Consider the following 72,089-nt stretch of genomic DNA (forward strand, 5'->3'; position numbering starts at 1 on the left):
TGAGGATGAGGTCCCATATTCGAAAAATTTTAGGCTTAATGTGAGAATTGTAATAGTGGGCTACCCGTTGTTGATACGATGACATTCATAGTTGAGCTTGCCTCCAAGTTTCTTTGAGCAAATATAAGTCGGTGCGTCATTTGTCTGAATTAGTTGACTCATCGTATTGTGCCACTCGTGTTGATGGTAGACTAATTTCCAATGGGATCATGGCTTCGATCCTGAATGCTTCCAGTTAGAATCTGAGCAGTTGTTCAATAGGACCATAGTACATGGTAGAGTTCGTCGGCCCATTGATTTTTGGCATGATGTAATCTTGTCTTCAGACTTATATTATTGTTCTATTAGTCACTTCGACTTCTCCATTAGATTGCGGATGTCTGACCAATGTAAGTTTGTCAACAATCTGATACTTTGTGTAAAATTCTTCAAACTTGGTATTATTAAATTATTGACTATTATCTATGATGATGACCCGAGGTAGACCAAATCGGCAAATAACTGACTTCTGCAGAAAATCCATCATCTTCCTCTTCATTATATGAGCTAAAGACTCCGCTTCGATCTATTTGGTAAAGTAGTTGATAGCAACTATAATAAATTTTTATTATCCACTTGTAGGAAGAAACGGATTGAGTATGTTAACTCTCCATTTGTCAAATGGCCAAGGTATCAAAATTGACATGAGATGACTTGATGGAAGCTCTGAATATTGATGAATCTTTGGCATTGGTTACATTTTTGCACTACATCGACAGCATCCTTCTACATAGTTGGCCAATAATATTCTTACCAAAATATTTTATGGAATAGTGATTTACCCCCTAAGTGACTGCCACAAATACTTTCATGAACATCTCTGAGGGCGTAATCAGCTTCAAAAGGATGGAGACATTTGAGTAAAGGCAAAGATACCGGTCTTCTGTAGAGTTGATCATTTATTAGCACATATTGGGTCGTCAATTGTCTTATCCATCGTGCTTCTACATGATCAATTGGCAAAATCTCACCGATTAAGTATTTGATGAATAGATCGATCCAACTCGATTCATGGCTGATTTGGGCTTGATGAACTTCTTCTATATCGATACTCAGATTGTTGAGATGCTCAATAAAAATTTTTCTTAGCTCGTTGTAACCAAATGTCATGAGTCAGGATAAAGAATTAGTATAGGCGTTCTCCAAGTGAGGAATGTGGAAGATCTCAACATAATCAAAATTCACTTACAGAGATCAGAGGTTTTGAACATACCTTGCTAGGACTAGATCTCGGGCTTCATATTGTCCTCAGGATTATCCAGCCACCACTTATGAGTTGGTAAAGACTTTTAGTCATCTCATGCCAAGATTCTTGGCTACTTTTAGCCCAACTATCATGGCTTCATATTTGGTCTGATTATTTAAAGCTTTGAAAGCAAATTGAAATGCATACTCAGTGACCATTCCATCAATGTTGATTAAAATGAGACCTGCTATACAGTGTTGCACATTTGAGGCTCCATCCTTGTGTAGAATCCACGTCGATTTCAAAGTTTTATCTTCGGATTATTTTTCAATTCAGTTATCGATAGTTGTTGTGCACTCAACAATAAAGTCGGTTAGTATCTGAGTCTTTATCGAGAATCGAAAATATAAGAAAGATTGAACTCATTGAGTTCGATTGTCCATTTTGTCATTCTTTTTGAAGTGTCTGGTCATTGTAGTAGTATCCTCAAGAGAAGGTTGGTGAAGATTTTCACTGAATGAGCTTAGAAATAAGGACGTAGTTATCGTACCATAGTGATAATCGCAAAGATGATCTTTTCGATCAAGAATATCTTATTTCTGCTTCATGTAAAATTCAATTTATGCAATAGATGGGTTTTTACACTTTGTCATCTTCTCGAATCAAAATCAAACTTATGACTTTTGAAGATGTAGCCAAGTACATAAGCAGCCCATCGCCAATACTTAGGTTCGTTAAAAGAGGAGGGGAGCTTAAATATAGCTTCAAGTCTTCAAAAGTTTTTTAACATTTTTTCGTCCAATTCTTTCATTTGCCTGAGAGTTTTGAAGAACGGAAGGCATCGCTTTGCCGACTTGATAATGAACCAGCTGAGAGACGCGATGCGCCTGGCTGTTTTTGAATCTCTTGCCTAGAAGTCGAAGGCTTCATATCGAGAATTATCTTAATCTTTTCAAGATTAGCTTCAATGCTCCACCTTGTCACCATGAATCCAAAATTTTTTCAGAAGTTATCCTGAATGCACACTTAGTCAGATTTAACTTCATTTGGTACTTCTTTAAGGTGTTGAAAGTTTTTGCTAAGTCATCAATATGAAAGGATGCTTCATCACTTTTTATAAGTATATCGTCGATATATACTTACATATTCGATCGATTTGATTTTTAAAGATTTTATTGATCAGTCGTTGATATGTCACTCCGACGTTTTTAAGACCAAAAGGTATGACTTGTAACAATATAAGCCTTTTTCAGTAATAAATGCTATCTTCCCTTCATCTTCAGATGCCATCTGGATTTGATTGTATCCAGAAAAAATATCCATAAAGCTTAATAATTGATGGTCCGAAGTAGCATCGACTAACTAGTCGATCTTCAATAATGAAAAACTATCTTTCGGACAAATTTTGTTCAAATCGATATAGTGGATTCATATTCTTTATTTGCTGTTAGCTTTTTTGACCATTATGACGTTCGTAAGCCCATCCACATAGGTTGCTTCTTGGATAAATCGACAGCTAATAACTTATCGACTTCTTCATCAATAGCCTTTTGGCATTCAGGAGTGAAGCTTCTTTTCTTCTGTCATACTGGCCTACACTTGGCATTAACATTCAATCGATGAACAATTATGTCAGAAGAAATATCTGGCAAGTTGGAAGTCGACCTGGCAAAAACTTTAGCATTGTCCCGTAAAAAAGTCACAAGTTTCTCTCGAAGATCATGGCTCAAAAGGATTCGACTTGAATAGTCTCAGTCGGGTCCTCTTCTTTCAGAGGTATTGAGACAAGCTGCTCGGTAGGTTCTCCTTGGTTTTCTTCTTTTCTTTGGTCCAACACATCGATGGGAAGGACTTCTGTGGGTTTCTTTCCTTTAATCACGGTTAAATAGCATTGTTAGGCTAGCTGTTGATCTCTTCGCATTTTGTCAGTTTTATTTCTTATCGGTAAGCATACGAGCAGATGGTATGTCAAAACCACCATCCAAAGTGCATTCATTCCAGATTGTTCCAATATAATATTGTAGATCGAAGGAACTCGAACTACGAGAAAATTAAGCTATACAATAGATTGTCGAGATTGCTATCCGACAGTAACAAGGAGTTCTATTTCTCCCTCCACTTTAATCAAATCATTCGTAAATCCGATTAAGGGCATGTTGATTGATTTTAGTCAGTTCGTAGAAAGTTACACTCAGAAAAAAGCATTGTAGAATAATATGTCAGCACAGCTTCCATTCTTAACTAAACATCATTTTATATCATAGTTGGTTATTGTCATGGAAACGACAACAGCATCATTATGAGGAGTTTGAACTCCTCGCAAGTCTTCTTCAAAGAAAATGATGGCATCATCTTCCCATTGATATTTTGATAAACTTTCTGAGTCTTCTGCCCTCCGAGGTGTTGATCTTTCAGAAATCATATTGATCACACGTGCGATCGATTGAACGTGAGTTTCTTCCTCAAGATGTGGCTTAGGTTGGAGATTAACAAGTAGTTGTACAGGACGGTCCCGTAGGTACTATTTGAGATATCTTTATCGAATCAGGACTTCTATCTTGTCCTTTAGCTGGATGCACTATTTGGTGTCATGATCGTGGTCTTAATAGAATCGATAGTATCTTTTCTTATTGCGAGATGTCGATGGCATCTTCATTGGCTGGGACCGTCGAAAATAGCTTTTTCTTTCTATCTCTATGAGAATCTATGCACGAGGAGCAGTAAGAGGGATGTAAGAGTCATACCTATAGCCGAAGTTCTTGGGCTTGAGACTCTATCGGCGAGGTGGGGCCTCTCCATCAATTCGGGCTTTGTTAGGCCCTACTGAGGTTCCATCTTTATTCATCTTTTTCTGACATTTACCTTCAGATTGGCACCGATCAATTGCACATTCCTCGACACAAATGTACTTCTATACATGCTTGAGGAGTTCAGCATATGTTCGGAGAAGCATCTTATCTAGAGAATAAGTGAACTTGGAGCTACGCAACCCCCTCTTCATGACTGAGATGGCTGTGGACTAATTGAGATTGTGAACCTCCAACATGGTGGTGTTAAAATGTGCCACGTAATCTCTTAATGATTCTCCATCTTACTGTTTGATGGAGAAAAGACTGTCAGATATTCGTAGCATCCTTCTACTAATGCTGAAGTGGGTCACAAAAAATTATTCAAACTGCTCGAAAAGAGTGCATGCTTCCGGACTGAAGCTCAAAATATTAGATCCGAGTAGTTTTTTGGAGAGTAACTGCACAAGAGGGCATCAGAAGCCCCTTGAAGTAGTATGAGAGCCTTAGCTCTTAAGGTGGTCAAGTGGGTCGGTGGAACTGTCATATGGCTCTATTTGCAGCATCTTGAACCGAGTAGGATTCGGCTCATCCAAAATTCATCGGAAGAATAGGAGACGAGTATTAATGCGAACGATGCCGATAGAATCTCGATTATTAAGTTGAAGTTGATTGAGTCGATAGTCAAGCTTCCATAGTTTACGGTCGTAGTCATCCAACCATCGTTGGAATTCATTGGGATGTCAGGAATACCATGGGATAGAACCCTCTCCAGAAGAGCTGGAAGGTGATCAAGTTCTCTTTCCCTTTTTTTAAAGTTCGTCGAGAGGAAGGAGACCGACGATCCTTCAAATCGGCATGTCGAACATGTCGGGAACCAGCACGATGTGAGTGCTAGTAGGTCGAGGACGAGTATGGTGAGAGTGTCAAGTTTGCTAATAGGGCAAAGAAAGGGCCCAACGACTGTGCCTGAATGGCGCAGCCTGCAGTGTCGGCCCCTTCGACCGTTGCTATTGCTGTCGCTGTTCCGCAGTCTGTTGCAAAATGTGCACAGCTTCTATAAGAGTTTTCATGTGTTGCACCAGAGCAGCGAATTGTTGTTGGTCCACCATGATTACTGGATGTGAAGCACTAGGTTCTGTATTGGTCAGCAGAAGTGCTTCACGCTAAGATGAACGTCTTGCAGGTTAAAGTATTTTGTGCTCATGTCTTGATCATGACTCTTGCAAGATAAATTTTTTGCCTTCCCCTACCTAGCATGCTAAATTATTGCCGCAAATCTCCAGCGAAATGGCTGGCTTTGAGTCGAGATGTTGCACCTAATTGTTGGATGGTGGAAAACCTGCAAAATTAAGTTTGCTTGCCAAAAGTTGCCCAATGAGAGATCCTTCGATGCTAAAGTTGGTTAGAGATAAGGAACAGTATAAAGGATAAACACGAGAGCAGAGTGTTCAGTAGTCAAAAAAATCTTACCCCAGTCTCCCTACTTACCACTTTATATAGGATAGAAAATATTTTTTTTTTTTGGTAAGAAGGTAGAAAATACTGTTACTGTGTAACTTCTGCCTCTTAGAATTCGGAACATGGGAGTTATTACCTTTAGTAGGTAGTTACTTCATTAACCATCGTTAAAATCAAGTAATGGGTCATTAATGGGCGATTATTGTATCCTATGACCCCACAACCATGGGTAGTTAATAACTGCACCGAGTAACTGTTGCTCGACCCCTATTTTTTCGAGATTAAGATAGTCGACAAAAAATCGAGAAAGTTGTTGACCAGATAACGAGTGCATGCCAAACTTAGTCGGCTGAAATTCGATAAAGGTCTTGTTTAGGATTGCTGTTAGTAGTAGAGCTTTTGAAGCTTTTGGAAGTAAAGTTTTTGAGAAGTAGAATTTTTGAAAGTAGAGTTTTTACAAAAAGCTATTTGCTGTTTGGTAGCCATATTGATAGAGTGCTTTGGAGAAAGTAAAACAGCTTCCCGATATTAGTCAGAAAGTATTTTTGGGGAAAGCTTCAAAATACACCTTTCTCCAAGTAGATTTTTTCAGCTTTCTGATATTTTTATCAAATATCACTGTATCACTCTAAAATACTTTTTGAGAGTCAGAAAGTGCTTTCTAGCACTCTAAAAACTTAACCAAATAGGACTTAAGTCCTATTCGACCATAGTTGATTGAACTCCGAATTGAATCGTCGGCCGATATCAAAATCGGTAGAGTCCTCTTAATCAGTTGCACGCTCATTCGATAGAGAGACAAGGATTATACTTAGTCAATTGAGAGGCAAGTATTTATCCCAACAATCTTTAAATATTAATATTTTGGAATTTGTTATCATCATTATAGTTCAATATTTTTGTGGTGAGACTTATAGTTCAATATTTGTGAGGTACCGCTCTTTGAACTTCATGTCCCATCAAACCATTAATATTTTGGTAAGATATTCAAAAATATCGAGAACCATCGGCAAGGATTCAAACTCAGGAATACCTCAGAAGGAGGTACAGTAATTAGTTGATTCATTGATAAACTGAACGGAGGCAATAGATGTCTAACTGAAAGAGAATATATATTTGGTATGATTTCCCCTTCTTAAACTCATATGTCTAAATATTTCTACCTTTGACACAATTTACTAATTTCAATTCTTGCTGTTCATTTATAAGGAAAACATGCAGATACAATCGAGCATGCTAAGCTATTTTGATTTGGCCATCCACAGACCCAAGAAAACGCCATGTTAGCACCTTTCTTGCCGTAACCTTTTATTCTTATTATTTAGTCTCATGACTCTTGGATATATGTTTCTAAAATGGACAATTCAATGCTACTGTATTTTTTTTTGAAAAAAATAGGATTGTAGACACCATGGATCCTCATCGCTTCACTTTTTAACTGTCCCATGTTATAGAACCAATTTTATCATACCTTTCTTTTTGCAAAGAAATTAGAAGATAATACTATGCAGGTCAAGGTAAATCTTATGTACTATGATGGTATTCAATGGTTAATTTCTTCAACTAAATATCCTTGACATAATTTATCTAGTTATTCCTAATAATAGTGCACATAAAATTGATGGGCATGAAAGAGTTGCTAGATCTACCATAAATTACTACTTCATTTTTGTTGCTAACAACAAGAGCATTTATTGGCAGCGTATTAGCATATATATCAAAAACCAAATTTGATAAAGCTGACAAGGAGGTTCTTGCAATTGATCTTGTTTGATAAGTCTTGCAATTGAAGTCTAGGATTGATAATTATCAAGAAGCTCTGCTTGGAGTACAAGAAGAGTAACTTCTAAATTTGTTCACTATTATCTTTTTAATTTTGATTCTTTGAATAGTTTACCAAAATTAATAATAATAATTCATCAATAATTTAGAATAATTTAGTTACAATGTATACTTATCTTTCCTAATTCACAATTTATCTTGGGAACCTAGAGATCCCAAGATTAAAACCAGTGCCTAATAACCAAAATCTCAGCAATTATCATGAGCATCTCATCTCATTGTATCTCCCGGGGTGAACTACCTTACCACACTAAGAGATTAAATGTTGGTATTCTTGTCCGAGAAATGCTAGCTCATATAATCATCCAACATGAAAATTTTTTTGTGCATCACGGGCGATGTAAAAAATCTGATATGGAGCGCACTGCTTTATATGATTGGTCGATATAGCCATCACTTTCCAACACGTATTTAATGTCCACAGTTTCATTTTTTCATTTAAAAATTTTACTTGATGAAAATATCCTTTTATTCTTTAAAAAAATTATGATATTCTGTAGCATATTATGATTTTCTATATGCAGGATGTTATAACATGATCCAAAAAATTATGACATCTTATGGCATATTATGATATCCTGCATCAAATTACGATTTCTTGCTTGCAGGATGTTATAATATGATTAGGATGTTACAATATGATCCAAAATGTCATAATATAGAAGGAGTATTTTTGTCCAATTACTTTTCAATACGTATTTAATGTTTGTAATTCTGCTTTTTTATTTGAAAATATTGAATGACGAAAATATTATTGCTCTTTGAAAAAAAATTATGATATTCTGTAGCATATTATAACATCCTGTGTCAAAATTATGACAGTCTGCATGCATGTTCATAATTTTTTTCAAAGAATAAAAATATTTTCGTCATTCAAAATTTTTAAATTAAAAAATAAAACTGTAGATATTAAATGAGTATTGAAAAATAATGACTACATAAATCAATAACATAAAGTGGTGCACTCCGTATCAAATTTTTTACGTCATGTGCAGTGCACAGAGAATTTCACCATCCAACATTGGATGATCTAATACAGTGTGCACCACTTGATCAACCGTATGATTTGGAGATGCATGTTACATCATACATCCACGCACCCTCATGCATCTCTTTTTGCGACTGGACAGCTGATGCTCTCGGACCTATTAAATGGTTCCACAAGCACGCGGAATCTATTCCTACCCTACGACGCAGCGAGAGAACCTTTTATATGTATACCGAAAGCATTTTTCCTTCTTACCAGAAAAAAAAAAAAAAGCCTTTTTCCTTGCCACGTGTCAGGAAAAGATTAGTGTAACTCGTAGATTCTGTGCGGTGGAGGTGATAAGGTGATTGAATACTAAATCATGCAATAAGTGGGTCCAAAGTGGCTCACGTACACGCGAGTCCGTGCGGATATGCGGATAGAATTAAGTTACCCCAGGTCACATCCCCGGACCCCGGGATAAATAGTTACCATTCGAATCGCACGGCCCAGGATTGCGGTACCCGATCAGTCTTTATCAAAAGCTCACGTTGTTTCCCTGACGATCCTGTGTTAAGTGGGTGGTGGGGTCCCGAAGAAACCATTCTCCCGCTAGTCGACCTCAATATCGACAGGTGTGTGGATCTTTCGCGTGGAAGAATGATTAACCTTTCGCAGGGAAGCATCGTTGGATCTTCAGGTGCTCGCTTTGAGATATGTGCCGATGGATGAATGACGGGGTTTGGATCGCTTTGAGAACTGTTCGGTAGGTGATCCAACGGTGGTTTCGCGCGAAGGATGGTTAATCATCCTTCCATGCAAATGATACAAGCCGGTCTCTATCCTACAATCCCTCGCCTTCTGTGGTGCCTCCCCCCCTCTCTTCTCCGAACATACCACTCGTTCCATTTCGGTCCGTTTAATGTTTGGAGTACAGCTAATAATCATTCATTGGCACTTTTATCTTATTCTCCACAATTTCATTCCTACTCTCACCCTCATTTTCTCGTCTCCCACCCCCCCCGCCTATTCCCACCTCCTATACCAGGTAACAATCCTATACTATAATCCATATTATACTGCTGTTATCCCAGACCCGAACAAAATCATTTTTAACCAATGTAATATTTACAAAGACCGTTAGTTCGTTCATCAGTATCACCCAATGATAACTTATTTTGTGAAAAAATAAATAAAAAGATAAAATTTTTAAAAATATTATTTACGTGAAAGAACAGTGCAAGAGGAAATAATGGCTGTTTTTTTAATTATTACATACAGTCTGATGGTTATTTATATTTATATATCATAATAATTATGAATTAAATTATGTTTCACATATTTTTTTATAAAATAATACCGGTTCGAAGAGACATTGGTAACCTGCTATTCTAGCCGAGGCAGAGGATGGATACTGGAGTGGAGTGCGAGTTGGGGATGGGAAGCGTGTTGGGAAGTGGGTGGATATATCGGCGCGTGGCGAGCTTCTGCATGCGTCGCTGAGTTATATAAAGGATTCGGGGTGGATGGATGTCCTCGGGTCTCGCTGTCGCCTCTCCGCTGGACGGATAGCGATCGGCGGTGCTATCCCTGCTTCCCCGCACGGTGAATCCCTTCTTTCGCCCTCTCTATCCTCTCGTTCTCATCATCTTCTTCCGTCTCTTTATCCCCCAAAACCCGCGTCCAAAGCCTCCCGGAATAGCCGGAATAAACCGAGCCCCCCCTCTGTCCCCACCACCGACTCAGCGCGGATCCAAATCCAGGTGATCTGCTTTCTTTCTTTCTTTCTTCCTTTCATTCCAAGGCGTTTTATTCAAGCCCTAATCTCGCTTTCTTGTTCTACTTTTCCCTTGCGGTTATTTTTCCCATGCCGGTGGGAGGCGTTACCACTTTCATTGTTTTTTTCTCTGCTTTCATGCCTTCATCATTTTTTTTTTTATGCACATTTTTATAATATCGTTGGTGGGGGATGATTTGGGTTCGCGGTTCGATCTGCGAATCACCGTTGATTTGTGTGACCTACAACAACAATAACAAAGAAAGAGAGGGACCACCGCCTCTCTCTCTCTCTACCTCTCTCCCCCCTGCCCCTGGTCTCTCCCTCTACCCTCTATATAGTCTTTCTTCCTCTCGTTTCTAGCCTTCTGAGAGCGACGCAAGAACGAGTTGCGTGCTCCTTCAGCAGAGTCCGAAAGAAATCTTGGTAATAACTGTAGCACCACTACGGCGAGGACCGAGTTAGAGTGATGAGAGCAAGAAAGTGCATCTTTCTTTGACTCAGACTTAGTTGGAGTGATGAGAGCAAGAAAGCCCACCTTTCTTTAACTCGGGCTCTACTGGAGATGATTACTTGTTATTCTTCGTATTCTTGGATTTTGTTTTTTTTTTTCTTGGTGATTTGTTTTTATTCTGTGTGGCGTGCCAGCCAGCTGATGGTTCGGAGCGCTCTTCGAATGCAGGGGAGTGGCCGCGCTGGTAGTTAAGCCTGTGTATAAAACTGGCCTTCAGGCCGCCGGCCAAGCACATGCCGGGGAACAAGTACAACAGCCGCAATCCAACCAGGGTCGAGCGACTGCTGCGGGAGCGGGAGCAGAGGAGGTCCAACCGGGCCTTCCTGCAGCACGATGCTGGCAACAGTCATGGTGGCAGCGGTGATGGTGATGATGGAGGGAGCTGCGGGATGGAGCGGGAGACCAAGGGTGCGAGGGAGGTGAATTGCGAATGCGGCACCATCCCCAATGGGGAGGCAGGCCTGACGGCCGGCAAGATGTCCGGGAACGGATGCAAGAGGTCTAATGGGAAGGTGATGAAGCAGAGGCTGCTGGTTGTGGCTAATAGGTTGCCGGTCTCGGCGGTCAGGCAGGGGGAGGACTCATGGGCGCTGGAGATCAGTGCTGGTGGGTTGGTCAGTGCTCTTCTTGGTAAGTGGCTTCCTCTGAAGATTAAGTTCATGCCTGTTGATGTCTTTTTATTGATCGTTGCGAGTCATAAAATATTTTATACTTGGACTGGAGTATGTAAGTTGTCTTCAATTTTTGAGATTATACTTAACTAAGATTCCATGACAGAGTAATAGTCCATGATATCTGTAGAATTCATGCATGACAAGAACAAGAATGTTTCAATAGTAACATGGTATTCTGTGCAGAAAGATGAAAGTTGGCATGGAAAAAAAATGCTTATGCTTGTTAATTTCTTTATTATTGCAGGTGTGAAGGATGTTGATGCTAAATGGATTGGATGGGCTGGTGTAAATGTGCCAGATGAAGTGGGACAGAGGGCACTTACGAAGGCTTTGGCTGAGAAGGTCTGCTAAATTGTATTTTATTTATTTATCTTTATCTCTGGAGGTGTCTCCATTTCATAGCTTGATAGTGTAGCCTGGTAGACTCCTTATGAATTTCTTTCTCAATGTGTGTTTTTGCTTTTCGAAATACCTTCTGGAATGCTGTTATTTTGTTTGAAACAGAGATGCATTCCAGTATTTCTTGATGAAGAGATAGTACATCAGTACTATAATGGCTACTGCAACAATGTCTTGTGGCCACTCTTTCACTACCTCGGGCTTCCACAAGAAGATCGGCTTGCAACAACTCGCAGCTTCCAGTCCCAGTTTGACGCATACAAGAGGGCAAACCAGATGTTTGCTGATGTCGTGAACCAGCACTATCAAGAGGGAGATGTTGTTTGGTGCCATGATTACCATTTAATGTTCCTTCCTAAATACCTCAAGGAGTACAACAGCAAGATGAAAGTTGGTTGGTTTCTTCACACACCATTCCCATCCTCAGAAATTCACAGGACCCTGCCATCTCGTTCGGAGCTGTTGAGATCTGTTCTTGCAGCTGATCTAGTTGGGTGAGCCTGTTTATTCTTTTGTTACTTTAGGTAGCATGTATTTTGCACACAGGCTTGGCACTCCATAAAAGTGCATTCCATTGTAACAATCAATTTTTCTGGCACATGACATACACTTCTCAGAAGAATCTGCATGTTTGTGAAATTGAATGTGGACAACAAAGATAGATGCACGCTTGCACTCTCTTTCCCTCTTATGCAAAAGTCGTATGGAAATTATACAGATGCCTTATTGTGGTTTATTTGGCCTTACTATGGCATGTGACTGAGTGGATTGAGTGCCATTAATGTTGTTTCATGGAGTTATCGTCTGCTCTGCTGAACTTGTGTGCACTATACAGTGACCTTGTTTTCTCATTTTCATTTAATCAGGCGATGCTTTTTGGTGGTATCTTCTTTGTTTGCAATCTCATATTGTAATGTTATATATCTTTTTCAACTACAATGATGGTTATTTTACTTTGGAAAAACGGTACCTATCAAACACGCTCAGTAAAGGATGTTGGAATAAGATAATTTTACCTGTTCCTTTGGATTTCTTTTTATTGAGATATATGGTTGACATTAGTATATCGTTGTAGATTCCTTGGGCAAACTAATTATGTGCTGAATCTTTGCAGCTAGTTATGTTATCCTATTGTGGCATATTGATTAAAAACATTTCTAGATCAGATATTGGGGAATTAAAATGCTAAAGACATGCATTTCAAGAGAGGAGCAATATTGAAGCTCAAAATGTGATTGAGTAAAAGTGGTGGTAAAGGAAAAAAACATTGCATAATGGACTCAAGAACATATAATCTAGAAGCAGAAAAGCTATCAAGGCTAGGTATTCGAGTTATGGACATCTGTAAGGAGGGAATGATGTAAAACCATCTAGCTTAAAGGGAAGATGATAAAGATATCCTATTCCCATTGCTTCTTGTTTTTAGGGCTTGTTCGGAAAATCCAGCAGGATTGAGCAGGATTTCTGTTGGATTCATGGAATGGGCAATTTATTTGAGTAGGCCCATATCAATCTGATAACTTCCTAGCCCAAATCCTGTGGATGGAAAAAAAGACCAGATGGAGGTCTTTTCCTTCTTCCTATAGGTCAACAAGCCCACAGATAGGATTTAGGCTAAGATTATGATGGGCCTTTATAAGAATATGCACTGAGTAGGCCAACAGGCCTAATTCCTCTAGGAAATCCAGCCCAATCCTATTGGATTTCCCAAACAGTAATAAAGATATCCTACTCCCATTGCTTCTCATTTTTAGCTGCAATTGTAGTACTTGAGGTTCGCCATCTCGATATTGGGCCTTGTAATGGTGACGACTTGTTACTATGTTTGTACGGGGCTGGTTCAATGTACTGAGTGTTGGTACGCTCTCTATACCGCATACTGGTTTCAAACCAATATGGTACGGTATGCTTTATGCCACCTAATTCAGTACGGCAAATCTTGGTAGTACTCTATCAGGGTGTGTATGAAGATAGAAGAAATTTAGTCAGTTTAGTTGGATGAGTGCCTTCTTTGGAGTTGCAGCTATAGAATTGGGGGAACTAAAATTGATCCAGCTTTTTTGGGAACTTGCAGAGATTTATGATGGAGATGGAGCTGACTTCCCTTATGTAACTGCTGTAACTTATCAATGTGGTCCTTTGTATGGGGACTGAGAGTTGCAGGTCAGCTTGACAGTTGAATCTAGTACATGGAGTTGTCTGATGGGGCTGTTTTTGATTTTAGAAGGATGTCTCTAAGATCTCATAAATATGGTTTTGGTAGATGAATAGGATAAAGAGGGAAGATAGAGGTTTAATCTTTTATTTGTGCTTGGGAATTTTTGTGTTAAAAATGCTAGTTTAGATGTTAAATGTCCTTAGTTTCCCCCAACATAATGCTCAATCTCGCTTGGTACCTTGCAGGTATACTATTGCCTGACTTCGGGTTGTAGGAAACATTCTGCATTGAAGGGAAACGTAAAAGCTTGGGCAAAAAAAGGATATTAGTGAATGGAACTGAAATGACCATAAAGATCTCTATCACTTTGAAAGAATTTGTAGAAAAGGACAAGATGAAAAGGGACAACAAATTTTCTTGGCTGTTTAGGCTATTTGTTTAACCATTTGAACTTTGTTTGATCATCTAAAAGGGGCAACCATCTAGGGACCACCTAACTTTATCAGCCTACATTAGAAAAAAGAATTTTGGTCTAAAAGGCTAAAATGACCTTTCTTGTGCTCTGGCATTTTTGATTCTTGTTCTGGTAATTTGGTCTGCTTAGTCTTCTCCAGCTTGGCACCTTTCAATTTCAATAGTTTCTTCCCTTTGCTTTCGTTTACTAGCCTTCATATCTTATCTGTAACCTCTTAAATTTATTCATTGATATATATTTGTTAAAAATTGTTGTTTTTTATTTTTTTGGGCATGATTGTTATAATGATTTTACTGCCTCTTTGATGGATGGCAAGCTACAGCCAACAACACAATTGCAGGATGCCTTTGTTATCTCCTGTTGCTTTGTTTGCTTGCCTTTGCTTTCTCTGTGTTGTCCTCATATTTTTTCACTCATTCTTTTAAATAGAATCTTCTTTAATGATAAACTGCCACATCCACTGATTTGTTTTCATGACTGTAACTATATTCATCAGTTTCATTATGCATTTCAATGTTACAATAACTAGACATCTTTGGTTTCATCCTCATGGCCTTATCTGCATTAGTTGGTTTCAGTTGCATTGCTGTGGTACAATTCCATAGCAGCCAAGCATGACTAATGACATTGCATGGAAGTTCATGCTGTTGTTCCATGGTTGAAGTCTATTGATGTTTGGGGTTGCACTCTGGGACTGCTTTACATTCCTATGTCATTGTCTTCCTGGTTTTTATGGCAGCACCCTGTTAAATGTTTTTCCACAATGGATGCTAGCTATGCCATTTCCACACTAATATTATATAAATAGTTGTGCATAGTATGTAATATAATGGCTGTGAGCCTGTAACAAAGTTTGATATGTTTCCTTTTCTTTTCGATGAATTATATATTTCCTGATTCCTGCAAAGTTCTGCTTGTTGCCATTGATTTATTTGTCTCACTAACATGATATAATCGCTTGCTAGGCAAACTTCGACATGTCTCATTATTGATTGTTGTTTCATTTGTATTTATTTGTGGGTTGAAACATAATTCGCTATTCTTTTAATCTTGAGTATCTGTTGTTTATATCTAAGCTTACCATCTAGGAATTTTCTTTATGCTTTATTGACCAATAGAACTATGTTTTTATCACTACAAACTTCTTTCTTCTTGAGTGATTATATTTACTAAGTTGATAGTCCAGTTTTCACACATATGATTATGCAAGGCACTTTGTTAGTGCTTGCACTCGTATTCTTGGACTTGAGGGCACACCAGAAGGAGTGGAAGATCAAGGAAGGCTGACTCGAGTGGCAGCGGTATACTTTTAAATTGTCGAATTTGTTATTTAGTTTGGTAATTTAAAAAGTAACCCTTAGCGTAAGTTACCTTTGGCTTTAGATGTGAAGTTTCAAAAACCATGTTTCGTGTGTTAATACTTCCAAAAATGATCCTTTGCTTGAATTAGTGTTCTTGCACTGATCTTTGATCTGGAAATTTCAGTTTCCTATTGGGATAGACTCCGACCGGTTTAAACGAGCACTCGAGCTTCCAGCAGTCAAAGAACACATCAATGAGTTGACTCAGAGATTTGCTGACAGGAAGGTAGGAAGCAAATCATCTGGCACGGTACTTATTTTGATTAATTCATAATTAATCATAAATTTGGTAGGTGCTGATAAGTATTTTGCATGACTAATAACTATAGTCTAGAGAGTTTATTTTGAACTAGTTGAGATGTTGCTCGTGTTGTTGGTAATAGTGAACAATTGACATTGTATGAAATATTTAATATTACATGTGCGGCCATCCTATTAATTAATATTATCATGATCTATATACCACATTTCACTTTTATGTTTGCATACGTAAGACATTATTCACAAGCTGCCAAATGAATTTCGAGCAATTACTTGAATGGATAGGTTGGCCTTTCACATTTTGTTGTTTAATTGCTGTTTATTTTCATCTTTAAGTATCCAGGTTTCTTGAACCAGTGCTGTGTGCTAGACTGGTCTGGGCTGGTATGGTGTGGTACCATATGGTGCTGTGCTGGCTGGTATTGGTTGATGAGAACAAGAGGAGAAAGGCATTGGAACAGCCTTTTCCCTCTGTTTTATCCCCTGTTAGGTCTAGAACTGGCTTGAACTGGTCTGAACCAAGTCGAACCAAGTGGAACCTGGCTGTCCTGCTTCATTTGGACTAGTTCTTGGCTTGCCCAAACCTAAACCAGGAACTGTCTGGCACCACTTTGGTCCATTCCGGCCGAATCAGGCAATTCGAGACAGTTTTGCCTTCCTTGAAGGTATGCTGTAACGGGAGTATTGGTATTAAACTGTATAGCATTCTAAAATTTTTAGTGCAGTCCCTTCAGTGGCTGGGAAAATTTGCTTAAAAACATTTTATATTAATCTATAATTCTTGAAGTTAGTCATTTGCCTGGAAATTTTTCTTTTCTATGTTAGAGAATAATAGGAGTGATTCAAGCAGGACTCTACCTGAAAGCCTAAAATATTAGGCTGGAGTCTCTGGTTCTTTGTTATTTTTTTGGTTGTTAAAACTCTTTAGTCTAATATTTGCTAGAATACTGCAATCTTTCAGATTTAATTATGTAGTCTTCATTACAGTTTTACACTTTTACCATTGCTTCAATTTTTGTAATATAAGAACCTGGTTTTTGGTGAATTTTCTGCACAACTGTCAGCTTGCTTAAGTAATATTGAAGGCTTAAAGAAAGTAAAGTCTTCGCATGAGGAGAAATGTGAAGCATTTATTTTTCCAGACGAATAATCTCTCTTCTTATAATGATATAGAATTTAAAATGGAAGTGTATTTGTCAATTCACATAGAAAATGAAAAATCGGATGCCAAGAAAAACCAATTTCATGCATTTCATTGGTCAATGGGATCACAACAGACCTTCAGACACTCAAGTCATTCATTGCACCTCTCATCTGAGGAGGTTTAGGGTTTGAACAATTGTGAGGTACTTCCCCAAGTGTTTGACGTGGGATTCTTTCATCATTTCTGTGAAATGATTGGTGATGCCACTGCTGTTATTCTCTATAATAAAGAAATAGACTGGTGGTAAAAATACTAAAAATATCTAATCTGCAAAATGTACTTTTTGATGGGATCAAAATAATTAATAAAATACTCTTTCTCTTGATTCAAGCATTTGCATTACAACATATAATATATTATGGCCATCCGTCATATACTCCTCATTGGACCAGTTATATGCACTATGCGTGCTATGTAATTCACACAAATACATGTCAAATATGGTCATAAAGCCAAATATTTATTGTTTGATGAGTCATATGCTCATATCCATCTATCAAATAGTCCTTCCTCTTATATCAATTTTGTGTTACATGAGCTGGTTGTAGGTTGCTAATTATCTTTTCTTGTCTCAGTCTGTATTTTTGAATTTGTTTTGTTTAATCTATAAAGTTCATCTTTTAGCCTCTTGAAAACTTCATTGTGGCACTACATAAAAGACTGGAATTTATGAATATAGTATCCTTCTACCTTTTTTTTTAGAATTCTCTTATACATCTGCTGTACCTTTGTGGAATTAATAGATCTTATGTTCTTATCTCATCAATAATCCTTCTTCAACAACTTTAAGAATTATTCTCTCCATCTACTTATAATCACGCTATTCTTTATGATGGCTTTGCCATCATTATTCTTTGTGCATCCTCATTTGAATTTAGCATGTTGTGAAAGTAAATAAAAGAATATGATCATGATGATCGAATATATCTATCAGGGCTGCTTTCTTATGTACATCCATCAAGCGAACTAATTATGCTATTTTTTGTCGATCAAAAAAGATGTATGAAGTCCTTTTGATCTATCAATGTCCTTGTCTCCTACATTAGTCTTTTTATAACTTTGCACCATGGTTTGCCGAATCATCCCGAATCGGGTGGTTCGGGGCATTTTGAGCCATATTGGCTGCAAATTGGGACAATTCAATCTTTCGAATCAGAATACCAGACGAGGGAGAGGGAGGGAGAGAGAGAGAGAAGGGGAGGGAAAGATGAGACAATGCTGCCCAAGGGCCAGCGGTGGCCTGCCGAGGCCGTTAGAGGGCTGTGGAGGTCTCTGTGATTCTGTGTTATCTGATAAGACGTTTAATCGAGAGAGAGAGGGAGCGAGGGTACCAAAGGGAGGCGTAGCTGGCGGAGAGACTGTTGGAGGGTGTCGAGTGGCCGTTGTGGTCACGAGCAGCAAAAAAGGTGCGGGCGGATCTGCGGCCACGGACTAGGGGTGATCGTCCCTGGTCATCGTATTTTTTTTAGAACGATGATGAATAGTAAGCCGGCAATAGGCCTGCCAACTGTTTCAGAATTTTTTTTAAAATTGGAAAAATAGTGAAGCCAGTAATAAATGTGCCAGCAAATCCATTGCCGGCTTCACTGTGGTCAGGATTTTTTTAAAAAAATCCCGTGAAACGAGGGCAATTGCCTTTGTTTCACACCTGTGGAGCCGCGGGCTGCAATTTTGTTGTTTGGCGGCCATGGTGGTCAGTCGGAGGCCCTCCAGCGGCGTCTCCGCTGGCTCTCTCTTTCATTTCCTTTTCTTCCCCTCTCCATCTGTCTCTTTCTCTCGGCCATGATTTGGCAAATGAAGCAGAGGCCTTGGTGGCCCTCTGAGCACATCCGTGGCCCGCTTGTGGCCACTGCCGGCATCTCCTCCAGCCACCATCTCTTTCGCTCCCCCTCCCCTCTTTCTCTCTTTTTCTCCTCCCCAGTTCTTTCGCTTCTGTGTTGGTTCGCGTTGGTTCAGTCCGATCCGGTACGAATCCGTACTAACTCGTACCGTTGGCTGACCGGCACGGATCTCGATAGTGGTTCTGTGGACCTTCCTCTGCGCTCTTCTAATTTTGTGAATACGACTTCAAAGCTTATTCCCATGTTCAAGCATCCTATATCTTCCTAACTTCATTGAAGCGATAGATGATTTGATGTTTTCTTTTCTTTTAGAAGATGAATACGGTGGCTGTTATGAAGCTTTAGATATTGAAGGAAATTCTCTGTGACCTCGAATTTAATGTAAGACTTCCTATATTTATCTTGATCATGATACTAAAAGTTGCTATAAAGATGAATGCTTGGCAAATGAGGATCTGTAAAGCCAAACCTGAATAAAGGTTAAAGCTGGCCTGAATGGATATTGCTATTGGTTACGATGCTGTAAGTTTCATCCTTTATGCATATGTATAAATTTATATGTGTACATGTATGTATTTATCCCTTTAGAATTTTAATGGTGATTATTTTTTAACTTGTTTATTACTTTTCAGCTTGAGTGGTGGATTTGTATACCCTTCTGATTGTTAGGCCATGGACATTTACATCATGATTAGTATTATTGCTGGTTATTTTTGCATCATTTTTACTTATTTGATTTAAATATGATAGGTAATGCTGGGTGTTGATCGTCTTGACATGATTAAAGGGATTCCGCAAAAGATTTTGGCCTTTGAAAAGTTTCTTGAGGAAAATCCAACATGGCGTGATAAAGTAGTGTTGCTGCAAATTGCTGTGCCAACAAGAACTGATGTTCCTGAGTGTATGTGTCATCTTTATAAATAGTTTGTGCATCTTTGGTTATAGCCTTTTTTTGAAAAATGGCATTTACTTATACCATTTTATTTTATTTTTTATTTATCAATTTATAGCTATTTATAATTAGAAAAAATAATGAATATAACAAAAATTTAAATACGTACATAACTGCAAGTTGCCTCAATAAAATATGACAATAAATTAATTACAAATCGAATAGATATATAGGATCTACATATGCAAATAATGTTTCAATTTTCCTGTGTATAATTGTTCCATAACAATCAAATCCTACCAATTAGTGGATTATGAAAGATTGTTAAATTATTTCAAGTCATGGCATGCAGATCTCTCTCTCTCTCTCGATATACATACATACGTACATACATGCATGCATACACACACACACACATACATGCGTGCGTGCGTGCGTGTGTATGTATGTATGTATATATATATGTGCATATATACATACATATATGTGTGTGTACATATATATATATATGTGTGTGTGTGTGTGTGTGCATACATACATACATACATACATACATATATATATATGTATGTATGTATGTATGTATGTACGTGTGTATACATACATATATATGTATGTATGTATGTATGTATATATGTATATACACATACACACACACACACACATACATACATACATATATATACATATATATATATATATATATATATATGTATGTATGTATGTATGTATGTATGTATGTATGTGTGTGTGTGTGTGTGTGTGTGTGTGTATACATACATACATACATATATATGTATGTATGTATACACATGTACACACGTACGTACATACATACATACATACATACATATATATATATATATATATATATATATTTTTTTTTTTGAATTTATATAAACCTCACCACCCACCCCCCACATGTCCCACTCCACCCCCCCCCCTCCCGGCCCCGGGACGCATTGTCAGTATATTTTATTTTCAGTATCTTCTAATCAGTTCTACAACATAATACAAGTATAAGTTTAATTGTCAATCAAATTTTGCTCATCCATAGTCTTATGATAGTTACACCAAATATTAAATTGTGTATATTCATGTTGGCTTTGGGAACTTGTATAACTATAATGTTGATGGCAAAGTGTTAAGTATCAATCTATACCGGGCGGTATGAGGTATGCCATATCGACTGGGTACGCTACTGATATGGTATGGAGGCTAGGTGGGCCCCTGTATGGGCACATGGTATAGGTGCTATGCCAACTCCAGTACTGTACCATATGTCAGTACAGGGTGTGCTGTCTTGTATGGGCTAGGTGCCTATATAGGCCCTGTACAGAGACTTAAAAGTTAAAACCATGGTTGATGGTTGCGAAGTTAAGCTGCAATTACCCTTCATGAAGTTGCTTTTCATGTTCTGTGTGGTATTTTTAAGCTTATGCTTTCCCTGATCTTTTTGCACAATCTTGTTTATCTCTTGTATACGATTGTGAAAGAATTTGTTAAGGGCATTATTTCCATGTCCATCTAAGTGGTGTGGAGATACTTACTGAACCCTGAATTTCTTCCACCAGATATCTTAGGACATTTATAGGTTCCTGCAAATGAATGATGACAAAATGTTACTGCATTTTATTTCCTTCTTATATGGCATCAGCTTGAAAGGGCAATTTGTATGTAAAGTTTATGCTGAGATGAATAAGCGCCTTTTTAACTTGCATAAATGTTCATTTATATGGCAAAATCATCTTAAATATTAGATTGTCGCTAACTTTATGTTCTTCTGCTGAACTGAACTTGCCATTGTCAAGATAATGTACCTTTCTAGTGGACTGCATATTGATTGTTAATTATCTCTTTTGTGTTAACCAGATCAAAAGCTTACCAGCCAGGTCCATGAAATTGTCGGACGGATAAATGGCCGGTTTGGAACACTAACTGCTGTTCCTATACATCATCTGGTTTGTCCATAGCACTGTTCTTGTAGCTTTCATTGTCTTGAAACATTGAAGGAATATTAATCCTTGTTTCGAGTGAATTGATATTAAATTGATTCAATCTTATCATTAAACTGAACTCTTATTTAAAAGTTTCTGCAGATCTGAGTTATATTTACTTTTAATGCAGTGCAAACCAAAGCCTTCCAATTTTTTATTTTATACATGCGATTAGTTTGTTGCAGTTTCTTTATGCTATAGCTGAAGGCTTTAAATTTCTTGATCTTTACCATTATTCATTTTATTTCCGGAGAGATATCTGATTGTGTTCCTTGTTGGCAAGTTTCTTACTGTTTAGGTTGTCAAATTAGCAAAACTTGTTGCAAAACATAAGCATGATGTGTTGATTCAGTGAATAAAGCAATGACAATCTGACAGTTGCTGGGAGATGGTGATTGTTTTACAATAAATCAAATGAAGTGCAAATTTGGTTATTTAATGACCTGAATAAGGCTGATATGTTGCATTTGATGAAGAATGGGCAATCATTTTTCTTACAAGAGTTTTCATTTAGAGAATTTAAATAGTAGGCATGTCCTCCACGAAACCACAGATTAAGATTATTAGTTTAAAGAAGGGCGGTTGTGTTTCTTTTAAGAGATCTCATCTTTGACATATCTCTCGCAAATGCATACAGAGATTATGTGTGAAGAGGACAAATTCTGTTATTTTTTCTCTTTCTGCTGATATTTGTAATTCCAATATTTACGTACAATTGCAAATACTTTATCTATACATGGAAGCTACTAGGTAAATAAAAAGGTACTGTGTCTAGAAGATTATAATACTGGCAGGATAGCATTTCTTAATTCTAGTTAATGGGAGCAATATAGACCAAAAGTAGTTTTGAAGTCGAACCACCAGTTAAATCTTCTACTTTATGCTTTGGAAACTTGTTCTGCTCCTCTTATAATTCCATTATTTACATACAGTTGCAAATACTTGATCTATCCATGGAAGGAATTAGCTAAAAAAACATATTATGTCTGGAAATTATAATACTGGCAAGATAGTATAACTTGATTCTAGTTAATGAGAGCAATATAGACCGATAGAAGTGTTGAACCACAAGTTGAATATTCTACTTTATGCTGTGGAAACTCGTTCTGCTCCTTTCTGATGCTTGTGATCTTGATAACATGCTTTCAAATGTTGTGGAACTTTTGAAATTTCAAGTAGTTGATGCAGACTGAGCCCCAGAACTTGTTTTGAAGCATTATGGTTATATGAGGCAGAATGGACTGTTTGTTGCTTAAAAGACTGCTGTTTACTTGCTTTAAGTATAACTGAGTATATGCTATATTAAGTGCGCTCCTGCATCCAGTCAATTTAAAGGTCCTCCATTCCTGATTCCGGCATCTTAATACCCATATTTTGCTATATCTTCATCCAGTACAGTTGAATTTTATGGGAATCACAGCAATAGGCAAATGAATAAATGAGAATGGAGGATATTTTGGGTGCTAAGCAGACCTGTAGCAGTTTGTGCAAATGAGTTGCTATAGCTCACGTGAAAAAGCAATTTCCAAGTTGACTTAATCTAAGTCAGAATATTGAAGAAGGGGTTCTAGTTCCATTGTGACCTTAACCTAAAATCCAGGATTTGTCATAATAGGCAAAATTTACAAATTTGAGAAAATTAATTATCTGAAGATAAGAATATTAATTGAGAGAAATTGATATAAAAGTATTATAAGACATTTTCATGGACATGCAGAACTCAACACTTTTGGATTGAAATTAGCATAATTTGTGAAATATCTGTGGAAAATCATGAATTTGAAAAATTTCCTAATAGTTTGTAGATTTTGTATTTTTATTAGGATGAAATTCATTAAGGCACATGTTTTGGATTCCTGATGTTGGCATCAAAGGTTGGCGGTTGACATTTGGTTAATGACAAAGGTTTCTGTCATGGCTTTTTATTTCAAATTTCTGGTTTTGTCTCAATAGCAGAATTGCTAGATATGGGCTGCCTCATATGTTGCATGAAATTGGTGGTGAACTTAAATGCATAACATGAACTGTTAGTTGCCAAAGCATCAGAATGGTAGTGTGAGCGGAAAAAAAACCCATTTTCTGGCTTTAGCTGATTAGCCTATTTGGACTTTGTTAGTCTGATGAAGTGATGCAAAGGAATTCAACTCCCTTGATCAAGGTTTTGAAATCCGATACCGGTCGCCGGTTGGTTCGATACGGTACCGGTTCAGTATCATACCGACATAGAATGAAGGATGCCGATCAGACTGGCACGCCAATTTTTTTTGATTTTTTTTTTTTTGGAGAGAGAGTGTGTCTAATCAAATTTTTATGGATTATTGAATGTTTTGAAGTCCAAATTGATATTTAGTGATATTAATTAATGTTCTATCACTCTGATATATTTTTAATCGCATGTGATGCGAATCTAAGTGTAACATTATATTATTTAGCATCCTAAATAATCAATGCATGGACTAGATATCATTGGATCCTAAATGCTAAAATCAATTAAAAAATCTAAAAATTCTCCATACATATCGATCATCAGAATCTGGTTGACCGTTGATGTCCATAAATAGCAGGATCATTTACATAGTCAGTAGGAACATCAGTTCATCTCTCTAGCCAAATAGCATTATAATCCTCTGTGCTCATTCCATAAGGTAGACATGCTGGATCATAACTCATTCTTGAACTCTCATCGAGGTCCTGACTCTGAGAGGGATCCTTGGACTGATAGCATGGTTGTGAAGGAGTCCATCCAAATATATCGGCAGCAAATTTCGATTCGTAAGATGCTTTTGACTACATAGGATAGTAGTCAGTATAAGATGATGTTTCTGATGTACCATATCTATATACATATTCGTAAGGATCATAAGCTGTCTGTGGTTGTATATAAGAGGATCTAGAATACGACGATGAATCTGATACATCTATGGATCCTACTCCACGTGTGAGATCATATGCAGTTGCATAATGTCCTGAACGACCTCGTGGAGCCTATCACTATATGAAATTGTATCGTCGTGGGCTCTACCAGCTTACGTACCGTGATCTCTATCTTGCATGACGTGCGTAAATTGAGATTCATCAGTGAATCGAAGATCACCAATCGAGTGCCTCTCCTATCCTCCGGTCCCTCTATGATTATCAAATCCAAGACCAACTAAAGAACTATCATCAGATTCATCATTGCTCTGTTTGGCGTCTGAATCTGAGTGAATCGAATGTTCCCTCTCTACCGAGACTGCACCTGCCTTTTTCTTCCTTTGTCTCCATGCGTAGCAGCTGCCTGTCCTTTCATCATGCCTTGCTCTGGCTGCCTAGACTGTGAGTGTGGATGCTGTGGCGTATCGGCTGGAGGCCTATGTGGAATGTTGCTACTTGTCCATTGAGAGGCATCCACTCGAACCTTGCTCACAACAAAACTGATTAGTTATGGAGGTGATCCTTGCTCATCAAGTTTTAGCTCTTGCTGCTGACTCATAATCTATCAGATCATCGGATCTTCATCTTCATCAACAAAATCACTCATAGTTGGATTCGAGTACTTTAGTTGAACTTCTTCCTCAATGCATTTGAGCCTCAATCTCAAATTATAGTGCACATATACAAGATCATTGAGATGTTTCTGTTTTAGACAATTCCTCTGTTTGCTGTGGATAAGGGCAAAGGTCGATCAGCTACGCTTACATCTACTCGATGAAACCATCTGGGAGAGAATCTTGATGGCAAGATCTTTTAGATTTCATGCGGATCCATCAAAATGCACACACCATTCAGCTGCAAAATCATTGAAATTCAACAAAATCAAAAGGAAGTTTGAATATGATAATATACTTATTAATATATATTTGGATTAATCTTTGATTTGCTTCTAACCGCTACATTACTTTCAAATGATTTTGTACCATTCCTAAATATTTTCATCTGTAAAAAAATTTGTTTGTTATAGGCTTATAGCTTATAATGTCTTGTTGAAGATACATCTAAGTTAATAAACATCACTGAACTTGTTCAAAACATATAGCCGCGATGTCTGGATCGAGCTCCATCTTATTTATTATATTTCATAGGGTGGACAAAAGCTTTTCATCCATGTCAATCCCAAGTATGGAGTACTGAAATCTCGGGTTCAGGTAGTAAGCTGCACATGAGTTTTCATAATTGATTAAGTTTATTTATACAAATTTTCAAAAAATTCTTGATTTGCTGCTTACCTACTAAATGCAAATTTCTATCCATCTGGTAGCCCCATCGATAGTCGATAATCTTGATGTAATCATTGACATGTTGTGGATTTGTCATCTTGATTTGTTTCTTTGTCCTCTCCATCATATAATACAAGAAGCCTATTTGGGGCTATCACTTACCATCCACGGCCCGAAGCACTTCATATATAGGCTTGATGGCCATCACTATCTTCTCGGTCCGTTGTCAGAATGACTGTCACTAAGCTCTCCACATTGCTCTCCTTAGTGTCTGCCAGGCATATCTACTCTGTTGCCACTCAGGACTGATAAATATTTGATATAATTGTACTTTTTTATCAATCAGGCTATCAAGTTCTATATAATTGGTAGCAAATCGGATGACACTTGGTCTCAATATATCGCCCCCAGCACAATGCCACATCAATGATAGGATCCATGTATGGTTATAGATGAATCTGGTGATGCTGTGTGCTAACTCTACTATCTTCTGCATCCTACGAATTTTTTCAATATCCATCAACATCAGATCGATACAATGTGCAGTACATGGGGTCTAGAAAATATGCGGTCGTTGCTCCATCAATATCTCCCCTGCAGTCCTATACTGTGGTCCATTATCTGTGATAATCTGCACGATATTCTATTTTTCTACCTGATTAATCATCTCCTCCATCAATTTGAGGATGTAGTTGGTATCGTGCACCTTCGCTGAAGCTTCAATAGACTTATAAAAAAATATTGTTCCATCACAATATGTCAAGAAGTTGATGCTTCATCTAGTAGGATTAATCTAACCATAACACATCACAGTCAATCCATACAATGACCACTTGCTTTGATATAAGGCAATCTATTTTTCTAGATCTTCCTTATTATTGTCAAGAAGCTCACCATAGATATCTCTTGGTCCTAAGGATCCGCATCTGGACCGGCAGTCTGTATAGAGGAAATGGCAGAGTGATAATATGGGTTGTATGCTGCGTTTGCTGGGATGTGACTAAAGTGAAATCAAGATCCAATAGCTCATCACATATCTTTCTTTTCTTTCCTTAACATAGCATCAATTCTATGTTGCTTGAAATCTCTATTAGAAAAGGTGTATGGATCCAAGTCATGGATAGTGGCTCCTGCTGGAATCTCTTTAGAGGATTTCTTGCTACTGTCAAATGCTCCCAACATGGATGCAACATGGTTGGTGTCTCTATTGGCGGACTTTCTAACTAAGAATGTCCTCCTAAACTGTGACTCAGACTCTGCTGCACCTTAAGCCTGACCCATCTTCATAAGCTGATGGTCCAAATCGAGCTCCATGTCTGGCTACCTCTAGCTGTCACTGATCATCCAAGCTCGTCTGAATGGCAGCTTTGATCTGTGCTTGCTCATCGTCTAGAATAGATTCTTTCTCTGACTCTTTGAAGTGATGAGAAGGTGGCTCTACTGCTCGACGATTCACTTCTATCTTCTTCAATTTTTTTTTCTTCATTGCTTTTAAATGAGTGAAGTGCTTTTTCATCAACTGATGGACCTTTTGTAGACACTTATGGCACATAGATACATCCGGATAACCGCCATCCAAATGCTATTTCAATCATGTAAATCCTCTTTTAAATTTTATGTTACATCATTTACATCTCCAATGATGCCGACTTGAGAACATCTCCGCGTGCTCTCAACCAGTGTCATGCTCTGGATCTTTCTTCTTTCTCGATGGATCCATTCCTGAAAATTGACAAGCACATCACTTTAATAATTATATAAAAATGATAGATTTTGTTTACCTAATTTTTTTTTATATTTTTAAATTATTTTATTATTTTTAAAAATAAAATATATTAAAAATTTTAAAAAATTATAAAAAATAATTTGATCTTAAATTCATATAGAATCCTATCATGAATGCTACATATAATTTTTTTAAGACAGTGGACATGCATGAAATGTTATTTTTTTTTTAAATTTCGATCTAGGCCACTATGGGCAAGATGCATCAAAATTTTGATAAATAGATATCAAATTTATGTCGAAAGTAGCTTGCAAGTCTCTAAACAATAATATGATTTTATAGTTATTTTTTTAATTTTTTTAATAATTTTTAATTTTAAATATATATTTTTTATTTAAAAAAATATATATTTAATAAAAATTAATGATTTTAGTGTCATTGTATAGATCATCCATAGATCTATAACATATATTAAAATCATGCCAAAAAAAAAATTTTGGCATGATTTTTTTTTGTTTTTTCATTTTCCACGTATTTTCAAAAAAAAAGAGAGGGGAAGAGAGGAAAGAGAGCTAGGAAGGAGAAACATACCTTTACGTTTTTTCAGAGTTTTTTTGCTGCTCTCAATGGTAGAGAGAGAAAGATAGGGAGAGAGGTTGAGAAATAGAGAAGTCTTTCGATTTCTTTGTCTCAGAGAAATAAAAGAACGTCAAACCAGGCGATTCGGCTCGAAACAGTGTACACTGCTTGGTTCAAGTCCAAACCGCCTGGTTCAGGGGTGAGTCGAGCGGTTCATAATATTTTTTTTGGATGCCGAAAATCAGGACTAAACCCGATCTGGTTCAGTGCCGCTATGGCTCGGTACTACCTGAACCGGGCGGTTTGGGTCAGTTTTCAAAACCATGCCCTTGATGCTAATGAGAAATGTATATCGGCAATCTATTGATGATAAATCTTTGCATGAAAACACTAGTTTGGTATTTCTAGGGAAGTCCTTAGTACTCCTTTACCCTTTAGGACTCATTTGGTTGACGGAAAGTGGAGGGGGGAGAGACAGTTCCTGAGAAGTGGAGGGAGGCCTCTTATTTGGTTGGAGTTTTAAGAGGAGAGAGAGTGAAAAAAGCTCTTTCCATATGAAGTCACTTCTTACATTTCATGAAAAGTGGAAACCCATTGGAGAGGTGGGTTTTGGCACTTCCCATGGGATAGAAAGTGGGGTACTTTTGTCTTTCCCAAAATATCCTTTTAAGATCAACAATCAAGATTTTTTAAAATATCAATGGATGGTTAGGATGAAATATTGAATAGTGATATAATATTATATTAGTATTATCTTAATATTTATATGAATATAATATTAATATCAATATCAATATTATATTATTTATTATATTTTAATATTATTTTAATATTTATATTAATATAATATTTATATTAATTAATATAATATTTATATTAATATATTGATATTTATATTAATATAATATAATATTTGATATTATATTTATATCTTTATTAATAAATTTATTATATTAAGTATTAGTATTATATTAATATAATATTAATATATATTAGTATTATATTAATATAATAAATTATTATGATTTTTTCTGATATTATAATATATTAATATTATATTTATATTAATATAAATATAATATTAATATTTATATAAAGTTTAGGAGAAAAAATGTATGGTTTTATATCTACTAGGGGTATAATAGGTATCTTATATAATTTTCTTAGAAAAATGGATGCTCAATCAAACATAAGTTACTTTGCAATAAGTCACTTTCTCGTGGTCAACCAAACATACAAAATCCTATTCTCAGAAAGTAACTTCCTTGAAAGTAATTTTTTGGGAGGTTACTTCCTGGGAAGAAAAATTCTTCTAGTGAACCAAACAAGTCCTTAGTTTCCTTAAAGAATTAAGATGATTAAGATGCTGAAGTTGATTTCCATTGGACAAAGATGGAGTTTCTAGCATTAAAATAAGGCTATTAACTAAATAGGTTTGCATATACTTTTTTCTTCAAATTGGAGCATAAATGCCATGAAGGCATGGCTTGAAACAAGCATAACTAACTGGATATTCCCCTATCTCAGTTGATGATCCTGTGACCCAATGCAAACTTCATGTCAACATTTTCACATAAATTTATATGATAGCTTTTATCCTTTAGCGAGAATTTATTTATTGTCCACATGTATGGTACATTTGGTTTGTGATCGGAATCAGAATCAAAATCAGAATGGGACCTGGAATGGTGATATTCAATGATGCATTTGGTTTGTGATTAGAATCAAAATAGGATTTGAATACTAGGGGAGAGTCGGGATTGGGATTTGAAGGATTGGGGCATTCCTATTCTCCCCTGGAATAGGATCCCCCACCCCCCTCCCCCCAACCACATGGTTGGAATAGGAGTCAATCATTTTCATTTCCATTCCGGAGTCCAACCCACCCCAACCAAATATGCCCATAATGAAACTTTGCCATGGCAATACGTCTTTTGCCTTTAAACTTTCCTTATTCTGTGCAGCACCATCACCTTCTTCTATTCCCTAACTCAGCAACTTTTCTGATGACATTCTCTCCATCTAACTTTGACTGGGGCCGTTCATCACAACCATTTTCTAATTTCGTGCATAATCTTCTATTGTTTTTTAACTCTTTTAAATAGTTGCTGCCGTCATGCTTATCTTTTCACAGCCTTGGTTTCCTTATCAGATTTCGAAGACTGATGCAACACTCTCATTTCAAATATGAGCCCACTTGGGTGTATTAGAACTTCCAGGCATGACGTCAACAAGATTTCTTTTATTATGGTCAAGCAGTTCCATTCATCTACTTAATGCTTTGGTTTGCTGGGAGGAGATTTTTCACATATAGTGACGCCAAGACACCATGTTAAAATATTTATTGCCTTGAAGAACAGAAATTTGTCTCTCCAGTAAGAAAATATTGAGTGTTGGGTGCCACCAACTAACCCCGTCTTTCCATTGAAAGTGGTAACAAGGATCGAGGAATCTTGTGACAATGTTGTGCCAGTTTGGCATTGTATCAGCATGTGTGATGCTGTGCTAGTGCTCGACATGCACTAACACCTTACTGTGCAGAACCTTTTCATGCGGTTGGTTCCTATGCTGGTAAGGCACTTGCATGGTATATATGTGCTATATTCACTATTTATACGAACATCTTAAACCTTGCTGATAAGCAAGAATTGTTAATGCAAAGAAGAGAAAAAAAATTGATGTCTAAATCAGCTCACTTTTGAAACTTAAATGAGATTGTGTCTTAGATTGCTCGTATGCAAATGCATGCAGTCAACTGGACCATAATTGTTTGGGGTAGTTGTTCAGGTTTGTAGTCTTTATTTTAGTGAACTTTGAGTTGTTTCTAATGCAATATTTGAAAGTAGTGTGTGCTATTTTTGAGATTCATATTTCTCAGCACTGTTGATGTATGTGCCTGATGTAATAACTATTGGTCTTACTCTCACTGTTTGTGTTTCATTGTATGTGAAGTATCATGTTTTCTTATGAAATTTCTCTTTCTTACAGGATCGTTCCCTTGACTTTCATGCATTATGTGCTCTATATGCTGTCACTGGTAATTATTTTTGCCCCTTGAAATTTGTGGTCCCCTTTTCTTGGTTTGCATGTCTAATATTTCAATGAATATGTTGGGTGGAGGATGAATTTAGCTTTTGTGGATGAAAGCCGACAATGGCAATGCATGAGGTGTCATCTTTGACTTCCACCCTATGATTATAAAAAAAAAAGTTTCCTTGAATATATTTGTTTAATTTCTATAATCTTAATTGTTATAGAGGGTTGTTAGCTTTAGAAATTTTTAGGTCTTATCATTGAAATGTAACAAATCATTTTAAATATATGGTGCAGATAACTATTGCAATCATAGCCCTGAAATTTTTAAGATAGAAACTTATCTAGAAGAATAAATTCCTCCTTGTCGCATTGATGAAGAGAGGAATGGTTGATATCCCATTCCATTGTTGGCTTGGTAGTAAGAGATCCTCTCAAATTCTTTGGGGTGTGAAAAGTTAGATATGGTCTCTTATGACATGGCCGCCCATATATGCATCCTCATTTATATATGAGTCCTGATACTATAAATAGTAGTTCATGGTATCTCTTCAACTTTGATTCTAACCAAGGTTTCAAGTGCTGGTCTATGTTGGCCTGCACATACTTTTCCAGGCTACCGGCACCTAACTCTAGTTGGGAAGTCACCTATTATTTTTTAAAACATCTTCTAATTACAAAAGGAGATTGAGATTTTTTTTTCATTTTTATATTGGCATGATGTTGGCATGTGTGCTAGCATGATGCCATCGTGGGTAAGCACTTTAAATCCTTGATTCTAACTGATAACTTATCTCCTCTTATTCTTTCATAAGAGGCTATTGCTCTTGCTTTATACATGGCAACTTTTGAAGGTGTGGATTCCTGTCGAAACATGTTCCCACATGTCAACATCCAACTGTAAGATCTTTAGCTATAAATTTTGAGCTAGTGGACCTTGATTTATAGGATCCTTTACCCCTAGATCTCTGATGATATGGTCTTTGGCTTGTAGTTTTTAAAGAACACATCTCTAGTCACTAAACATCTGTTATGACTGGATTGCCATCTGTTTGATTTGCACTCGAGCAAGTTGACAACTAGGGTTGGGCAAACTATCCTTTTTTAAATATGCAAAATACTGATGCATGGTCTGAGCATTTAAAGTATCATCTTATATATGCTGTTTCGAGACTTTTAAGTTTTAACTTCGGGGACTCTTGTCACATTGTAGTTCGTTCACAGGACCCGAGTAATCACTCAAATCTATGCTTTGCCATGAGTGTCTTGAAGCTCTGATATCAAGTTCACTAGAAGGCTTGGGTATACTAAATAAGAGCCGGTGGACTTAGGATTTGATGATGAGGTAAAATGGATGCTAGCATTCTAGAATTGAATGATTATACACTTTATGAAAAAATTAGGGCATGCTTGATATTGCTTTTGTTTTCAAAAACCGAAGAAGAAAAATGAAGCAGACAGAAATTGTTTGTAAAAAATTTAGAGCTTTTGGAAGCAAAGGTTTATTGTTTTCAAAAAAGAGTGAAAATAGAAGCTAGGGATAACATATTTTGTGCAAATTCTATCATCAATATCAATCTCCATGTGATATTCACTAATTTGTAGAGAAACAAAAACATGAAAACAACAATGATGCCAAAGGCCCTTATTGGGTAAAGGAAATTAAACTTTTTATCAACGAATCTGTATGTCATCTCTTTAAAAATAATTTTCTAATGTTTAGGATAGACAATAATGTCATATCATTGTGGTCCTTGTGATGGTATTTGCTGAAAAAAAGTGTCCAATGCTTCTATTCTTGAAGGGATGCTATCTGATTGGTTTTCAAAGACCTCTAGGAAAATAGGAAAAAGAAGCTAGGATTTTCAAGAAATATGCCTATATTTATTATTGTCATTGGAAAAAATATGTTTATTTAATGGTTTAATTAGAAGGATCTCTAGGGGGAGAAGGAGAAGGAGAGGGGGAGAGAGGGAGAAAGAGAGCTAGAGAGAGTGGGGGGGGGGGGGGGAGAGCAACTCACCTATCCAAAGATAGGGCTAGCACCAGTGATGAGGTCGGGAAAGCATGGATCCTACAACGGGAACCTGAGAGAGAGAGAGAGAGAGAGAGAGGGGGGGTGGGAGATAGACTCAACAAATCCATCAACAAGGAGCATTGAGAGCTTCGGATATGGCAATAGGGACCTAGAGAGAGGGAGAGCGAGAGAGAGTGTGAAGGAGAGATGGGGAGAGCGACTCACATGACTCATCTTCGAATGGGATGAGGGTTTCGACTTTTGAACTAGGGAGAGAGAGGCACATACTTAAGCCATTTTAAAGGGGCAAACCGTGCCGGTACATGACCGATCCAGTTTAGTATGCCTTGATTGGCCAGTTTGGCATGGTTCGGCGTTTCTTGATAAAGAGGATATAGTGGAGAAGAAAGAGAAAAAGAGTGGAAGGATGAAAGAGCAAGTGCAAAAAAGAGAGGAAAATGAAGATATTAGAAGGAACAAATTTTGGTGATTAAAAGCAGTCTTGAATAAGAACAGGATGATGGTAAAAGAAAGAAAAGACATTAGTGTGGGAAGGATTTTTGCTGATTTTGAAGGATTTGTCATTAGATCCATGCATAGGTTATATGTATACCAACTAAGAAGATATGTTGGTGAAGAATGATAGCGATGCAGTTGAAGATCAGGAAAGAAGAAATTGGAAGAAAGAAGAAAAAGAGAAGGATTCAAAAGAATAGAACAAGTCTGCTGCCTGAACTTGTTCTTTTGGCCATTCATAATAAACTATTCTTTCATTTTATTCCCTAACTTATTTCCCAAGCAATTGCATATGGTAGTCACCTGACTCTCAAATAGGCTGCAGTCACCTTTATGCATAATGTAGCTATCAGCCATGACAACCCACATTCACCCCATGTTAGACAAAATGGAAATCAGCACGACACTGTGAAAGTGTCTGTATCAAGTCAGGAGAGTGAACATATGGAGAAGTTTATCCAACTAAGGTGCAGCAATTCTTGAGTTTCATAATGATGGTAAACATTATAGATGACAATTTTGCTTCTATTTTACATAATTAGTAGTAAAGCTCCAGTGTCATACAATAAATTGATACTTGCATTTTATTTATTCATATCTTGGACAACATAGTTTTATCTGATGGTTGCATTATCACTTACACCCATGTCTTGCTGTAGATGTCTTGGACTTCACCAGTTAAATACATAAGTTGATTAATTGGGTTGATGCTTTCTGATACATAAGCAATGTCAATTATTTGCTAATACAATTACTGAGTATTTGTTTTATTTTGCTTCAACATCTGATATATAATCAAGCAGTCATTTTGCTTTAAATCTGCAAAGTGAAAGATCCTGTACTTGTCTGTAAAGACAGTTTTGTAGAATGCTAGTTAATGTTTGTTCATAAGATAGATAAATTTGGCTGCAGTAATATAGGGAGGAAGAAATCCAGTGAATACTGGTTATGGTAGACCTCTTTTTTTGTATGTTGTAATGAGGAGGAGATAGTCATATGGAATGTGTCCAAAATTCCTTTCTAATATGTCTTACAGCTTACTGCAGTTGACATTACTTGTGACACCCCATCCGGTCACTTCCTCCTCCCACGGAGAGAATAGTATATCTGATTATATTGTTTGCCTTAAACTGTTACACATCAGTTTTCTCGATGTTAATGTTGCTAGTCATAGCTGTGTTTGGACTTTGGTTTGTGTTGTGTTCTAGGATGCTTTTAATGCTGTCTGAATTGTAATTTTGTCACCCTGTCTATGTTTTTATAGATGTGGCACTTGTAACATCACTGAGAGATGGGATGAATCTTGTAAGCTATGAGTTTGTGGCATGCCAGGGTGAAAAGAAAGGCGTTCTTATATTAAGTGAAGTAAGTTTCAACAACTTCATCCAGTTGCATTTGCCTAATTTTTCTTTGCAAATTGAACTCATTTTCTTCTTTCCACTTTCTAGTCACAATTTTCAAAGAGCTGCATGCGTGTTGCTTTAGATAGCAAGAGGCTTTGCTGTTTTGTTCCATGGTGCTATGGAATTTTTCCTCATACATGTATTTCTGTCTGCCTCTTGTAGTAACAGTGATTGGGAAGATTTGGTTAACCTTGAAGCATCTTATTCAAAATGTTTGGATTATCTCTTTCAAGAGTTAATATGATGCCCTTTTACCCTAGGTTGAATTACGTCTAGATTTGTGCCATCATGCTTGGAAATTGTCTGATGTTCTTAAAAAAAGTCATCATATTTTACTGTATGCAACATCTCAGATTTATAGACTACAGCCAAGTAATGCAACAACGAGTTAGTCATTAAGTCCAACTCATTACAATAGGTATTTTCTAATGGTCATAATTATACCATTACATGCACAGTATGTTTATCGTCTTAACCTTGCTGTTAAAAGAATTTTTGGCTATGTTGAATTTATTGTGAGAATAACATCTGTATTTTTCCCTAACCCTCTCAAACCAACTCACACCTCTTGGCCTGTGTTAGTAAAAAATAAAACGATATTAAATTGCTTAAGTTGTTGAAAGAAACACCCATAGTAATATTCTTGTATACATTTAGCATTTCCAGTGGATAACCTGTAAACGAACATAGGAAAACTATGGAATCTCTGCATGTAATTCTATGGCTTTGTTTTCAATCTCATTTTGGTGTTTAGTTTGGTTACCTAGCTTTGCATTGCTATGGATAGATGATGGAAAATGAGATATGGAATGCAATAACCTGTATTTTATTCATTCATCTTTAAAGTTCTGGTAACTCTAATTTTTGTCAGAGCATGGTGTCATGGAGGTGTATATCAATGTTAGTATAATCATCTATGTTCACCATGGGTTAATAAGACTTTGATTATCATGATGTTCACTATTCTATCTGGATTAATAAGACTTTGATAATCTTTATTTTTCTTTTTTTTTCCTGTGTTCCTGTTTGCCATATTCTCACTATTTTCTTTTGGCATCATTCTTGAAGTTGGCTTAGGCCTTATTTTAGTTTGATACATAGTTTGCAGGGGCAGCTCAATCTCTAGGAGCTGGTGCGCTCCTGGTGAATCCATGGAACATCACAGAAGTTGCTGCCTCGATTGGCTATGCATTGAATATGCCTGCTGATGAGAGAGAAAAGCGACATAGACATAATTATGCACATGTGACTACACACACAGCCCAAGATTGGGCAGAAACTTTTGTAAGGCAAGGATCCAGTGATTTCTTAAATTGCATTCTGCAATCTGGTCTTCTTGTAAGGACACTGCTCAATATGTGTCTATGATCGGATGAATGCATTCTTTCTTATTGCTTGGCATATCTGGAGGTAATTGCATGATGAAAAAAGTGGAAATAATTGTTGTATGTGGTAGTTGGTTTGCAGGGGAGAATGATCATTTATTTTTGTTCTGTTTGATAGCAGTATGAAACATCCATATTACATGCCATTATGATAACATGATAACTCTCTTTGCACTATTTGATGGTTCAAACTGAATTTGCCACATTCTTGACAAAAATGAGACTGCTTCTAGAATTTTCTACTCATTACCATTGAGATGAGATGAGAATAGAACTATATGCTTGTTGGCTTGAATGGGAGAGAAACCAGCATTATCCTAAATTTTATTAAATATGCTCTGCTCCATCGAACAGTTCATGCAATTAGCCTGAGCAATTTTCGCAAGACTGAAAACTGTTAGAGTACTTCTGGAACATCTTTTTCCTGGTTCTAGTTGCTGATAGACACTTTAAAGAAGGATATGGAAAGCCAAATGCTATATCTGGATTTATTGACATTTATTATGGTCCAGTCAGTTGATGCTGCGTCATTAGGATCCAGACTTGGTGTTCCACTCAACACAGCTGAATAATTTTTCATTGGAGCTATTTAGGAATACTTTCTTAAAGTAAATATACATGTTAAATTCTCCAACATGATTTTTGCCCATCTAAACAAATTAAGTATTTTAAGTTATGTATTTTGAGTTATGCTAACAATGTATGTTTATTACTTTTAAACATGCCCTGATCTTCTCTCTATACTAGAAAGAAGTCAAAACACAGTAGTTAACTTAGAGTTACATTATTTTGGATGAAAGAAGGAAAATAAGATTCTAAGGCAAAGTTGTAAGAAATTATTTATTTTCTAGATAAGAGTCTGTTGGAGAAATCTGCGTGCATGCATATAACTATCAACAAACAAATGACAAAAAGCAAGCTGAGCGCAAAATGCACATCCAATCTTGCATGTTAGCTCATACCAGGTAGAAGTATCACTGTTGCTTATTACGCATTCTGCATAATGTTTAACTAGCATGTTTTGTCTGACATGGTACAGTATGAACTAAAACTAGCTTATGATAAAACGAACCTCATCCAAACATTATATGTATTGCATGTGTGGTGGGTGATATTTTTGTGAACCTACTGTTGATTGAAGTATATGCTATAATATTAAATTGATTTTGCATGACTTTTTTTAAAGTCCTTCAAACTTCAACTTGCCATTGACTCTGTTTCAGTAGATGAAAATATAATAGTCTTCCTTATCTCTAAACTGCCTTAGACGACTTCATCATATCCACTCTTGACTTGTCTTCTGTTAATTTGTCTTTGCTTTTTCCTTTTCAACTATCTTTAGGTATTTAAATGTTGTTACAATATATTACAGCAAAGTAGTTACATAGTTATTAATATTGACTTGCATCAGTCATTGACCATTTATATTGCAAAACATTCATTTGATCACTTGTAGAGCTACCACAGGCTTTTATATGCTTTGTTGATTCACCCAGTGGTGATTGGTAAATTCAACAAGTCCTTTGAATGAATTTTCTCTTCTATCTTTTTTTGCAGAACATGTATATGTGTTTTTACAAATTCTGTATTTGAACTAACCCTTGTCTTGTGGTTCATTTTGAAATTACTCTTACCATTTCACCATTTTCCTTCAGTGAACTAAATGATACAGTTGTTGAAGCTCAAATTAGAACAAGACAAGTTCCACCTGTACTTCCTACCCAGATAGCAATTGGACGATATTTGCAGTCCAAGAATCGATTACTCATATTGGTACTCTCCTGCTAATGTTATATATTTTGTTTTTTTGAGTTGACAATAACTTCATGACCTGTATTTCCTTTTATTACTCGTGCAACACTTCAGATGAATACCATCATTTTTATTGTGCCTATTTTGAGCCTATTAGAAATATCATTCTCTCTTTCCTTTTATTGGTTAAGTCCAGCCATCCCGGTGAGCAAAAGCAATAATATGTCGGCAATATGTGCAACCTATGCCATCTAGGTCTAGGTTGTATTAATGGAGTTTCAGATATTTCCTTGTCACCTCAGATGCTAGTGTTGGAAGCAAGGTTTGCTCCACCGATGCATGGGTGTTCAGTACTGTAGCGGTACCGAATGGAGACTCGATATGGGGGTTGTACTAACTCTTGGTATGCTGAGTTGACTCCCATACCTGCCATACTGACACTGTTCCAGCATGGTACAGGTGTAGGGTTTGGTATTGAGGCAGTGAGCCTTGGTTGGAACTTGGAAGTATGGTTGGAATGATGAGAGGAGTTGACGTCATCTCCCGACTTTAAGTTTACCAGTTAATATACATTTGTTGCTTGACTTTGAAAATTCTTTTCCTTTATATGTAGTCCTTAAGGTTTTATTTTTTGCACTCAATTTCGAAGAACTATGATGGAAGTAGTCTTTTCCCACTCTTATATCGATAATAAATGATCTGGTTGTAAGTTTCTGTTCCCTCCGGATTCTGAATTTAGGATATCAAAAGTGCTGATTATTAAATTCTTTTTTAAGTTCATAAATGATGTAAATCTGATTCATTTTTTTGGTGGATGCATGTGCTGCCAAATTGTAGGGTTTCAATGCAACATTGACGGAACCAATTGAATCTTCTGGAGTAAGAGGTGGCGACCAAATCAAAGAGATGGAGCTTAAATTGCATCCAGATTTGAAAGTGCCTTTGACAACTCTTAGCAATGATAAGCAGACAACCGTTGTTGTTCTCAGTGGAAGTGACAGAAGTGTCCTAGATGATGTACAATTTCAGAAATTTGTTTGTGTTTTTATATTTTCTGACAGTTATCTTAGGGCTAACATTTTTTGAGTCTTTTCCAGAATTTTGGAGAGTACAACATGTGGCTGGCAGCGGAAAATGGGATGTTTTTGCGTCTCACAGGTCGCGAATGGATGACAACAATGCCAGAGCATCTAAATATGGATTGGGTTGACAGTGTAAAGGTGTGCATGCTGTTCAGGTTTTTGTTTTGTTGGATAGGTCTTCGTTTGAACTAGATTTGTGATGCTAACTGAAATTTTCCAGCATGTTTTTGAGTATTTCACTGAGAGAACACCTCGGTCTCATTTTGAACATCGTGAGACCTCACTTGTATGGAATTACAAGTATGCAGGTGTGATCTTGATCTTTAGTAAAATAATTGTTATACTAGTGCATGGAATGCTCATGGTTTCACACAACCTTTTCTTCTTGTTATCGTTGCAGATGTTGAATTCGGAAGGCTTCAGGCAAGGGATATGCTGCAGCATTTGTGGACAGGCCCAATTTCTAATGCAGCCGTTGATGTTGTCCAAGGTAGCCGATCAGTTGAGGTTCGATCTGTTGGAGTTACAAAGGTATGACAGTATATGCATCCCTTTTCACAAAGTTACATCAGAATATTTTTTAAGTATAACATGTATTGGTCCAGTAATTATTTTGTCTGCACTAGATCTACAGAGCACCTTGAAAATACAATACCAAGGGAATACATGTTTTTAGCCTTGAATATGTGGCACAGTAGTTTCTCCCTGAATTTGTTGTACTCTGAATAGAATTGTTTTATGCACTGGTAGATAATGGAACCAATTCACAGTTGTTGCTTGCAACAAGGCAAGTTCTAGTAATGCCATTATATTATGGCATATAATGTGTTATTCAACTATTTAGTGCAATGGTAGAAGGCTTTGGTTGACAGGCACAAAGGTGCGGGTTTGAGTCCTGGGGCAGCCACTTGTGCAAAAAAAGAAAAGGAGGAAGAAGAAGGAAGAAAGAAAGAAAGAAAAGCTGAAGGTTAGGTCTGCCCCCAGTTTGCCCCTACCAGGACCACCAGGTTACCAGCACCATAACTGGTTAATGTGTTATTTAAATGCCCCTGTTTGAAAGAGAGGAAGTAGAACCATGCAATCTTATAGATTTGATGGATAGATATTGCTTCAGGAGACAGCTATGTGTTCCCATACTCTGGATCTCCATGATGTCCAACATCTTTGCTTGGACCCTGTTTATTGTACTGTTTAAACCTTAAAACACATCAGTCCTTATCATTGTTTTCTATTAGTAGTTCTAATGCATGTGCATTTCCATGATTATCCATTAAGTACAGTTTCTAATATGTGGCCATGGAAAAAGGGGTTGGCTTTTATTTTACATAAAAAGAAAGAGTTGGATAAATTGAATCTTTTCCTTTTTGAAAAATAATATGAAATGCAAGCTTGAAATTAAGAGCTAAAATTATTGGGTTCATGCTTATGTTATTTTTCAAAGTCGGTTTGTAGTCCTTCTGAATGTCAGTTCAATATGAATCTGTCTGGTGGTGTTAGCCAAGGGAGCTTGATCTAGATGTAACCTGAGATATGTCCAAGTTTATGGTTTCAACTCATAGTGGAATCACTCTCTTGACAACTCATTTTGGACTTAAACTTCTATTTGAGCACTTGTCTAGTCTAAATTTTTTTACCTAATATGTTTGGTGGAATTATATTTGATCACTCCAATTGGGTTGAGTCCAATTCTGCAATTCCATTCTTGAGCCAGTTTTTCTGGTTTGATCTCAGTTTTGTGCAAATATATAATCTTTATGTGGTTTAAATAGAGATAGTAAAAGGCATATATTAAGGAATAAACAATAGACAATAAACCATAAGTTACAGAGTGTCACTGGATTGTGTACATGTTGATGTTGGGTCTACTAACACGCTTGCACTCAAATGCTTATTACAAATGTAGATCGAGAGCTCCAGGATATTTAAATTATCTTATAACTTTGAAGAAAATTTTCTATTCAACATTCAACTCAATAATAACTCAGTTTGACCTTGTATTGATTTTGATTGCCCAATATTCTACTGTAGAGAAGAAATAGAGAGGAACTAAGATCTGGTTACCTATCCAAAAGGATTTTTCTCTTTTAACACAGAAAAGAACATGGAAGAAACTGCCCTTTAGGCCTATCATCAGAATTCCAATAAAAACTAAAAATGTAAGACAATCTAAATCATTTTTATATATAAATTTTTAAAAAATGTATGTGTAATATACATAATTAAGATGTGCTTTATACATAGAAATAAAAAAGGCATGTTTAAAATATAAATAGGAATAAAAAAGAGGTTGAGAGTCATACATGGGCAACATATTTTTGAAGCAATGGCTATGATAGAAGATGTGGATGAGAGCAAGGATGGCATGGATGCAGGACCAAGGATCTAGGTGACACATTGTGCCAGTGTCGGCCATGGATTGGCATGGTACATGCAATACTGTACCATGGCATGAACCGGCGCACTATAGCATCAATATATTGGTGTGCTTTTGGCACATCTAGATATATTATCTGATTTTTTTTTTTTTTGTCTTTTCACTTTAATATTCAATTCCAATTGTTGCTTTTTCTGCACAATAACATCAGTATTAAAAGCAATCTTATGTGTTGAAGTATGTGATTGTATATCACATGAGATCATATATTCTTGTATTTTGGTTACGTACTTACTTTCATTTATTGTATGCTTTCTGTTCTGCAGCTCGTCAGATCTTGCTCCTTAAGTTACACTTTGTTGATATTTGAGGATTGTATAGTCAACTCAGAATGAAATGGGTATTGTGTATAGGCATAGACACCGGGTTTTCGGATAGAAATGCAATATTTGACAAATGGTTAAAGAGAGGTTTGCAGCCATTGGTGTTCCAGCTGTAAGTGGTTGGGGACAACATTGAAACACTGGGAGCAATTGAGGAGCTACTTGATCAAATTTAGCCCAGGAGGGCACATTACTGAATATTATGTACATAGAGATCCAATAGTTGAATGTCTCAATTGAAATCAACTATTACGGGGTGACAGTGCAGTGCGTGCAACTATCATAGCCCACTGACACTGACATAAGTTTCATGCACAATTTCACATAAGTTGCAATATAGAATCACAGAAAAAAGTATTTTTATATGTACAAACATATTATACATATACGTAAATTCTACTTGGACCATTACTTTATCATTTGTGAACAGTTTGCAGAGCATTCTTGAAATTCTTTAATGGGCTCTTTCAGGCATGTTACTTCTATTTTAGCTGACATTTCGTGATTCATGTTTGATCCTTCAAGCATTATTTGATATTTTCTGAAGAGCAACTATTTGTCGTTGACAAATCATCCTGCATTTTCTGTTGTGATGACAATGCTTATGCAAACAGTTTGCAAGGCATTTTGCAATTTTTCAATTAGCAATTTCAGGCTTGTTTCTTCTGTCTTACCTATTCATTCTTCACTTTGACCCTTCAAGTGTTGTTTTTGATATGCTGAACAGCAATTATTTGTCCCTGACAAATCACCCTGCAGTTTGTGTCATGATGAGAATGCTTAGGCGAATATAGTGTTTTCATTATGGATGAATCAGAAAGGATGGGTTTAGTATATCCATTGCTTTGTTTAGGTATTGAAGATGAATTTAGGTTGTCATATTTGAGTTCAATGAGAATCGCTCTCATTACATTCAGTGAGGTATGGTTGATTTAGGACTCTTAATATTTGTGGTAATATAATGGTTAATTTTACACATGGGCATGGGAGCAAACATGCACATGTGTGTTTGAGAGAGAGAGAGAGAGAGAGAGGAGAGAGGCATGCACGTGTGTGTGTGCATGTGGAGAGAGAGAGAGAGATCTAATCCCAAATGCTATCAATAGAAAATACATGGTGGATCATCTAAATTGAACACTGTTGAGATGAATAACAAGCAGTGATAAACAATGAGCACTATTGTGATGAACCACATTGCCGATCATCATCTAGACATCTTTAAAACACATCTGAACTTAAATTCAGCAACATTTGTATTTCCAAACCAAAATTATGTTGCATTTGAAAGTTCAAATATCTGGGCACTCAGTGCATAGGTAAGAGATCTCTGAATCATTTGCTTTTTGAGTTTTTGGAATCTAATATGCAGCTAAAATATTAGGGGAAAGATGTTCATCTATTTTTTTTCTTTAGAAGACTATTTTTTTTTTTAATTTCTCTGTTTTGTTGATGCAGGGTGCTGCAATTGATCGTATATTGGGAGAAATAGTTCATAGCAAAAGCATGGTGACACCAATTGATTATGTTTTGTGTATTGGTCACTTTCTTGGAAAGGTAATTCTTTTTATGATAAGTTCATTTTTGGTCATGACAGTGTAGATGTAGGAAAAAAAAATAAAATAATAACATCATTTTTTTCCCTTAAAAATCAAGAAAAAAAAGAACCGGCATTACATCCCTTTGTTTATAATCATGAAATCATAGATCATTTAATCCTTCTAGGAAATAAAAGAATGTTTTAATTATAATTTGCATAAACAACTGTTCAAGATCAATTAGTAGGTTTGACAGAAGGGGATATTGAAATGAAAGTGAGCTTGCAATAATGCTAATGATAATATAAATCTTCAATAATTCTTACTAAAAAATGGCATCCCAATGCACGAGGCTGCCACCATTGCAGGTCTAGGGAGGGTTGGATTTGCGCAGCCTTACCCTGGTATGCAGAAAGGCTGTTTCTATGTTCTGAAACCTGTGACACCCAGGTCTCAAAAGAGCAACCTTATTGTTGCACCAAGGCTTACTCTCTCTTCAATAATTCTTTCTATTATACAAATATCTGAACCTAGCCTTTCCAACTAGCTCTGCCCATAGCCCAAGGCAAGCTTTGGGCTATGGGCCAAAGATTGGTCGGAAATTAGAGATCATCTCGCACTTGTCACTAGCTCCTTGGGCTTCCTACAATGCTTTCACAAGTTGAAAATTATTGCTTTGTTGCTTAAATACTGAATTTGGTGAATTCTTAACTTGAATAATTGAGAAGCTAAACTTTTCTTGGTCATATAGTGAATGAAAGGATTAATATCACCTTTTGTGCTTGACATAAACTTGATATTTTGAAATTTATATTGAAGGTTATGAATATGTACCTTGACAATTAGAATGCAATCTATATTGTGACTAACTAGCCTTGACAAGGTCAAAACAGAACTTGGACTGTATTTCCTGTTCTAGGTAAGATCCTGAAAAAAGGATTATTGTTGTTGTTTGTTGTTTCTACTGCTGGGCTTCCTGTGTTGATAAAATATCATCCTTGGCAGTGGTATTGCTCTTTTACTAGACTATTAAAGACTGAATTCTTAGCAAGCTGTCCAGGATGTTGGAGCTAAATTATTTCTGCTATTAAAGCAAAATGTTTCAATTTCTTCAGCTTGGTGTTAATTTTCAGATTTTTATACCTGCTGCTTTAGGTCTTGCTCATTGTTGTTCTAAATTTTTTTTGGGGTCAAAATAGCCATTTTCTGCTTGCAACTCTAGTTTAAGGTTTGGTATAATCATTCTTTATGTAATCTAGAGTCAGGTCGTCCTTGTCTTTCTTCCTCATAAAAAGCATTTGGATGTAGTTAGAAATTTGCAGAAGTTGTCTGATGAATGCGAAGCTATAGTGAAGTACGCACTAGCATGGTGGTTGCACGCCTCCAAATGGAGGAGATTTTGGAGGTGTTTTCCCAAGTATTAGAATGTGGGTGATTGTGCCAGGGACCATCCCTGCCCCTCCCTTTAAAAAAAAAAAATGAAGGGGGAAAATAAGCTTCATATTTTACCCTGATTATGCCTCTAATGCATGCATCTTTGCAGTTAGATGGCATTGGTTACAACTTTTCATGGTCAGTGTTGGGTAATTCAATGATTATTTAAAAAAAAAATCAAATTTATCTTACATGTTACCATACTTGTTTATTCTAAATCATGACATATTCTTATTTTCGAATTTTTATCTTTCACAAGCACAGCACTGTTGCCTCAGCTGATTCTTCATGAAAGTTCTAACTTTTTTATTGATAATTACTTGGCTTGGTTAGTTACTTTTTTGAGGTTCCATATGGCTGTTCTGAAAAGCAGAAAATCGTAGTACTGTTTTAAAAAACAAGTAGTCCAAATATTTTGTGAATTGATATGCTTTTGATATCACAAACAATTACTTTTTAAAACTAACCTCTTGATTGAATTCAAAATTCATAAAATCTCTTAAATCAGGCATTTGAGATATCTTCTGCATAATATTTTCCATTTTCCCATTTTCCCCAATCATTAATTTTTTGAACTCTCTACAACCAAACACCTAAAATAGTCTCTGCTATCAAATCGAAAGTTCGAATCAGGAATAGGATAGAATCATGATAGTGAAATTTCAACCCTCCAAATGCAGCCTTGATGACATTTAATACCGATGAAAAATATTATTCTGTTAACATTGCTATTTGGTAACAGCATGAACATGACAAGCACAAACTTTCAGAATAATTTTCATTCACAGGATGCGGGTGCTGTGGTACAGGATGAGGACATTTATACATTCTTTGAGCCAGAACTTCCATCCGAACCTGTAAATTCCTCAAGGTTAAAATCAAATGATAGTAACAAGCAGTCAGATGACTGTAACAAGCCACCTCCTGACAAGAGGCTCACAGAAAAGCCATCAAACAGCTACAAGAGCAGCTCAAGGACTTCAAGTCATAGGAATCCAAGGACTCTGCTCAGATCTGAAAGGAGAATGCCAACAAATCACAACACCTCGGTTGGATGGCGATCTCCTCAAGAGAGCATGTCATGGCGTGAGGGATCCTCAGTGCTTGATCTCAAGGGAGATAACTACTTCTCTTGTGCAGTTGGTCGGAAGCGGTCAAATGCAAGGTATCTGCTTAACTCATCTGATGATGTGGTCTCCTTCCTTAAGGAGTTAGCAGATGCAGCTAGTCAAGGTGTCCACTCAGTGTCTAATCCAAATCATGCTGGTTAGATGTCATCAAGTTGGGCAGAGGTTAAAGCTGAAACATTTGGTGGAAGGAAATATTTATTCTTTGGGTCTCATGAGACAATTTCCTATTCATCTACAGAGGCAGAGAGGATTTAACTGTCTCACTGGGGTCAAATGTTTGTTAAATCATGGGAAAAATGTATACATGATGCTACATTGGGAGTACCACATAAAAGATCTTGTATAGAGTAGTGCTACATCTTATTATGCCATGAAGACCCGCTGATGTAGCTCTGGGTCTTAGGTATAGTATGCATGTGATGAAATGAAAGCCCAATGCTTGTATGCCTATTCTGCCAAAGTTGGTGGCTCAATCATGTGTCGTTCATTTTACGAATGCAACCAATGCTTGTGCGCATTTACATGCCTAAGAATAGCTTTCAGAGCATGGTGGTTTTTCTGGAGGGAAGTTTATGTGAGCTTTAATAGGCCTCTTGAATCTTATGTCTAATATTTTCAGTATTCAGGCTATATACTGTAGCGAATGCTTCATGTTACCTGTATCATAGTGACAGACCTTGATCCAAGTTTTCATCACCAGGGGAAAATGTTGGGTGATGAACTTGTTGGTGTTTGTTGTTTTCTTACATGATCACTCAGATCATAGTTGTGTAAAGAAACTTGTAGAAGATACAGCAGAAGTGAAGATAGGAAATTATACAATGGTATTATTATTTGATGAAGACTTTGTAGTAAAACTGCTTATAGCAACCAGGTTATGTATATTGTTTTGATGCTAATTGATGGCTGGCTGAATTGACTGGCAAAGATCGCATTGTCTGCTTTAATTCCTCATGTGTGTTCAACAGGTTATGTACCATGATGCGGGCAATCAAAATGATGGTGAAACTGGATGCCGTAAATTCTTAGAACATTCACGGGAGTCATTCTGTATCAAAAATCAATAGAATTCTTGGCTGGATAAGGTTGATTCTATTGATGATGTAACGGTCCTACTTTTGGGTTGTGTGTGAAATGCTTCAAATAAGGTGCTGTCTAAGTACAATGTTTTATTTTTAAGGACATTTTAAGTAAAATAATTGAACATCCTGGATTTTATTCAAGCTTCCATGATTCAGGAGACCATTTCATATTGGCCTAATTATTTGTACAATTGCTGGCATGGCTTCATTCGAGCTCGTCATTAACATGAGCAAGATTCAAGCATCTTCTAGTCTTCCCTTTCCATTGGGAAGCTGACTCCCTGCATGAACTGCAGGCATGGCATATTCTGCATTTCTACTCCGTTTTAATATTTTGATCTATTATTCTACTGCATTACATGAGATATTGTGAAGATTAAACTAACAGAACTAGCGAAACAGGCTATAGCCCATTGGTTCTGGTCCATTTCGGGAGTAGTCCTGGGGTTTAAACCTCGGGAGGGGTTTCCCAGGTATTTGAATCAGATGATTCTACTTGGTATGCCTACAGTTAATTCTGATTGTGAAAGTGCTAATGGATAACTCTTGAAATTATTTTGAAAAATTTGGATTGAATTCCACATAATTATTCTTATAAATGAAGTCTCTTTCATCCTCATCCGGCAAGCAGGAATTGCAGCCTTGCTAAAGCTTTTATTTCAACCATTTTTTTCTGGTTATATGTGTGTATGTTGCATATCATATCCATACATATGATGACTTACTAAAAACAAGGATGGGCATGCAAAAATATAGATATTAAGATTTAAGAAAGATAAAATAAATTATGGATGTTAAGACATTGTCACGTCTTTGCCTGCATGATTCGCGGGTATGGCGAGAAATCCAGGTACCACCAGAGTCACGTCTCGCAGCTTCGTTGTCCTGCCGGCAATCTGAATAATTTTGCGGCCTCGCGGTCCCCCGAGTTTGGGCTTCAGGAGCCATTTGTCCTCGCGGCCCACGCCTCTTACTGCTCGTACCTCAATAATTTTGAGGCCTGTCGCAAACCGTTTCCAACGAGTCTAATTACAGACCACGTATCAACTAAATCCACCACTGTCGGCGGCCTAGTGGTCCGCGGCGCCTCCATCCTTGGCGGCTTTGCACGTGGGACAGCCTCCCCCTGCTCACCCGTCCCGTCAAGGCTGAATGATTGACGCAATCGACGATGTCAATCTATCTGATATTCTATTTGAAGAGCTAGCAATATTTCTTTTTTTTTTTTTTGGGGGTAAGATATCTTTAGCACTTCTTTTAGGACACGAGAGGAAGAGCTAGCAATATCCTCTTTGTGTAGATTGAGTGAGCCTTTTAACGTACTTCAATTTTTATTAATAAAATATATATTTTTTTATTTTAAATTTATTTTAATTTATTTTTGATATTTGTTCAGAATTTCGATCGGGGCAGTTGGGATGCTGCCGAGTTGCTCGGAGGATGGGGTCGCCCTCCGAGCGTTGTATGGGCCATGATGTCGAATCTTGGACCATGGACGATCGTGGTTGCTACGAGAAGTATAGACCGAGCTTTCGATTCTCCGATCATGGTTGGTAACAGCATGATGATAAAGAAAACACCAACACCACAACCTGGAAGTCTAGTGGCGATATGAATTGGATGACCGACCAATATCCAGTTACCTGGCAGTGGCCAACGCCAAACAGTTACACCACATGAGCTAGGGGCCAAGGAGCTCTATCCTTTATGTTATTGTAGTATTTTGAGAGTTTTTTAAGCAACCTACTGATAGGTTTGCTCGGCTCCATTATTTAGTTAATTTGTGTTCTATTTTTCTGCTTCTTTATGATGTGATATACAATCAAATCATGTGATATACCGTTTTAAAAATGCGATTCACCTCCTAAGTGCGGCTCTACAGCGATCTCATCATAATTAAGATATAATAATTTGACTCAACTTAATCCTCCTCTAACAAGTACGATTGGTGGAGAGATTGATCCAAAAAATTTTCTTCGGATGCCCAATTAAGAAAAAAGAGTAAAATAAATGAAAAAGATAGTCCAGTCTCGAAAAGAAAAAGAATAAAACAGAACATAATACATAGAGGGAAAGAGATAAAGAGTTTTGATTGATTTTAGTCGGAGTCTATTTATAGACTCTGTTTAGATTATCGAGAAAGTATCGTGATCTCGAAGAGATACGATATTTCAAAAATATCATATTTTTTCAAAAATTAATATTTTCTTCTAAAGAATTGTATCTCTTCAGAAAAAAGTACTGATTTAAAATAAAATTTTAATATTTTAAATAATTAAAATTTGAAAATAAAAAATTTAAATTTTTTATTTTAAATAAAACTCCGATAAATATTACGATAAAGTTGAGTCTTGTCATAGGAAGGATGATCCCTTGCCTGAGAGGGGGTGGCGTAAAGGCGGCCAAGGGATTGTAGGACAAGGGGCAAGGAGGAGCTGCCAGCATGCTAATAAATGCTCTGATTGATTGGGGGCTGCTACGTCGTTAGATGATACGATTGCCATATTGAAATATATCAACTCAATCAAAATTTTGAGCGTGATGGAAGGGCCAGGTGAGGACTATTTTGCACGTAAAGCCTGCAATGGCCATGGTGATCTTCTCAAAGACCAACTTTTGTCGACCCTAATATTTTCATGATATATTTTTTAATTTTTTTAATAATTTTTTATAAAATAGATAATTATATTAAATAAAATATAAGTAAATACATCTCCAAAAATTATAAAATAAAATATTTAAAAATTAAAAAGATAAATCAATCATAAATTTTGAAATATTTAATCATGAAAAAAGTTATTCAATTAGCAACATTATTAGTCTCTCAAAATACATGTAAAACTTCAATAATAGATACAGAGTTCAATATTCTCTAATAATCCTATAATAATAGATACCATTTATTTCTATCAAATTGTGGATCAAAAAGTATTTATTTAATAATTATCATAAAATTATCTTCTATCCAAATTTATGAAGTACGTAGATTATAGATAGTATATAACAAGCCTTTCCATATAGCATGCAATTCTGTCATAGATTTTTTTTTTTTTTTTTTTTTTTTTGTCAGTGCGACCCCTTTTCATGAGATATTACATTTACCTATGCAGTGCTCGTGATAGGTGTGCCCTACTGAACCCTTTGGTGAAAAGTCAGGACAGATATCAAATAGGCTTTACATCTGTTAATTTGATTTTTAATTTTGATGTTATTAATTTATATCAAAAAAATTAATAAAAATATATTATTTAAATTTTTTTGATCATATATAAATTTTTAAAATCTATCTGATAGATAGTTAATATAATAAGCACATATCCATATCCATTTTCGTCGACAAGCAAATCATTTTTCAGAAGAAAATATTGTTACGTTCGCATGAAAAAGTCCATTACAAACATATCCAAATCATATTTATCAAAAAAAAAATTCAAATCATTTCCCCAAGAAGGCATTGTTACTTGCGGATACAAAAAAAAAAAAAAAAAGAAAAAAGAAAAAAAAAGAAAGAAAATCCATTTGAGCCTGATCAGCTCCTAATTGGTATCTCAAGATAATTGGAAGATGTTCTTGAAATCCTCTGAAAAATGGTGCTTAAATGTAAGTCGGAGATGCCCATGGCTCCATACCGTTACATAAATGCGACGTGACATGAGGGCTCGACGCGATTCACGATAGAATCACTGTATAAAACCCCAAATCTCTTATTTCTCGTGGGAACATGTCAGGCAGGGTTTCAGTATCAATCATCAGCATTACCGTCAAAAATGCATACCATCCGTCAGTACGTATCAACCATATTTCCTCGGGTGTGAAGTCAAACGAGAAAGTGTCGTCCTTGGTTACTTTCTTGGTCCGACTTCGAGTCGAAGAAGTGGGCGGAAAGAAGGTATTGCATGCACCAGGTGCAAGTGGACCAGGGCAAATGGCGGAGCATATGTACGGTGGAGAGCGCGCAATCGAAAATCGTTGAACTACAGAGGATAGCGTGGCGTGTTATTCACCGTGGGATTTTCGCGATCCAATTGCACTTGGTGCATGCAATACGATGTGGGAAGCCCTGTTGTAGTTTCGATCTTCTCTAGCTTTTGTTCTGCCTGCTAGCTGTTTGACATCAGTTCTGAAATAAGTAACTATAGGAACAAAATTTGCATAGCTGAGAAAGGCAAATGTTGTGCGTCTTCAAAGATAACATCTGGTTGTGGTTGTGATTTCTTTACGATGATCCCTAAGTTCCAAATAGACTTGTATGGCGCAGTGGTTTCAATTTTCTGCTGGATTTATCCAATGGGTAATGGATATATAATCTAGGCCTCAGTCATGAATGTTGCATTTCAGATTTGACAAATTATTGCTATTATTGTTCTATTCTCAATGGGGGCACTGTGAAGAGATTCTCAGTTCTAACCTCTATGACATTTCCAACATTTCTTTTTTTTTTTTTTTTTTGACAAGAAATACATACAGTGATATAGTTATGCGAATCAAAATGATGAAAGAAAAACCTTGATGCATGTTTATTTTTTGGAAAAAATAGTGGTGTGACCCCCAATTATTTCATCTTGAAGTAATAACTTGATGATAAAAAAAGAAAAATACATAAAAAAATTATTTGCCCATACATTGATTCATCTTGCTAAATTGATTCCAGTTATTTGTCTATTGTTTATAAGTTAACTTGAAGGCATTTGTTACATTTCTCCAAAAGGATAGGACCGATATTTCAAATTAAAAATAAGTGACTGTCCAATTAAGGAAGAATGCTCAATATTCTCTACCGACCATTGCTTCTAGTTAGTAATGATCGAGGTTGGTGTGCATAATTTTTTCGACATCTAGAATTAATATATAGTGGAAGGCAATGGGTAATACGGTCAATTTTGAAAATTTTATAGATATTTTAATTTTTTTTTTTTAATTTATGATTTCTTCTTTAGTGATGGAGTCAGTGTTTGTCCACTGATGAAGGAAGAGGATGGTGAGATGGAGCTGGTGTACAAAGAAAGGATGGTACGGGAGGGAAGCAGTGAGGAGAGATGGCTGGCTTGGGATGTGGATGGCACCGAAAGAAGTGGCAGGCGAGGATAGGGGTAATTTGCGATTTAGCTCGTAGCCAGCACGAAGAGAGGAGGGTAGAGGATGACTCGATGGAGTCGATGTATGGAGGGGAACGGTGTGGGAAAGTGGATAGCAGGGAGGAGGTAGACCCCTAACCTAATTTGGATTAAGATATTATCATGTTAGGGTACAATAGGTTTTACCTAGGTACTCCTGCCAATCCAGCATGCGCGCAACAAAACAAGCTAGTGCAACTTATCATTTGACAGGTTGTGGATAGGGGATAGCATTTGATGGGACACCGGGAGTTGTTACATAATGACCTGCAACTTATCATTCATCACCATCATTGAACTTCCTTCCACCGACTTGTTCCAATCAGTCAAAATCCCGGACTCAAGAAATTTCCTACAATTCAGAGTGGGGGAATGGTCTCACCAAGCATGTGGTCTGCAGTCCCCAATGCAGACCGCTGGGGTTTAACATAGTTGCATGACAAGGATTTTCCAAGTGTTGTTTGTCGTATCATTATTTTTACTGATGATAGCTATATAAATCCACAGATAGATGTATTGAAGTGATAACCCTGTTCAAGTACAGGATATCAGGAACAGAGCGTAATAATTTGGGACCTCGACCATCACCTCTCAACCACCTCTTCAATAATTGCTTTAACGTCCGGTAAAACAAAATGCCAATGATGTGGGCACAACGATTCCTTGTTCGCTTTTGTAGGAAGCCATGCTATTTTTTTTTTATAAGACATGCTAAATAGCATTAATGTAAAAAAAATATTGTATGTGCGGATGAGAAAGTCTATGATGGGACTCCCTTATAGTTTCCAAATAGGAACTCGTCATATTGTTTAGGTTTGCTTGATGTCACTTTACTCGAAGAATGAGGGAGACTCGATCCCAAATGTATGAACATTGTTCCACTGCATAAGGTTTTTGCTGTGTAGCATCTTAATTAAGAGGGTTAAATATGTAAGTATTATTTTCATATTTTGAACTTGTAATGCAACATAACTATTGTACCAATGCATCTTCTACTCGATCCAAAATATTTACACTTTTAAAAAAGAAATAAAATGCTTCATATTTTTAGTAAAAAATAAAAATATAATAGTAAAATAATAAAAAAATATAAAATATAAGAATAAATATAGAAATAGGAGTGGCAAAATATGATCCAATCCCCCATCTGACTCATATTCAACCCTCCATATGCAGGTTTAGATTTGGACTAAAATTTTCGGATCATAAATAGGTTAACCTATTTAATCTATTTAATATTTGAATTATATTTAGATTTCAAAAATCTGATATGTCTAATCTATTTAATATTTGGGTCGGATCAATTAGATTAATGGGTCCATTTAAATGGACTGAGAGATATGTTGATGGTGGAAATAAATCTCAAATTTTTAATTTCAAAATTTAAATTCATGATGCCTCTTATCTATCCGATTCCCATTCCCACAGTCCCACCCATTACCCACCTCCCACCATAACCCATTGCGGGATGATTAGGGTTTTATTGCTTCCTTCTTCTCCTCTTGCCTACACCATGTTCACCCCTCTTTAGCACCAACAATCTGGCTTCTCTCCCTGATCGCCCTCTCCTCCACCTCAGCCATCACGGGTGGCGTCGCAACAACGAGGCCATGGCCTCCAATCCTAAGTCTCGACTATTATCTTGCTCCTCCTCTAGCTTTTTTTTTACCAACTTAATAACTACCGCCACACCATTGCATCCTCCACGTCCTCCTTGTGTGGGCCGTCTTGCTGAGTCCAAAGCTCCTCCTTTGCATTCCTCACCGTCCTCTACAACTCCCTCTTGGGGACCCCACAATCTACCCCGTTCCGCTCCTCTTGCTTGTGCCACATTCACTCATTTCTCGTACTAGCAGTCCGGTTGATCTTCTCCTAGACTATCCTCTCTTCCACCTCGATCGTCGCCGGCAACGACATGCATGACAATGAGGCCGTGGCCTCCAATCTCAAGCCTCAGCCATCATCTCGCTCCTCCTTTAACTTCTCCATCACCAAACTCCGGTAGCCACTACCGCATCCTTCTCATCCTCTCGTGAGCCATCTCCATCAACTCCAAGACCTCCTCTAGTGGCTCAGCTTTATCGGGCAGCATCAGATCGATCCCTTATAGAAGCGATGAGAAAAAAAAGAAGTGAAAACAGGTCAGTCAAATCGGTCGGATCAGAATGGGTTAATAGATTATCTATTAGTTAAACAGGTTAAATAAGTTGGGTTGGATTATTTGTTTGTTAAACATGACCAGTTTCGATTGTAGATTCCAATCGCTTAATAAATAGATCGGATTCAGATTTACTATTTTCTAAGACAACCCATATATGGTTCGACCCATTTATGATTGATCTAATCTGATTGCGACCCCTAGACAGATGGAAAAAAACAAAGAAAAGCAAAATAAATGGAAGTGGTAACAGCATATAACCAATATTAACTAGATCAAAAAGAGGCTTAATTTTCAACTTGACAGCATCCAAGTATCAAGAAGTCCTATTCTCAAGCAAAAAGAGAATGGGCTTAGTATATCCACTTCAAACTCAAGATGATTGTTAAAACTTACTATTTCTTTTCAACCACAAAATAAGACAAGTTAGTGCTGATAAAGGGCCATCCCGGTTAGCACTCCTTCCAATTACAGAGAACAGCCAATTGAACCAAATTTCATTAGTAGAAGCATGAGTCTCTCCAATACACTCACACTAAGACGGGCTATTTCCACTAATCTAGTATAAGTACATCCAAAAAAATCAGGAAAAACATGTCCCTCAATATCTTTGGGATCGACAACAAATCGGTCCACAATGCTTCTTTCGAGTACTCTGTGACAAAGGAGGCATCTAATAATCTTTAGTAGGAATTTACTAAAAGCACTTTCCATATGACAAAAGAAGTAGGAAAAAAAAGACTTAAGGATTCAAGAGTTTTGGACCTATGTAATTATAGTGCAAGTGGGTGGTTCTCTTTATCTCAAAAAGGAATTTAAGAAAGAGGAACGAGCCAATCCCATTAAGATGCCCTACACGATACCTGAATCCTGAACTTCTGATTGCTAGACGGAACTACATGACCATTGGAATAAAACCCCAATTCACTTCTTCTTAAAAATTCTCAAGGATAAAATGTTTCCTTTTGCTTAACAAGGCAACAAATACTTCAATTTTAAAAGTACAGAGCTAGATACAAAATTGTGGGCTCTGAATTCACTTTACGATCACCACAGGCGGAGTTCCTCCCACAGGCTTTGAGATTTGCCGATAATTACTTTTCAATTTAATGGGTAATTTATGAAAAAAACTTTTCACAAAAAAAAAAAAAAAAAGGGATGCGTCTTCTTCTCAGTTAATAAACTTTGATGGCTGGTTAATGGTCGGCTAGCCGCCATTTATAGCCTCCATTTACATCCAAAAGAGAGAGAGAGAAAAAAAAAAAAAAAAAAAGGATGTCATATCATAGAACAAAGACATGTCTCAAAGATTATTATTAATTAATTGCAGCCAGGCCATTGCGGATTAAAAGTTTTTAGTGCCCATAATACGCAAACCCCACCACTTCAAAGTCAGTCCTGTGGATGACCTATTGAAATAATCGAGGCAGTGTTGATAGCAACAAATGGCTATGAGCAAGGCTAAGATAATCTTATCAGAAGGACACAATGATGGAGATTCCAAATACTTATCCGTGTGGAATATTATTGGGATCTCGTCTCGTCTCATCTCATCGCACCGCGAGAAAGTCCAAATAGAGCAGTTGCCATCTGCATAAAGTGGTAGAAAGGGATCGGTTACAGGCCAGTTTTGTCAAAGTCCAGACCAACCAACCCATCCATCACTTTTATTCACAAAACCTACCCCCTGTCTCTGTCCATACATAATTGGTGATTATTTTTGCTGCCTAAGTTGGATTCTTATCTGCTAATACATTAACCAAGAAGGAATGAGTACTTTATATCGAGAAATGATTACCTACACATCGTGATGCACTACTACAAAGATCAGATTGATGGTGCGCACAGCCATATGGTGCATGCAGTGTAGGAATAAATTCTTCTTCATATTGGTGAATTAGATTGCGTATGGTGTCATTAATATTTGGCTAAAGTATGTGTAGTTTTGTAGAGACCAACGCAGAAATCAAACTCCAAGCCTTACACTAGATGCTCTGTTCTTTCATCCTACGTCCCCTCTTGCATTGGTCCTACACGTTAAGCTAGCGGATAAGCTTTGATATAATTTGGTGGTCCCAAACGGGTGAAGAAAAGCGACCCCCATATAGCTAGTTGATGGCGACCCCTCCATTCTCTTCCTTACTCTTGCTTCTATCTTTTGCTCTTCTTACTTGATGTTATTAAATATCTTGTAAAAGCCATTGCATGCAAACACGTGTCGTCGCTTGGTTCGATGCAAATGAGCATGACCCCCACGGTACCTCCACCTGACTTTACCCAACTCCATTCAGAAGAGCCCCTCCATTCCATGGTGAACAACTCTTTTCTTATTATTAGATTTTTTTTTCCCCCCCTCATTATACCTCCCTTCTTCCACATGTTATCCCCTTCTCCTCATGTTTATTTAATTAATCAACAATTCATGACTTAAGATGCGAGGGTAACCCTCTCAGCTTCTGAAACAAGTGGCCAACCAATGGATCTATGTGCTCTAATCCATTTTACATTTTATGAGTGCAACTTTTTTTATGGTCCAAAGATGCTACATCTACGCTTCCAATTATTTTAAGGTCCTTTGGATATGTCCATATAGGACAAATAGGACACGTGGCCGGTGAAAATTGGTCCACACCACATGGTGGGGCCCCTAAGCCAACGTCACGCATGCACCTCCATTATAAGTGTGTGTTTGATACGACAGCGGAAGCTAGGCCCAAGCGGCTATAAATTCCCCACCACGCCACCCCGCGTATCCGCTCCTCCAATAGAGGCGAGAATTCGACAAATAATTGGCGGTGCGATGGAAGAGCTTTACGAGGCGGACGTGATGTGGCCGGACAACCACGACCGTCCGATGGGAGGATCCAACGGCTATACGTCGCCGAAGAGGATGAGGGAGCGGGCCGAGAGGGCGGCATCGGCGGCGCCGGTGGAGATACCGAGGGCGAGGCGGGGGAGCGCGGGTGAGAGCCTGGGGGACGAAGAGGGGGCCGCGGAGCTGATCCCGCCGCACGTTCTGGTGTCCCGCAGCAGGACGGTGGGCAAGGTGGCGTTCTCGCTGTGCTCAGGGCAGGGGCGGACGCTCAAGGGCCGGGATCTGAGGCACGTCCGCGACTCCGTCCTCCGGATGACCGGCTACCTCGAGGGATAGAGTCCGCCTCGAGGGTCCAGACCGTAATGAGAGAGAGCGAGAGCTAGCAAAAAAAAATGGCGAGCTCTATGTCGTGTCGTTGTACAAACTAATTCAAGTACTGTAATAAAATCAAATTAATGGACAAAATATTCTTTTTAAAAAATGGTTCCCCTTTTCTCAAGTCAAAGTATATATATATATTTTTTTACAATATAGAAGGGGCAAGAGCCCTCTCTATCTGGCTTTATTGAGGGAAAATAAATAATTCAAATGTTCAGCAATATTTTACAATCTTTTTTGGAATAATCCTGATTCCAAGACAATCATCTACAATTCTGCAACACACCAGATAGTGAATGAGAACTAGACCATTCAGGTTTAATGGTGAACCAGCTGAAAGAATCTGAACTCTTTTTAGTTGTTGTCACACATGATGGGCTTGCATTCATGTAGAAAAGTTATCCTTGATATGATCAAGGTCTTTAGTTTTTTCTATGGAGAAGAGTTATGGGAAGTAAATGGAGAAGTATTATGGGAAGTTAGCCGGTTGTGTGTTTGGTGTTGTTTGTGAAACCTTCCTCCGCCGAACTTCTGGTCCTGGAGGCGGGCCGGTAAGAGGAAAACGTCGGCATCATGCCACTTAGAGCTCAGGTCCAGAAGGCCGCAAATTAAGCCAATGGAGGATTTAACGTGTACCAGCGTGGTTCAGTGTTCGCTTTGGTTGTCTGATTGGGGTGAGAAAGACTTGGCCTCCAATAAATAAGGGAAGGACAACATACCAAGTTACCGCAGTTTGAGGTCCCAAAAGCACTGAAAAGCAAATGAAAGGTTTCTAAGTTGCTCACTGATTGAATGAAACTTGGCATTATCTGGTGACTCTGACAGAGTTTGAACGAGAATTTAGCAAAATCACATCATGTTGGTATTGTTTCACAGCCTTGTTATAACTCAGAAGATTATTGGCTATGATCCACTGACTAGTGTTTGTCGTTCGATTCATTGTCATCAATTATTACGAGTTATCGGATAGTCTGGTACTTAATGTACATTACTATTGATAATCAAGAAAATCAAATACTATAACTAAAATGAATGTCATGAACTTTTATCCGTCCAAACTTAGTAACACACAAGTCGATGGAGTATTATTAAGGTATTAATATTCACCCATTCAATTATTTAGTATGAAGGCCAATTAGGTGCAAGTGCAAAAATGCAATTATAGGGACATCATCAATTGTCACATTGAGTAGATGCGTAAATCTCGACTCTACAGCATGCTTTTTGTCCCATCATAGCGATAGTTTTGAGGAAAAGACGAGCTAATACATCACAAAACTATATTGACGTACATATACACTATTTTTATTTTTAACAATTATTCTAAATTAAAGAAGAAAACATTATCCTAATTCAAAATATTATCTTCCTTCAATACTGATTCTAATCTTGAAATATTGAACAAGAATATCCATCTTAACTAATGTGAATTGGTGCTTAAGCAAGCGACCGTAGTGCTCTACTTACACAACTAATGATTCTGGATTTGATTCTTGAAAGGTGCACTCCCAAATTCTACACTTGGATAATTGGAGCATGGATAGGTCTCCCTTTCCTTTCTATCTAATTTGTCTTCTTTTCCCCTACTTTTTAGCAACTGATCAAGGTTTAAATGTTAGGACTATTTGGGACAACCATGATTGCTCATGGCGGCTACATGTTGGTTTGCTGTCATTATAGTTTTATGTGCTAGAGGCTATAAGAGTAAAATAAAAAGATTTATGTACTAGAAGAAAGAGTTACTGATATGTGAAATTGTGATTAGATAGCATGGCATCATTTATGACCGCATGCTAGGTTTGTGGCGCATTAATTGGTTGTTTTTAAACTCCTTAAATAATTTTCGATAAAAAAAGGAATGTAATCACAACCAATGTGCGCCTAGCTTGAGCATTTAAACGGTTAATTTATTCAGCTGCTAAGGAGACGCCAAGACAAGTGATGTGACAAGGTGAAGTGTTAAATTGCATCCTACTTCCTCTGAAACATCGAACCAAAGGACAGAAATCACCAATGTTAATTCCTAACCGATTTCATGCAAGAATTGTATGTATAGCATCCATCATGAAACAACTACCAGCTTTCAGATATTATTAGGAAAATAAAAATAGAAATGGATGTAACAAACCAAGGAGCGATGAAGGTCCCTATAAACTCCCACTATGTTGATTAATAATACATTTGACTAAACGCCACATCTAATGTTCTCTCATGTTTTTCTGCATTCATGGGTGACGCCAAAAAATCGTTTTCTAGGAAAAGAAGAATGAAACAAAATTGAAAACTTTGATCAGGAACAAATATCAAGAATAGTCCAAAAAATGGATAAACCGAGCGGTGTTGATAGATGGAGACCTACGAACTTGTATTATAAGCAGAATGGTTTCAGTGCCATCCCTTCTCATTATCGGATGACTCTAGAAGGAAAGCAACTAAAGCAAAAGCGAAAAATCCATAACCAATGATGGAAGAGCTCCATCAATATTCTCTGAAACATTTATAAGAAGGACTCCATGCATCGTGTGGTGCTCTCAAGTCAAATAAAAGAGATAACCATCAACCAAGTCTTCCCTTGAACAAAAGAACGGCTCCCATGTCTCATGTTCAATCATTGCAAGCGAGGTCATTTTCCTTCAAAATGCCATGAATGGTTTACTGTGGACCGTAGGCTTCTAGCTGAGCTATAAGATGTCCAAGTGTGTGGTCTTGTGTTGCTGGACAGCTGTGCCATGAAGTAATTAGCGTGCGTGGATACACCATTTCCTTCTTTGATTCTTTGATTGCTTGTTTTTTTCCATTGCCATTGGTTATATGTTGCTTGAGAAACGGAATTAAGGAGACTTTGAGGAGTTAATAGAGTTTGGATCACGAAAAGAGTTGGCAGTTGGCACCTAACGAGACACGGGCTAAAGACTGCTACCGGTGTCCAAGATTCCTTTGGGCGGTGTCGGAAGGCTAAAGGGATCGCAACCGGGGCAGGGGCCGTGGGGTGCGCCGAGTTGGACGAGCCACTTGGTTGCTACGCAAACACATTTTTAGATTTCAAAAAAAAAAAAAAAAAAAAGTGTTAACATGCAATCATTAGACTCCTGATTTCTTATGAAAACAGTCTTCTGCTCTCGTCCTCAATTTGCTTAATATAATTGTACTTGTTGCCTTAAATAATGCATTAAAATCTCCTTGGAGATTGAGCGACTAGGATTTCTAATTTTTTTTTTTCTAAATATCCTATCTTCGTAATTTGAGTCACTCGTCAACTATGTTTTCTATTAACTACAAAACTACCATGCATGCTCCCCAAACACCTGTGAGATGAAGTCAGTAGTGATTTGAGAAGAGTGATGTCATGAGAGATTTTGGGCATATGAACTGGAATTTGAAAAAAAAAAAGAAAAAAATCTAAGTATTTGTTATATGCTAATAAATAAAACGTTTTGCTGATAACTATCACGATCAGGTTAACCGACACTTAGACAACAACGTTTTTTTATTAAGAACCGAGAAACAAATTAAGATCTAGGCTAGGTCTGATAATATTTGGATAAAGTGATGGTTATGGCTACATTCAACCTTCAATCCATTGCAACAAGTTGCGGGTGCATGCCTTGTTGTTTATCTCCAGTTTGTTGGCTTTAAGCAAAGTTAATTATAAGGTGACGTGGCAGGTATCCATTTTTCTAAGATGACCATGGTGTTATTCAGTTGTCAAACAGTGCCTTGATATGGATAGTGACAACTCTACCTTACTTAGAAGCCGAAAAGATGATTGTCTCTAAGATATCATTCATGGATTTGTAAATGAAAAGTTTGAATGAGGTGGCAACAAGAGAAGATGCACTCAGCCAAACAAAAATGTGTGAAGCTGGAACTTAAAGAGTCCCATTTCTGAAAAATTGCGTCAAAATCTGTTGGCTGGTTACAATTCCCAAATAAGCTTGGGAGCTAGGAAGTTAATAGATGACCTCCCATTTGAAAGTTCACTTTGGATTGTTTTCTTAAAGGGATATAAGCTCCAAATACAATTGACAAAGTCCAATAAACACTTTTCCTTTTTTGCCCAAACATTCTTCATGAAAAGCTTTCCTCACTGATCAATATCTTCAAATGCAAGTTTCTTAGCTGCACGACAATATCCAATTTTCCCTTCCAATGCCAACATGTCCTCCTAAAACCACAATCATCCCACCATGTTAGTCCATGCTCGGTTGATTCGAGAGATGGAATGCGTATAGGATAGAAAAGATGGGGATTAGCCGTTGAAATCTTAAACATAAATAAATAAAATATTATTATAAGATAAATCTCATTGTCAATTTTTTTTTTTTTCAAAAAAAGGCCTAACTGAGACACATATATAATTTAACATGCTTTGACCTAACAAATTGGTCGACGTCCTGGTACATACCCAGGTTTCCCAAGACCCATGCCCACTCCAAGCAATAAGACTGAAGTCGGCCTTTTTTTTTTTTCCTTTTTCTTTCCAAAACATCAATGGGAGCATCAACGATTATAATTATTTGAATCAAATACTTGGAAAAAAAAAATCTCCGCAAGGTTCAAATCAAGAAAGTTGTTTACAATGGGGAGTGCAATTTCTGGGCTAGGGTCCACTATACCGTTCGGCCTGGACTATTAACAGCCCAATTACGACATTTAAACCTCATCGTTACAAGGACATGAGCTGCGAACCTAGTCAAGAATTGACAAGCGCGGCAGGTTCAACCCACAAAAAACATTAAAAAAAGACCACGTCGGGAACAATCTTTTTGGAAACGTTAGCATGTGGGAATCACCAAGAAGATTCCCTTCAACCAATTATTTAATCCTTAACCAATGAAGCAAAGCAGCGGTGAACATTCTCAGGAGCGAGGTGGGCCCAACCTAAGAGCCGGGGCCCACGCTGCGTCACCATGGCGCCGGATGCCGCACTCAAACCCTTCCTCCCACCGGATCGATGACGCCATGTTAGCTCCAAGTGTGCTCACGACGACTCCAACTCCCCCATCCCACCAAAACCCCTATAAATTCCCCACCAAAGACCTCTTAGCCGGAGACCATGGAAGAGTTCCAGGAGACCGATATTTTGTGGCCCGACGGCGAGCACGACGACGACACGGTCTCGGAGAAGCAACCATCCACCCGAGAGCAACATCGACGGAAGCAGTCGGCTCCGGTCGTCATCCCCATGGCCGGAGTTGGTGCAAGTCGTTCGTGGGCGCCGCGGTGCAACTACCGCGATTCTTACCACAATAGCGAGGATGTAGATGACGACGACGACGACGATTTCGGCAGCGGCAGCGGCGGTGAGAGGACTCCACCTCACATCATTGTGGCCCGAAGAACGTCGACGGAGAAGATGGCGTTCTCGGTGTGCGTCGGCAAAGGCAGGACGCTCAAAGGACGGGATCTTTACCAAGTCAGGAACGCCATCCTTCGGATGACCGGATTCCTCGAGAGATAACAATATTAGCATACATAAATCCAAAGAAATAAGTGGGGAACTTTGTATTCTATTGATTAATTTTTCCTCGCTCATACCATCGATACTTGGAATGGTTCAAGTCAAGACTTGTATCCTTTTATTATTGTTATCAATTATTTTTACAATGTGTTTAGGAAGAAAGTATACGTAGAAGCGTGAGGAGATGTAACACAAGTTTTGAAACGGAATAAAGCGTATAGAATCTCTCTGTCTCATTTGAAGGGGCAATGGAAATTTTCAAGCTGCACCCTTTGAATTTTTGGTTGAATTTAAAATTGGATCTTGTTTCAATTTGGTTTAAAGTTTTAATCTTTTTATTGACTATGGGAAGGCAAGGAAGCAAGCAAATGCTTCCATTCAGCGAGTTTTTCGGGTCAATTAATAACTTTATTTCTGCTTTAATTAAGGTTGTAGATGTCTATGGGAAGAAAGGGAAGGAAGCAGTACTATAATCGTACTGCCACGGCTTCCATTCAACGGGTTTTCCTTTACTTATAAACAAGCTTAATGCTCCTTTGGTACACGTGAGAGATGGATTGACGGCATGAACGACTTCAAAAGAAAATTACCATGTGATTCTCAGGTGTTGTGCCGTTAAAGGGAGAGTGGTTCATCTTAGAGGGGTGAATATTGGGCACTTCCGTCTGTTAAAATTTGGTCACCTTGGTTAGCCTCTTAATTTATTATTTTTCTCTAGGCTTCTCGACTGGAACGGAACTTTTTGACTGGAATTGATTTTAGGTGAAAACTACTCAGTCTAAACTCGCCAAAGAGTATTACACCTATGCGTCAGCACCACGTGTGACCTCCAAGTTGTCCACATCCATACACACTACGTCAACGGCAGGCACGGCGCCACACAACATCTGCATAGGCTTTCATGTCGCCAATTACTACTATGTAGGAGTAGTAGTAATAAGTATAACTTATATGAGGAAAAAGGATGAACCAATAGCACAAATCTATTTGCTTTTAGATCATGACATGGTTGGGCATGATGACTGGTTTATGAAGGAAGATAAATCTTTTCCTCTCTAGACAGCAGAAAAAAATTGATTTTGGATGCATTTTTTTGTGGGGTACTTAATTCGGTCAAATAGCATTTCCATTAGCTTGATTAATTTAGCGGGGCATCTGATACATACGACCGACATGGAGAATTATAATTTGGAGAAAAGCTTCTAAGCAACAAAGTCATAGAGATTGTGAATAACGTTACTCATTTACCTTTGATTTAAATGTCCGGGGCGCCAACTCAGCCCACAGTTATGAAACCGCACAAAGGCAATTATATGTGCATGCTATGCGCATGAACGCATCATACAACCCACAGGATTTTGATGTGGTAAGCATCTAGGCATCTAATAATTGTTGATCAAATGCAAACGGTTGAAGTTTTCTTTCTGGAGAATTAATAAACCCTAGTTTTTCCTGGTGATGGATGCATGCTAAATAGTGACATTGCTGACTATCATGGTAAACCGATGTATCCACGTTAATTTCTTCTCCCCCTCTTTTGATTATTGAACCCAACTTTTGAAAGAGCATTGATATGGTTACCAAAAAAAAAAAGGAAAAAAATATTGACATACAACCACCACAAAATTCCCAATCAAGGGCAACTATATATATGGGTTTTCAAATCAACAATATATCCACCGTTGGAATAAGTAACATGAAAGGCTCCAGAATGAAAGTAAACATTCTCAATATTCTCGGTCATAGATTCTTCATCTTTGATCAGCGAAAATTGAAAAAAAATTACATGACTTACATCATTGGCAACACCATGCAGCATACTCATACATGCAATGTCTTCAAGTTTTGAGGATGTAAGGGATGAGTTCGGATCGTATCTTTCGTGCAAATGGATCATTATTCTTTTTCTGCAGTATCAACTGTTTGTTTGCATCTTACATATATTTCAAAATATTTTATTTTTTTTTATATCTATATAAATTTTAAAATAGATATTATACAATCTAATAATTGACGTCATTGAGCAACAGAATCATATTTTTAAACGGAAGATCCAATCGGAGTCATAAGGGATGTCGGATTGTTCTTAAGAATTTAATAGCACTGTATTTTAATGTTGACCCTAACCCAATCGGTGGTCCTCAAAACTATGGAGGACACAAAACCATATGGAATTGGTCCCACCATTCTGTACATATATACTACGACATTAATAAATAATAAATCGTTGGGGTGTGCGGGTGTGTGGGGGTGTGGTGGAGAGCAACTTCCTCCGCCTTCTGAGAAAAAAATAAAAAATCGGGGTGAGATGTGGTGCCCGGGAAACGGATAGGGGTTGTATCTTTCACTTCCTTCGTACGAATCCACCGCGATTGGATCACCGACCACCCACTAAAGAAATCTTCCAAACTCCGTCATTTATCTCAAAGGGATCAGTGGATGATCCAACGGTGGATTCGCACAAACGAAGGTGAGACCTTCTTTCGTGCGAAAGGTACAACCCTCGTCCATCGGAAACATGGGCTTCTGTGGAAATTTTTCATTTTGGCCCCTTAATTCGAAACGAACCATAATTCCCTCGTTTCGTGAGGGGTGAACAATAATAGTTACATTTTCCTTAATATAATACTCAAAATAAAACAGTGAAATATGTATTCCTACGAAATAATAACGCGGTCCATGCTCAAAACCATAAGTGCAAGTGGAATTTGACCCAAGTGGGATACTGCTATTTGGCATCAAGTTGCTGAATTCAAACATGACAGTATCCAATCCTAATTTTACAAGGACTCACAAGTATATTGAACCTGATTCTGAATATTTTCATTGAGCAAATATATATTTCTATTGTGCTAGGCTTTCCTCATTGAAGGTCTAATAGAACCCAGCATAATGAAATGGTGCTGTGTAATTATCATGACTTCAAGTCCCTGTTGTCAAAGGGTGTTTCAGATTATATACTTTATTTTTCAAAGCTAAATTAAATAGTTCATGGCTCTAATCCTTTAATTTTGGAATGAGAAAAATTAAATAAATAAAATCCTAGAGATGACATTCCTGATCTTTATTTAGTTCGGACCTAATTTCCTGAATTGCTTCTCTTTTGTAAATTGGTCAAGGTGCAAAAGAGCAGATAGAGACCGTGTCCCAGGATCTATCTTCCTCGATACGAACCTACTATTGGATTGTGCAATGATCGCTTCAAGACCTGTGCAAGCAAATGAATGGAGAAATTTGGAATACTTTGAGACTTTTATAGAGCATGGTCCAATTGTCAATATCATAACAATAGATGGATCGTTCTTTTGCATGGAAGATATAACCTGAATGCTAAAGAAGCAATGCCACATGGCTAGTCTCCTTAATTTGGTTGGTTTAGCAGGCCCTATAACTATAAAACCACCTCATCAGGAGAAAAATCGTCACGCCTCTCTAGAAGGGTGACAAAAAACCAAAGGTTGAAGAAGAGCTTTGCTTCGGCACACAGGATTAAAGAGCATTCTTCCAGATGATTCCAGATGGCAACAAAGACAGCATTCATAGACCACCGTATGAAAACATTGCTAGGTGATCTATTTGCAGTTGAGCCCTACCCCACCAATAATACAAGAACTTTAGTAATGGTATCACTTTTCTTCTACCTAACACTCTGCACTATCCTCTTCCATTTGAATACTTCAAGTAATGCATGATAAATAAATGCACATAAAACTCGGATATATGATATTAAAACATTGAGCTTATCCAAAGAGCCCCTACTCGAATTTACCTCCCCATTTTCTTCCCAACAAATGAGGGCAAACCGATCCTCCAATAAGCTGTGGATTCCAAATTAAGCCTCACGTAGCCCCGAAAACGACCCCATCCTTATCCTCAAGTTTGAAAAATTGGTTCTATTTAGCTTACGTGACTGGCACTCCTAATTCTCTTCCTTCTAAGACTGTGTTTGGCAAACCAGAATCTTAATAGCGTTCTTCGATCTCAACATAAGATGTTGACGGGCTCCCAATACGACAAAATTCTCCATGCGTCTTAATAACTTGATGTCGAAAAGGAGGTATAACCAACCCCGTTACGAGGGATAAAGCCGTGTGGGGAAGTGCTTGAGGCGTTTATAGTCAAACTCAATGGAGAAAAAAAGACAATAATGTTTAGCTTAAAATTTATTTAGCTAAGAAAGCAGTGCTAATGGATGCTTCATGTTTAGCTTTACACAACAATATTAGTTTGATTTGTACGTGCTGCCGCACAACCCCGGGTTGGTGTGGCTTAGATCAGTCTCTTACCAAACTGAGGTCTGGTGATGGATTGGAGCGTCTTCATCTAGAGTTCCTAAAAAAAAAAAATTCACACTCGTCGTAGATTTTTCGATGCAGGATCTTCCGATGTTTAAATTAGCCAAAGCCTGAAAATAATAGAAAATGAGAAAGATGATGAGAGTGAGGGCACTTTTTCTCTAAGAAAAAGGCTTATCTTAAGGCCCCCTCTCTCCTTTTATATAGAACAAGAGAAGTCAATCGTTACTGCAAAGTTTGATAAAAAAAATTGAGAATCTACACCTACTTAACTATATATCGTGGGCATTTATTATGCACATTAAATGCATGTGCACATCATGGTGTCAATTATGCACATCATCTATAAGCATTACGTGCAATAATTCAGCCCACATGCCTTAGTTGAAGGAAATTTGTTCCAAGATTTTTTGAGATTTTGTAGGATTGAGCTATCAATCAAGCAAATTGGTCGTTAGTGAGATGCTGAGGTGGGGTCTCGGTCAAATCTAAGATAATTCGAATGTATTTAGAATCTTCTATTTTAAGATCGGTCAGTATTCGAGCTCCAGGTCGGTCTACCCCCCATGTCAGCATGTAGGCTTGATTGAAGAACTATTTAGTCATTTAGAATCCTCCATGCAAGGGCCCTATAAAAAAGGTCTCTGATATCAATAGAAACTTCTTGGTTCTGGCAACTCCTCCCATTCTTCCTTAATAACATAATCCCAATGTTAAGCTTTTTGGCTGTTTGCGTAATGGGCATATAGAAGTAGTGAGACACCTCCTTGTTCAAAGGCTGAGTTAGGCTAGGTGAGAAAATGGTTCTCCCCCAACGGTATGATTAGTCATAGACTAGTAGGTTGTCCATCTCACTACAATAATGTAAAACAAACCTTGTTATGTTTCAGCGATTGCACCCCATTTTGTTTTCAAATCTTAGGTATTTTCCAATTATTTAAACAGATGATTCTGATTAATAGCACTTGTTGTAGTCGCCAATGTTACAGTTAAGGGCTCGTAGTTCGGCACATGAGAAATTGTTCGCTCTGGCCCATGGGCCTTACGGTTTTATCTCTTTAAAAGACCTCTTACGTGGGAAAGATGATTCCCTCCTTATAAGCTAGAGTCTTCCTTGACTTACAACTAATATGGGATTAATAAAGTCCTTCCCTCTATACCACAACAACGCTCCTATTATGTTCAAAAGGATGGAAAAAAATTCGTGAAATCAGATTTCACAACTTATCTCAGTGTGCCCGATGAAACTTGTATCATTAAGCAGAATACATCTGATTTGGTCTTATAAATTGGTCATCGATGGTTGTAAAGTTTGTACCGCCAAGCAGATTATGGTGGCCCATGTGATATTGAATGAATCAAGCTGTTTATGAAAATCTCAGACTAAGCTCATCATTTTGAGGATTCAGACTAATCTCAGCAAGTTGCTTATACTAGCTTATTTCGTAAGAAAACAAGCAGAGGCCTGGCTTAAGTGGCTCAGCTGAACAATTACTTTGTTTAATTGCTTTACAAGCAAAGCTTCAGCGCCACCTTAATAGGACTAAAGCTAGCTGTGATTGTATAAAGCCTGGTCCTTCTTCAAACCTAGCAGTTTATTTGGTTCAGAAGTATTTCAGTTGGTGTTTGGATGACATGTATTAAAAAGTGATAGCATGCAGGTTATCATATCTTTATTCAAAAATTTGACCAATACTTTAATTGATTAAGATCAGGAAGAGGATATGGAGAATGGAAAGAAACAAACTGACAAATCAATCTCATGATAAACCATCAAAACGTAGATAACAATAATAGTTGATTACTAGATCCCGTTTATGAATAGAAAGTTGATAATGTGTAACAGAGCTATCTAAGCTCTATATGCAAAAACTGCATATCCCATCACTTTATGTTTTTCTTTTTCTTTTCTTCTTGGTTTCCCAGGACTTACTTCAAACCCTTGCAATCAGAAGGGTGATTAGTGGCTTGCATAATATTTCCCCTACACAAGCTGAATACAAATTTGCACTGAAGGGAAAAAAAAAAAAAAAAGCCTGCATATGAGAATGTCATTCGATCACAATGGAATCTTCATATCAATCATCATTTGAGTACATGAACAAAAAGATTACTATCAGTTGAACGTTTCCACCTCAACATAGATGAAGATCTTATAAAGGTGCATTGGGTATTCTTGTATATATATCAATGAAGGGGTCATTAGGCCTCTCCATCCTTATTTACAAGTTGGCTAAATTTCACTCTTACAAGTAATCGGTATACGAAGCTAGCCTGAGCAAAGACTGAAGGAAATACCTTCTTCCCTCTGCTCTAGTCTGTTAGCTCTGCCTACCAAAATGAAATTGAACTATCCATGTTCTATGTAATCAAATAAGCTAACCAAACAGTAGTTGAGATCAGAAAGAGATTCTTCCCTTATATACCTTCACTTCACAACTCTACAGTGCCTTATGAACTCATTGGAGTGGTTGAGGTGGGCTCTCCACAGTTCTCGCAGTGCTGGGTACCCAATCTCAAGCCATGGCTTCCGTGGTCCGCTGAAATGAACAACAGCAGCAGATTCTAAAAGCTCAGGAGCAGGCATTCTTGAACCCAATCCCGACAGATGCCAAGAAGGTTCGATAGGGTGTACATGGCCATTGAAAGCTATTAAGGCTGGAGGGAGTGATCCCATTTGGCACAGCACAAATCCAGACTCACGGTTCTGCATGACCAAAACAACAGCTTGAGTAAAGGCCATTCTTAGCTATAGCAACTTCTTAAGGCAATAAAAACATGTTGATGAAGATAAGAACTTGCATGTTGAAGCCAGTGCTGGTAGGCCTGTGTTATATTGGTCCATCGCCATGCTTGAAGATCACAAATGGTCATGCCACTCAACCATGCACATTGATCTCCATTTGATGCTAACGAAGATATCATAGGATTCGAGAAATTTAGATAGTCACTAAGTTTCTTCTCGATGCAATGTCTGTCGCCCCCTTCATCACTCACTTGTGCGCTAACTGCACCAAGGACATTCCCATTGAGATTTAAATCCCACAAAGGGGTCAAGTCTCGCTGCACCACGATGTCATCATCAAGAAGGATCACCCTTCCTAGCTTCGGAAACAGCTGGTTATCACAATCACTAACAATCAGTTCTAATGTTGCAATGATTCAAATATCAGAAGTATGTACCGTGTATGAGATTGTTTTACCTCTGGGAGATGAATCCTCAGATAATTCAGGACCGAAAATGTGCTTGGTTTCAATGCTTCAAGTCTTCCATATTCTTCATCTGCTCTACTGAAGTATTGATAGGCTGATGAACTCTGATGGATCTCTTCGACTGTCCCCATGACCATATCATTCACATGGTCAGGCCAGTCATACTGATGAAGGCCTTTGACCTCCACAATTGCAGGAGGGACAGGGTTGAGGGCAAACCAAGCATGCATTGCAGCGTAGGTCTTCTTATCAGTAATGATGTGGAACACTATCTTCTCAGGATCAGCAGAACTTATGACGGTGGAGGAGACAACAACGGCAGCCGCAAGGACATTGTCGGTTATAAGGGCAAAGTGAATGTAGGAGTCATTGGTCAGGCAGGAGGCGTATTCAGGTGGTGGAAGCGAAGATCGGGCTATGGCATTCGCTAGATACTCCTCTGTCAGCCTCAGGCTGAGGCACTGCAAGCTCTTTGGGATCCCAATGGAAGCCAAGTGCCCATAGAACAATGCCTGGAGCCTTGCCAATTGGACTTTGTGATCCATCTTCATAAGCTGTTTGGAATATGTAGTTCATTAGATATACAAACTGCTAAATAATAAGAATGAACATAACTAATCAGATCAAGTTTAGAAAGCATAATTGAGGAAACCGGAACCAAGGCATAGTTCAAGTTCAACAACTTTAAGTTTACAGCACTCAAATTGATATAAAGACCTCAAGATATTGGTTAGGTACACAAAAACTAAACACAGTTTCATTGCTGATACTACCGACAGGAAAGAGAAAAGGGTTACATTCTTCTTTCAAGATAATCATTTCCTACAATAGCTGACTCTTGGAAGGTGGGGGAATATATACAGAGAATTTGCCAAAAGTTCAGCACAAAAATGTATGGATAACTAAAACTTAAATAAATTGAAAATTGTAACATTACTGAAGTATCTTATATTAATTTATGTTAAAACAAGCATCGAAGAGACAAGAATGATAAACAACAGCAAAACAACCACCACCATCACCAACAGCACATAGCAAAACTGATATACAGACAATGCATTGATTTATCATGTATAATTGATGAATGAATCATAAATCTGTCATAATTGTATGTTGTTCGGTCACTTTGATTATGCAAGAGTAACTCAAAAATTTGTCCATAATTCAGTGATAAATATTTCTATTTTAAAATCT

The 72,089-nt window shown here is 37.4% G+C and overlaps 4 protein-coding genes across 14 annotated transcripts in view; 3 read left to right on the top strand and 1 right to left on the bottom strand.

Moving 5' to 3' along the window:
* The first annotated feature begins 9,685 nt into the window (after window positions 1–9,685).
* On the top strand, window positions 9,686–47,221 carry LOC105047460 (alpha,alpha-trehalose-phosphate synthase [UDP-forming] 1). 9 transcript variants are annotated; one of them, XM_029265251.2, is made up of 18 exons: window positions 9,686–9,886; window positions 10,741–11,202; window positions 11,491–11,588; window positions 11,751–12,139; window positions 15,465–15,579; window positions 15,764–15,865; window positions 19,696–19,846; window positions 21,710–21,798; window positions 31,324–31,372; window positions 35,166–35,266; window positions 36,406–36,593; window positions 38,345–38,462; window positions 39,279–39,458; window positions 39,539–39,661; window positions 39,744–39,831; window positions 39,924–40,054; window positions 43,736–43,834; window positions 46,020–47,221. In XM_029265251.2, the coding sequence occupies exons 2-18, from the start codon at window positions 10,806–10,808 to the stop codon at window positions 46,518–46,520; spliced, it is 2,919 nt and encodes a 972-aa protein (XP_029121084.1). In that variant the 5' UTR covers window positions 9,686–9,886; window positions 10,741–10,805; the 3' UTR covers window positions 46,521–47,221. The 9 variants fall into 9 exon arrangements, with proteins under 9 accessions (XP_029121084.1, XP_029121088.1, XP_029121086.1 ...); XM_029265255.2 differs by having other exon boundaries at window positions 9,703–9,886; window positions 10,707–11,202; XM_029265253.2 differs by having other exon boundaries at window positions 9,718–10,044.
* Window positions 47,222–57,450: 10,229 nt separating this feature from the next.
* Window positions 57,451–58,073, top strand: LOC105047459 (protein S40-1). Its single transcript, XM_010926380.4, has one exon. The coding sequence runs from the start codon at window positions 57,534–57,536 to the stop codon at window positions 57,882–57,884; it is 351 nt and encodes a 116-aa protein (XP_010924682.1). The 5' UTR covers window positions 57,451–57,533; the 3' UTR covers window positions 57,885–58,073.
* Window positions 58,074–62,921: 4,848 nt separating this feature from the next.
* On the top strand, window positions 62,922–63,652 carry LOC105047782 (protein S40-2-like). The gene has a single exon (XM_010926871.4). It carries the CDS (start codon window positions 62,983–62,985, stop codon window positions 63,385–63,387), a length of 405 nt encoding a protein of 134 aa, XP_010925173.1. The 5' UTR covers window positions 62,922–62,982; the 3' UTR covers window positions 63,388–63,652.
* Window positions 63,653–69,736: 6,084 nt separating this feature from the next.
* The window catches only part of LOC105047458 (probable galacturonosyltransferase 15), a 6,520-nt gene continuing 4,167 nt past the window's right edge, over window positions 69,737–72,089 (bottom strand). For all 3 annotated transcript variants that reach the window (XM_073259036.1, XM_010926379.4, XM_019851295.3), the window contains 3 exons: window positions 70,886–71,449; window positions 70,485–70,799; window positions 69,737–70,389 (listed from right to left, as the gene is read on the bottom strand). In XM_073259036.1, the coding sequence (XP_073115137.1) occupies window positions 70,111–70,389; window positions 70,485–70,799; window positions 70,886–71,449 (1,158 nt within the window). In that variant the 3' untranslated portion in view covers window positions 69,737–70,110. The remainder of the gene's footprint in view (window positions 70,390–70,484; window positions 70,800–70,885; window positions 71,450–72,089) is intronic.

This window comes from Elaeis guineensis, chromosome 6 (genome assembly GCF_000442705.2).
Source record: "Elaeis guineensis isolate ETL-2024a chromosome 6, EG11, whole genome shotgun sequence".
Lineage (NCBI taxonomy): Eukaryota > Viridiplantae > Streptophyta > Magnoliopsida > Arecales > Arecaceae > Elaeis > Elaeis guineensis.

Coding starts and splice junctions, on each gene's coding strand:
- LOC105047460 (XM_029265251.2), top strand. CDS start 10,806: ATGCCGGGGAACAAGTACAACAGCCGCAATCCAACCAGGGTCGAGCGA. Junction 21,799..31,323: donor CTGTTCCTATACATCATCTG/GTTTGTCCATAG, acceptor TCTTTCTTACAG/GATCGTTCCCTTGACTTTCA. Junction 36,594..38,344: donor TGGGCAGAAACTTTTGTAAG/GCAAGGATCCAG, acceptor ATTTTCCTTCAG/TGAACTAAATGATACAGTTG.
- LOC105047459 (XM_010926380.4), top strand. CDS start 57,534: ATGGAAGAGCTTTACGAGGCGGACGTGATGTGGCCGGACAACCACGAC.
- LOC105047782 (XM_010926871.4), top strand. CDS start 62,983: ATGGAAGAGTTCCAGGAGACCGATATTTTGTGGCCCGACGGCGAGCAC.